This window comes from Mustelus asterias, chromosome 18 (assembly GCF_964213995.1).
Source record: "Mustelus asterias chromosome 18, sMusAst1.hap1.1, whole genome shotgun sequence".
Lineage (NCBI taxonomy): Eukaryota > Metazoa > Chordata > Chondrichthyes > Carcharhiniformes > Triakidae > Mustelus > Mustelus asterias.
The window spans coordinates 66,975,691-67,047,779 of NC_135818.1; the positions used below are offsets into that span (position 1 = coordinate 66,975,691).

Consider the following 72,089-nt stretch of genomic DNA (forward strand, 5'->3'; position numbering starts at 1 on the left):
TCTGTTACCTCTGAGACAATTATCTGGCTTAACCACCTGAATATAAAATTATAGTCTTTACTCTACATCAGCCACAATAGAGAGGGAATGAACATGCTAAGTCACCACTGACTATAATCTACTATACTCCGTATACATCTATGACTGAGGCCAAATTCCCCTCTAACTCGATTTTCAAGTTTGCTGACGACACCACCATAGTGGGTTGCATCTCAAACAATGACGAGACAGAGTACAGGAATGAGATAGAGATTCTGGTGAACAGGTATGGCGACAATAATCTTTCCCTCAATGTCAACAAAACGAAGGAGATTGTCATCGAATTCAGGAAGTGAAAAGGAGAACATGCTCCTGTCTACACCAACGGGGATGAAGTAGAAAGGGTGGAGAGCTTCAAGTTTTTCGGAGTCCAGATCACCAACAACCTGTCCTGGTCCCCACATGCCGACGCTATAGTTAAGAAAGCCCACCAACGCCTCTACTTTATCGGAAGACTAAAGAAATTTGGCATGTCAGCTACGATTCCCACCAACTTTTACAGATGCACCATAGAAAACATTTTTTCTGGTTGTATCACAGCTTGGTATGGCTCCTGCTCTGCCCAAGACCGCAAGAAACTACAAAAGGTCGTGAATGTAGCCCAATCCATCACACAAACCAGCCTCCCATCCATTGACTCTGTCTACACTTCCCACTGCCCCAGAAAAGCAGCCAGCATAATTAAGGACCCCACGCATCCCGGACATTCTCTCTTCCACCTTCTTCCATCGAGAAAAAGATACAAAAGTCTGAGGTCATGTACCAACCAACTCAAGAACAGCTTCTTCCCTGTTACCATCAGATGTTTGAGTGGATCTACTTCGCACTAAGTTGATCTTTCTCTACACCCTAGCTATGACTGTAACACTACCTTCTGCACTCTCTCGTTTCCTTCTCTATGAACGATATGCTTTGTCTGTACAGTGCGCAAGAAACAGTACTTTTCACTGTATGCTAATACATGTGACAATAATAAATCAAATCAAATTATTGTGGCTGCCAAAAACCTGTGCTCCCTCACCACAAAGTGCACTTGGAAAAGAGTAATGTTTGTTTCAGATTGTCCTGGCAGACACAAAACTTTTGCCTGTCGGACAGTCTTCATCCACTGGAATTCTGCCACCTCACCCACCACAGAATCGAAGCGGACGAGGGGCGGACAATGGAAATGTCCATTGACCTCGGGCGGGATCTTCTGGTCTCGGGTCGAGCAAGGCCGTAAAATCCCACCCATGGAGTGAGCTTTTAGCATCCAATTAAAATGGCACAGTCGTTAGCACTACTGCCTCACAGCATCAGGGAGCTCGGTTCAATTCCCGGCTTGGGCCACTGTCTCTGTGGAGTCTGCATGTTCTCCCCATGTCTGTGTGGGTTTTCTCCGGGTGCTCCGGTTTCCTCCCACAGTCCGAAAGCCGTGCTGGTTAGGTGCATTGGCCATGGTGTACACGAACTGGCGCCTGAGTGTGGCAACTAGGGGATTTTCACAGTAATTTCATTGCATTGTTAATGTAACTCCAGCGTGATGCCACCACCAAACATATCTTCCCTTCACTCCCTCTGTCAGCATTCCGCAGAGACTGCTCCTCCCGGGATAAGCTAGTCCATTCCTCCACTATACCCAATACCTCTCCCGTCACTCATGGCACCTTCCCATGCCATCACAGAAGGTGTAACACTTGCCCCTTTACCTCTTCCATGTTTACCATCCAAGGTCCAAAACACTCATTCCAGGTTAAGCAGTGTTTCACTTGCACCTCTTTCAATTTTGGTCGATTGCATTCGCTGCTCCCAATGTGGTCTCCTCTGTATCGGAGAGACCAAACGGAGACTGGGTGATCACTTTGCTGAGCACCTCTGGTCTGTGTGCAATCAGGACCCTGACCTTCCCATCGCTTGCCATTTTAACACACAATCCTGCTCCCATACCCACATGTCTGTCCTTGGCCTGCTTCAATGTTCCAATGAAGCTCAACGCAAACTGGAAGGACAGCATCTTTCAGCTTTCATCTCATCTTTCGGCTAGGCACATTACAACCTTCTGGTCTGAACATCGAATTCAACAACTTCAGATGATTACCCCACCTCGACCCTTTTGTTTTCATTTTATTTAATTATTAACTGTTCTCTACCTTTTATTTCTTTATTGTCTTTTATTTTTCTTTCCTCCCCATCTTCCCTCCCTCTTTCTTTCCTTACCTTTTCTCCCCCTTTGCTTCCCCTTTCCCCCTCGTTTCTCAATTTTACCTCTCTGTCACCCATCTCCCCCCCACCCCCCCCCCGCCACTACCACCCAGCAACGTCTTCACCTGTCACAGGTTACCCTCTGATTTCAGTTTCTCTGCCATTTGGCTATTCACACCTTCTATTCTCTCTATGGACTGCCATTAGCACCTGTCCCCTTGTTTTTATGGTTATGACTCATCTTTCATTCCCTCACCCTGCAGTATAAATATCTCCCACTTCCTGTGACTTTTAGCTTTGACAAAGGGTGATCCGGACTCAAAACATCAGCTCTTTTCTCTCCTCACAGATCTGCCAGGCTTGCTGACATTTTCCAGCATTTTCTCTTTTGGTTAATGTAAGCCTACTTGGGACACTAATAAATAAACTTAATAAAACTTAATAATTTGAAAAGAAACATCGTAGTTGCATGGGTTTCCTCTTGAGCACACTTCTATGATTTGCACAACTTTTTCTGCGCAAACCTCAAAGATTTTATTATATCCTCAACAAGGTTGCTTCTGACTGAACATTCTGCATTGAGTGTATGATCGCTTGAAGTTCTTGAAACTCGCCCAGCAACGTTCTGTGCTGTATTTAATGTTATCGTTATGCTTATTAGTAATCATTAAAAAAATTTAATTTGAACTTTAAAGATATATTTTCCTGGAAGGATTTGAGTATTTCTAAATTTGCAATGCAAAATTAAAATGCAAAATATTGATACATAGGCTGATGAATGATAGTCGTGTAAAATGAGTGATTGTTAATACATTGCTGATCGATCTAATGCAGTTCTAAATTTGAGGCCATCCAAACCTCTGCTGCATCTGCATTAATGAGACATTAAGCTCACAAACCCTATTTTGAGGCCATTGACAACTCACTAATGCCAATTTGACTCAGCTAAGATCAGCCACCTTCAAATGGATGCCTTTATTTGATGCATCTGGAAATCTAATGGCATCAGGTACAGGAAAAACTGACCTGCTGCTATATATATTTAAACTCAATGTTTATTCAATGTGACAGTAACATTTTGTTTCCTTTATGAAGCATATTTGTTGGACTTGATGTTTGCAGCACTACAAAGATTCCAAACACATTTACATTATTCAAAATTCCATTGCTAACTTCAGCAAATGTAGTTTACATTTGTTTATTGTGTGCATAGTTGCTCAGATGTTAAGAGAACAGAACTGTCATCATTTATTTCCTTAAGAAAGTCATGTTAACTCGATTATCTGTAGCATGATTTCAGAGAACAAATTTAATGGGCGGTTTGTAACTTCTCCCCTTTCTCCATCTACAAGAAGCGCTGAATTACTCTGGGCTATTGCAGCTCTCTGAAGAACAATGATTGCACGTCAAAAGTAATTCATTACAGAATCACAGAATAGTACAGTGCGGAAGAGGGCCTTTGGCCCATTAAGTCTGCACCGACGCATGAAAGGCCCTGACTTGCCCACCTAATCCCGCTTGCCAGCACTTGGCCCATAGCCTTGAATGTCATGGCGTGCCAAGTACTCATCCAGGTACTTTTTAAAGGATGTGAGGCATTCCGCCTCCACCACCCTCCCAGACAGTGCAATCCAGACCATCACCACCCTCTGAGTAAAAAGGTTTTTCCTCAATTCCCCCCTAAACCTCCCACCCCTCACTTTTAACTTGTGTCCCCTTGTAACTGACCCTTCAACTAAGGGGAACAGCTGCCCCCTATCCACCCTGTCCATGCCCCTCATAATCTTGAACACCTCAATCAGGTCGCCCCTCCACCGCCCCCCCAAGTCTTCTCTGCTCCAACAAAAACAACCCAAGCCTATCCAACCTCTCTTTATAACTTAAATTAGCCACCAAATACTTTGGATGCCTTGAGCATTTGTCAGTTGCTGTTTTTTCCCTTTCTGACTATTGACTTAAGGTGTGACGGAGGCTCACTAGGCACAAGATTTTTATATTAACCAAAATAAAAAGCAAATTGTACACATACTTTTCCAGACTTTTTTTTACAATTATTGTTCTTTTTTATAAGAAATTAAGGTGGTATCATTCGTCATTATATTGTAATCCAGATTTGCAGGCCACCAGGAAACCATCACCATTTTAAGCATACATTATGCTCTATCTTTCTTCAAACTGACAAAGGATGAGACAGTAACAACAGAAAATGCTGGATAAACAGAGCAGGCCTGGCAGCATCTGTGGAGAGAGAAAAACAGAGTTAACATTTTGAGTCCATATGACTCTTCTACAGAATTGAAGAGGGATAGAAATGTAATGAATTATCTAGTTGGAGAGGCAGGTAGAGGAGGTGGGGCAGAATAAAAGGACAGGGGTAGGTCGGAGCAAAGAAGAGATTGATAAAGGTGCAGTAGACATAAGACAAAGGTGGGGCATAATATATGCATAAAAGTGGATGGTTAATGGTGCCAGTAAGGACTGAAGAGTGCTAATAGTGGCAAGAGGAAAGATCGCAGAATGTGTTAATAAGAGAACAAAGGTCAGTGCTCAGTGGTTAGCACTGCTGCCTAACAATGCCAGGCACCCTGGTTTGATTCCCGGCTTGGGTCACTGTCTGTACAGGGTCCGCTCGTTCTCTTCGTGTCCGCATGGTTAGGTGCATTGGCCATGCTAAATTCTCCATCTTTGTACTCAAACAAACACCAGGCAACTAGGGGATTTTCACAGTAACTTCAATGCAGTGTTAATGTAAGCCTACTGGTGACCCTAATAAATAAATTTTAAAAACTACCTGGGTCAAGTTAATGCAAATCATGAGAACGATTTGCGATCAAGGAAAATTGTAACTGCGATCCTTTGATTGCAAAAATTGATTTGATTTGCAAAAATTCTCCATGTTAATGACATTGTTTTGCCTTGCCAAAGATGGCTGGGTCTTGGCCACACACGGGTTGCAGCATGAAGTCAGTAGCAGCTCTGGGCACGAGGAGCCTGAGGAGGGAGGGACTGAGGAGGCGGGGCCATCCGTCGGTGACGTGTATCACGCGTGCGGGCGACGCAATGGCGCCGGCCGTGCGTGCCGATGACGCGGCGGCGGGGTGAGAGAGGGGGAGGTGCTGCTGGAAAGTTGGTGCTGGCGGCGGTGGAAGTTGGCGGCGCCATTCTGTGTTGTGGTGGGAGTTTGAGCGATCGGCGGTGACAGCGGCCGCTGGCCTGACACAGAGAGAGTCCAGCGGGAGGAGAGTGATCGCTGTCTTGGTGCGGGATTCGTGAGGAGGGGGAAACTCCGTTATTTACCCTGAGTTTTGAACGCGAGCGGAGAGGAAAGCCCCCGGGGGCTGAGGAGACAATAAAGCCGAGATGCAGGAGCAGGGCAGCGAGAAGAAGTGGTGAGTGCGGCCCGCTGGCCGGGCTTTGTTTGGGATTGGAGGGGGTTTCTCTCGGTGCCCCAGCCCGTGGAGAGAGGAGGGGGCGGGGGGTATTATTCTGGGGTAAGGGGAAGGGGGGGGGTGGGAATCGCTCCGGCTCCCTCGGACTCCGCGTCGCCATTTTGTGGAGCTGGAGCTCGGCCTGGGCTCCCAGTCCCGGGGAGAGGCTGCTGCCTGTTGGCGGGAGGGCCGGCTCTCTGGCTGGCCTCTCGGGGTGACCTTGGGTCCGCTTTGTTTAAGGGACTCCCCGGGATCCAGCTGCTCGGCTTTTCTTTTTGTTGGGGATTTGGGATGATCGGTGGATCGGGATGAAGGGATATCTCCACCCGAGAGAGATTAAAGGGGCATCGGGCTGCCTTACTTACATTTTCTTATCATTTCTATTTAGTTTTTTTATGTTTGCGACCAGTATAAATCATCTACAATGATCCTCGGATATTTTCCATCATTTTGAGTTGAGGTTACTCTCTGATTTCCCCCTCTTGTGGGACAATATGCATCGAAATGTGTGCCACGTTAATTTGAGAGGCTCGAATTAACAGCTTTGGTGAAAAGTCACATAGATTTGTGTTGTGAAGTTGTATTGAATAACCTGAGTTAATTGTGACAAGTTCCCTTTGAGATTGTTATCCTTTTTTATAGTTATAGATTATTATACTCTTTGTAAGCGTTGATGGAATGGTGACTAAAGTCCCAAGTCCTTTTTTGGAGTTGAGGGAGAGAGGCAATGATTTTTTTTGCTGTAGTTTCTATATTCATTCCAGGGCCGATCTGGATTTTTTAAAAACATCAAAATAAACGTTTTTATTGCGGGGTGATTAAGCTGGAAGTCCAATACTTCGCATTCTAAGGTGGTTGCATATTCAACTAAGTGAGTTGAAAGGGAAATTGTCATTCGGTTAATGTTTTTACATATCTTCGGAAGTGATTTCCGTTGAGCACTTCGGCATAGCTGTTAAATCACTGCATGTGTGTGTCCGCTTATATTATTTGCCAGTCTGTGCCGTTTTAATTTTGTGAACTTGGCTTTAGAAAGATTTATTCATAAGTGTATAAGCCTTAAATCAGGCTTTTAATAAATTGCAAACCAATAAGAACAATGATTCAAATTTATTCATGAATACTAAGCTGTGGTGCACATTAAATTGAAGACGAAAAACCATGAAAATCAAAGATTTAGATGCCCTTGACTTGAGACTGACCAGAAACCTAACCGGACCAACAATATACATATTGTGGCCATAAAAGCAGGTCAGGGGCTGGGAATTCTGTGGCAAGTAACTCATCTCTTGACTCTCTGAAGCCTTTCCATTATCATCAAGGCACAAGTTAGTATGCTGGAATGCTCCTCACTTATGTGAATGAGTGCAGCTCCAAGAACATTCAAGTGGTTCAACATCATCCAAGGTGCAGTAGCACTCTTGATTGGTGCCCCTTTATTAAATAATCACTCCCTCCAACAGCAGCATTCTGTGTCTTCAGTGTATACTATCTGCAAGATGCACAGTAGCAATTCTCCAAGACTTCTTTGAAAACACCTTTCAGCCTCCGTGACTAGAAGGACAACAGTGGCAGATGCATGGGAATACTATCCTTCAGCGTCACTGGTTAAGTTCCCAGAGCTCACTACCTAACGGCACTATGCGAGTATCTTAACCGTACAGACTGTGGCAGTTTAAGATTGGCCCACCATCACATCGAAGGCAATTAAGGATCATGTCAACATGTACTTGTATAGCATCTTTAACATAATGAAATGCCCCAGGTTACATCATTGGAATGTTGTAATGCAAAGTTTGACATTTGGATGGGCAATAAATGCTAAAGATGAAGGCTAGTGTTGTGTAAATTATCCATCATAATAGAGGAGAATCTTTGGCAGATAACAATTTATGGATAATCGGAGCACTAGATTACTGTACATTAGTAACTTGTGCATGTACTTGAGACCGCAGCTACTTGACCTACCACAGACTGGAGAGATCCAGGAGTTTAAGCTTCACTGATGCCAGCCATGGATCTTGACTATGAAGGTGAACGCTGAATATACATTGCAATGTTCACCTTTAATCTTGTACGTTCTGCACACTATGAAGAGCGTTGCAGATATGTCTGCTGTTTTTGGTGCTTAATCATAGCTGGGTGTGCGTTAAAATTGGGAGAGCCTTTTTGGCCTCCTTTCTTGGGTCTTATAGCTTTGGTAAGACCCTATAAACTGGCAAATTCATAAGGCAAAGGAAATGTCAGTGACTCTTGCTGGTGCCCACATTTTCCACCAAATGTTTCACATGTATGCAAATCGTTCGTTTTTTGGATGGGTGAACTATCAACTGGCGCCATGGTATTTCCATGCTGGATTGCTTTATTTTCATGTTTTAGGAAGTTTCTGGTGAAAACTAGTCTTGGTGCATGTGACTTAAATCAGAAATTTGAAGGAAATCTATTAACTTATTGCAGTTTGCAACTGAAACTTGAAACAGATAGCAGAAGACATTGAACTCAGACATACCATCTGAGAGATTATAAGATCAACTGCAGTTTCCTCTTTGCTTCATATTGGAATCGTCAGGTTGTCTCCTTATTGTATGATTCAGTGACCAAAAATGGTAGTTCCAACGTTTGATATTCTGATTGAGGTTATATTTGAATTGTCTTTTTCTTTTAGAATTAATATTCCGACTAAAGTTATCTATTTTTAAAAAGGGGTTTCACTTTTTCAAGTAATTTAGCGTTGTTTTAAGTATAATTAGAAATCTATTTATTCACCTGAAATAAATCAGCTAATGCTCACTCTGGTGCTATGCGATGGACGTGAATCTACATGATTGATATCACTGGAGTGCATCTGCGTATGTCCATGCGCATGATTGAATGTCATACCCAGTATAGATTATTCGGGCTGTTGGAATGGAGATCAATCTATGTTATAGTTCCAGCCTCTTGTTCAAAGAAATTGACTAGTGTTACATTTTGGTGAGTGCCTGCAAGCTATTCACATGTGATTTTATTCTCATCTGATATCCATGCCTAAGTTTTGCACTAAAGTCACTGAATGGTGATCAGAAGTCAGCATCTTGACGCCATTCCTCCCTCCCTGGCCCAGATGCACTAAGCCTTATTGTAGTACAGGTAGAGTACTTCGAATCCAGTTCCCTGAAAGCCAGACACTTAATAACCTCTGTGCATCAATTTTGAGTGAGTAATTTCCTTGCCTCCAGGAGGGTTAGTGAGCAAGAACAGCAAGAGAGTTGACTTATCATTGACTATATTTCGTGCACAGTGACAAATATTTGGTATCTCGGGAACCAAGGAATGTGGAAACCTGGCGAGAGAGTGGATTTACAGCAAAAGATCAGTCATGATTATATTAAATGATGGCGCAGGCTCAACACGGCTTATGGCCTACTCCTATTTCTTGTATTCTTGTGACTATGCCGAAATGCTCTCCATAAATCTGTGTCACTGTACCTCTCTCAATACTCTGTCCCATGTCTTTGCCCAACTGAATATTACTTTCTTTGGTTCAGCATCCATTTCTTGGATTATACGTTTATAAATCTATATTGAAGATACTGTATAAATGCAAGTATTTGTTTCAGCGTCCAGTTTTTATATCTCCTTGTCACCTGAATAGCCACTAGCCACAGTGCTAGTGGCTATTTACCTTGTAAAAATGGTTAATCCTTATCAACTCAGACTAATTAGTTGATGTGAATCATATAGATCAGAGAGTATGGCGGTGCTGGTTGTGTCTGGGTAGTATGTGTGAGGTAGATGATGGTGAGATTGTTCTGTGAATCTGACTGCAGTAGATCTGTCAGTTTATAATTTATGTATTATTGTCACAAGTAAGCTTACTGCAGCGAAGTTACTGTGAAAATCCTGTAGTTGCCACACTCTGGCGTCTGCTCGGGTACTGAGGGAGAATTTAGCATGGCCAATGCACCTAACCAGCACACCTTTTCGACTTTGGGAGGAAACTGGAGCACCCGGAGGAAACCCATGCAGACGCTGGGAGAAGACTCTGCACAGACAGTGACTCAAGCCGAGAATTGAACCCGGGTTCCTGGTGCTGTGAGGCAGCAGTTTTAACCATTGTGCCACCATGCCGCTCTACTGTCACTCTCTAGCTTGTAGGTATTGAGCTAGTCTGCTAATTGAAGACATGCTGACATATAGTGAAATGGAGTAGTATCTGAACAGTCTGCTGTGGATCTTGTTCACACTTCAGAGTGTCATGCTGGATCAGAATGGGGTTCTTGTGATCATTACTGTACAGAGTAAGGGGAATCCAGTTGAAATAGAGAGCAGCAACTTGCAGAAGCTGACCTTAGTCAACAGACATGTGTACTTGGTAGCTGTGAGGATAAGGATGAAGACAGGGAAGGACAGCCAGAATGCTGACCATAGCAACTTGGAACCAGAGGCTAAAAGTGGGCAGCGGAGTAGGGGAATGTCTAATGTAATTGTAGGGAATTTATCAATAACTGGGGAGACCTGTGTATCCTTTGAGGGCAGGATCTATTGTCCAAAGTGGTTTGTTCCCTACCTTGTTCCAGGCTGAGGACATGTTGAACAGGTTTAAAAGGATATTGGGGGTTGGATGCTGGAGGGAAGCAGGGAAGGATCCAGTTATTGGTCCCATCATGGGCCATAACAAAATGGGGGTGTATAAGTCAAAGTCCTGTACCAGCAACTAGGATTACATTTAAGAATACTTCTCCAATAGTATGAGATGTTTAATCCAAGTGGACTCATCATTTATGTTCTCTGTGGAATCATTAACGTTTTAAAGTAGTGATCAGGTGAAAGAACTGCACAAGATTTCAAGTTTTAATCAAAAGCAAACTTTATATATATAAAAAAAGGAAGTACTACTAACCGTCAAGAATGTAAACCCCATCCCCTTTTTCCTTCCTAATCCATTTAAGAGTTCTCTTGCACATTGAGATCTTGAGGGATCATTCACTTCTCCTTCTTGGGACAAGACCAAGTATGCCACAGCTTTCTGGAATTCACTTTAATCTCTCCTGTGTTCCAGCGATTCTCCAAGGTATGAGTTCTCTGGGATCCTCCCACTCGTGTTTATCAAGGTGACCCTCTGACTGTTTAATCTCATGATCATGAACTCCACAACTCATGCCTGCACCTCATTTATATTATTTAGTCACTTTCAAAACTGAAAGACCCCTTTCGTTTCTCAGAGTCCTTTTCAATGGTTCAGCCTGCAGTCTCACGTCCTCTGTCAGCTCCTGTCTCTCTTGATCTCCACCTGTCTCCTAACTGAACTGCTAGTTTAGTGTGAGGAAACACAGGCAGAACCTGCACAGCCTATCTCCATAGCAATGTGACTTAATTTGGGATGCTTCAAATAGAAATGTAAATTAATTATCTTCTGCACTTAAGAGCCTATTGATTCTGTGACCCATTTGACTAATTTACATCTCTATAGGAGATAACGGGCCATCAAGAAACCCAAGGTGGGATTCTCCAGCCGCACTCGCCCCAATACCGCAGAATCCTGCCCGAGGTCAACCGAACTTTGCATGGTCTGCCCCCTGCCCGCTACGATTCCTGTGGCAGGCAGGAATCGAGAATTCCCCCTTTAACCTTTACAAGCTTTATGATCTGTGGAATCTACGAGTCAGTTGAAATGCTATAACTTAGGAGCATTTCCCGAGATGTTTTGAGTCAAAGTGGCTCCTCCAGAAGAATCCAAAGTAGCCATTGTAGTCCTAGTGTGAATACTGTTTACTACTACCCCAACAACAAGAAACTTCCTCTTTGAACTGTGATTACCCTAGGTCCATTTGAATTGTTGTACTTCAGGGTTTATTTTTCTCCCCCAGTTTTTCAAAAGAATACTTGTGCTTACCAGCATTTATATACCTCAAACACTTGAGTTGTGAAATCAGATATCCACAACAGGTTCAGAAAGGTGGCTTGCCACTACCTACTCAAGGGCAGTTAGGAATGGGAAAGAAATGCTGGCTCTGCCCATAACTTCCATATCCCATGGAAGAAAGAAAATGTTATCCTCTGGAGCAACAGGTGCAGGTGAGATTATTGTAGACAATAAGGAAATGGATTTGTTAAATTAGTTCATGGGAGGAAGTACCAAAATGCCAGTGTTACAAGAGAATCTAAAGTTAAGTCAAGGAAAAGAACTTATTGGATTTTATGTAAATGGTAACATAAAGAATGAGGCTTGAACTAGAAAAGTTTATTTGATCTGGTATATTAGACCCCAGAATATTAAATAAAGTAGTTGATTAAGTCAAATGTGTATTAATTTTCTGAGCACGCTCCAGTATCTGGAATTGGGCCATTACAATCAAACATGAATATTACTTCATTGTTTAAAAAGGGAGGGCTGGAGAAATCAGGAAACTATAGACAACTGGGTAGACCTTGTCTGACTAATCTAGTTATATTCTATTATGGGTGGTATAGATATATTTGACTGTTTTTCATGTGGACTTCAGAAAGGCATTTGATAAGATACTACGCAAGAGATTATCAGCAACATCTCTTTCTCAAGAGGGTGCATTAGCCAACTTTTTTAGAGTAGGTTCCCTGACTTATGTGCCTAGTGTGGGTTGTTTCTCAGAACCCTTTATGCATTGAGGCTTGGAAAAGTGAAACACCGTATAGATGCCACACATAGTTGTACTGTGAAGATACTGGGACTTTTTTTTTGCATTTTCTCATGAATTTGTTGGCTTTGTTAAATGTGATTTTCTCTGATGCTGCCAGCCCAAAGCTACCTCACCGAGGGGAGTGTTCTTTTTGGAGCCTAGGGAGGCTGTTTGCCAGTTGAACTGACTTATCCAACGGGGAAAATATGAAATCAGCAGAATACAGGCTGAGAGGTCAACTGACTCTTGCTAGGGTACAGTTCTGTAGGTGGTGATAGCCCCTGGTACCCCCTTTAAAAAAAAAATTGCCTGCCATGTCCTGAGACCCATTAAAGTGCCCCAGTTGACATTGACTAATTCAGCGTAAAGGATGAGGAATGGAGGAAATTGTGCATGGAATCTTTATAGTTTATAGAGACAAATATGCTTTTAGAGTCAGAGTCGTACAGCGCAGAAAAGGCTGTTTGGCCCTTCCAGTCTGCAGAAACAATACCTGCCACTAAAGACGTGCTAATCCCATTATCCAGCACTTGTCTCATATCTCTAAATATTATGATATTTCAAGTGCTCATCCAAAGTGGTGTTAACAGTGAGAAGCAAATCCAGGTAACTATTACTGAATAATAATCATTATCCTTTTGGCATCAATGTATATTTCACTCACTATCTAATGAAAGAAAAAGAAAACTTTGCTTTCTTGTAACCCAAAAAAATATTAGTTTTCTGGGAACCTTCTGAGCAAGCACTTTCTGTATAACCTGTTGTCTGTTCTCGGATCACTTAATTCTCCTTCGTAAGCAATGCCAAATGAGATCTATGGATGTATCTTTGATACAAATATAATTGGAACGTTTAACATGCTTGCATAGTTTCAAATTATATAACAGAGTAAAGGCTGTGCTATTGATACTTTTACAGCTACTATGATCAGAAGCATGGTGACCAAAGTCCATTACTTGCCTTTCACATATGGAACACACTTATTATCTGATGGGTTCTCTTCGGTAACTTCTTTACCAAGGATAGGCAGATCTGGAAATCAGGAGTTTCATGAACAGATTTTTAATTCTTTCATATATGTGGAAAGGCCAGCATTTGCTGCCTATCACTCGTCACCCTTGAATGGAGTGGCATGTTAGGCCATTTCAGAGAGCAGTTGAGGGTCAACCACATTGCCATGGATCTGGAGTCATGTATAGACCAGTTGGATTCTTACAACGATTGATAGTTTCGTGGTCAACATTACCGATACTAGCTTTCAATTTTTATTTATTTTGAATTTAAATTCTACCAGCTGCCATGGTGGGATCTCGAACCCATGTCCCCCGAGAATGTTTTTATGCTTGTGAATTACTAGTCTGGTGACATTACCACTACACCACCGTCATCTCCTGGTACTGACCACGTTCCGTTTTTATTAAATGGTATTCTTGTGTTTTTGGTTGACATTTGCATTCTGTTGTTCCTGTGGAATCCATGTATCAGTGGCCTTGAACAATGTTGTCGTGATCCAGTCTAAACTAGATTGGTTTATCAGCGTCAATGTTTGGGGTACAAGTTAAATGAGCTTTTATTATTCTTAAAACACTGGACATTCTAAAGGCCAGTGCTTCACAGGCACCATTTTAACAGATTCTACAATCATAATGTGACTAGGAGAGATACAAGTGCTAGTTCGGTATGTACTTTTCCAGCTGAAATTTGTTCTTTAGCAGTCCATCTACCCTGCTGGAATGATTATTTACAGACTACTTTCCAAACCTTTGAGGGCCTGGCATGGCTGTTTTCCTTGTTTGACAACATTTGTTTTGAAAGTTAGGCGTGGTTGTGAAAGGTAATTCTGGATATTCTGAATGTCAAGGCTGTTTCTGCATTGATACAATTTGTGGTTCAATTGTTTAGTTTAAAAGTGGTTTTTGATTTGTCTATTGCTCTTCCTTCTACTGTTTTCAGCTGAACGTGCGACTGGCTTCTTGGTTCAGTTGAGTTTTTTCAAACACACTCAACTTCTTGACCAGGATCTCACTTACCTGGACTTGAACATTTTCTCTGCTGCTTCTGAATCTTGTGGTGACCTCCAAATATGTCAGCATTTTATTGTCCTGCAATAATTTCTGCAAATTTCCTGAATCTATATTGTATCAGGAAATAATTCCTTCAAAATTCTACAATTCGAAAAGCTCCTGGACGTCACTTGCCTGACGCACCTGGTGCTGAACTTGGACAACAGCTCATTGGTTTCCCATACGCACTCCACCTTCCTGCGGCAACCTTGTTCCATCTCAACACTAATCGTTTTAACCCTGGACTCCATCCTGTTGCCTCCCCTCTTCTGTATTTGCTGCCAGGATCATATTGATATGTAACCAGCTCCATACGGCTTGAATGTGTCCATTCCAGCCATGTGTTTGGCTGCTGCTCTGAATCTAAGCTCATCCCTTCTATTTTCACTTTTTTCTCTCCCTTATTTCCCTCTTTAGCTCCCCCCTGCCTCCTTGGGCATTCTGTCACAACCCCTGGCTTCACTGTCTCTTTAAAGTAGCCCACAACTTCCCTTCGGTACTTCTCGGCATCCTATGAAGAGCTCGTTGATGCATTTGTCACTCCTTATCAGTAACCTGAACTACCCATCCTGCTGTCTTGTTGATCTTTCCGTCCAATACCTGCTGCTAATAATTGAAAATCTCCTTTCATTCAACTCAACCCTCCCAAGGTGACTTCATACACACTCCTGGTCATTCGGCTATCATTTCTCTTCGCACCTCTCTCCAGGACATCGGTTCATTTGTAAACAAAGCCTTTGCCATGAGTTTATTTTGGGTGGTTGTGTCAACTTGACTGAAACTCTGCTGGGGGGCATTTTATTCCATGCCCCTAAAGGAGTGATATCTCTTCCTCAGTGACTTTCACCTTAATTTACTATGCACTCTCTATTCTCTGGCCTATTCCCACTAAATGGCTTCCTTCTTGGCTCTCATGTTAGATGATATTGTTATCAATTCCCTCTCCTTGTATACTGTCTCCATCTTCTTCTCTGCCATCACCGCCCTTTTCAAATAAAAGCAACGTTCGACCCCTCTGTCATTACTAATTACAACCCCATCCCCAATTTCCCTTTCCTGTCCTTGAGCCTGCTGATGCTTCCCAAATCCATCTTGTCCAGAACTTTGAATTCCTGCATGCTTGAATTCTGTTAAAGTGATAAATGGCAACATGTGTGACTGACAATGATGAACTTTCCCTTCTCAACCTGTTTGTGACAAGGTTGACTGCACCAACTTGCTGCAGTATCTGTCCACCAGTGTTCAGCTGGGCTGGACTTCATTCACCCAGTTTCATTCTTATCTATTCAGTCATAGTCGAGAATTATCTGCAGTGACTTCTCTTCCCATGCCATTATCTCTGATGTCTCTCAAGATCTGACTGGATAGAGTACAGGAATGAGATAATGACGAGACAGAGTACAGGAATGAGATAATGACGAGACAGAGTACAGGAATGAGATAGAGAATCTGGTGAACAGGTGCGGCAACAGTAATCTCCCTCAATGTCAACAAAACGAAGAAGGTCGTCATCGCCTTCTTGGAGGGGAACATGCCCCTGTCTACATCAATAGGGATGAAGTAGAAAGGGTCAAGAGCTTCACGTTTTTTCCAAATCACCAACAACCTGACCTGGTCTCCCCAATGCCGACACTATAGTTAAGAAAGCCCCCAACGCCTTTACTTTCTCAGAAGACTAAGGAAATTGGGCATGTTAGCTATGACTCTCACCAATTTTTACAGATGCACTATAGAAAGCATTCTTTCTGGTTGTATCACAGCTTGGTATGGCTCCTACTCTGCCCAAGACCACGAGAAACTACAAACGGTCGTGAATGTAGCCCAATCCATCACGCAAACCAGCCTCCCATCCATTAACTCTGTCTACACTTCCTGCTGCCTCGGCAAAGCAGCCAGCAAAATTAAGGACCCCGTACCCTGGACATTCTCTGTTTCACCACCTTTCGTTGGAAAAAGGATACAAAAGTCTGAGGTCACATACCAACCGACACGCAAACAACTTCTTCCCAGCTGCCGTCAGACTTTTGAATGGACTCACCCAGCATTAAGTTGATCTTTCTCTATACCTTTGCTATAACTGTAACACTGCATTCTGTGCTCTCTCATTTCCTTCTCTATGAACGGTATGCTTTGTCTGTATGGTGCGCAAGAAGCAATCTTTTTCACTGTATGCTCATGTGACAAATCAAATCATCTCTCCTAGGCCCCTCCTATTTCTCACCGATTTTATCTCTATCTGCCCCTATAGAACTCTAAAGTAAGTGCTGGCAACATATTTACCTTTATCCTCGTGGTGTATTCATGCCCTGGATCTTTGTGCTTTCCCACGAGGGTTAAAGGATTGCTATCAGGACTTGGAATTCCTGCTGAGTTCTCCCTAACAATGGCCTTTAGAACATTGATAGTGTTTACTTCGAGGTTTGCTGCCAACTTCACGTGATCTGTGTTAAAGATGCTACTTTAGTCACAGCATTATTCTGTGTGGTGACTCTTGTTTTTTGTTTGTGAATTGCAGGTTCTGATGTATATTGTGCTGTGACTCTCACTGACGTCTTGAATGTTTTAATTTATTTGTAATGTTTACTTACTGATGTTCAGTGTTGCAATAAGATAGTGACATAATGAGGAAAGAGCATTCTGCATTGACTAGCTTTTGATTAAATGTAGTATTGCAGAAGCTTATGTAGACCAAATAAACCCACATAGGCGGCGCAGTGGTTAGCACTGCTGCTTCGCCAGGGACTTGGGTTCGGTTCCAACCTTCAATGACTGTCTGCATGGAGCTTGCTTGTTCTCCCTGTGTCTGTGTGGGTTTCCTCCGGGTGCTCTGTTTTCCTCCCATAGTCCAAAGATGTATAGGTTAGGTGGATTAACCATGGCAAATGCATGGGGATAGGCCAGAAGGAGAGGGCCTGTCGATATTCTGTCGATGCTGACTTGATGGGCCGGACTTCCATTCTGCAGTGTGGACATTCTAAGGTGCCCAAACAGAATTGGATTTAAATTAAGGTTTTCAGGTTCATTAAAGTTTTAATGTTTTGCAGAAGCTGATTAAATGTTTAAAATGTGTTCAGTGGCTAGGTTGAAGGGCTGAATTTTTGCTCTTTTAAAGGGACAAGTTTACTTTGGACATTAGTATCCCTTGGGCAACTGATCATGGAGAGCTGCTATTGGACAGGAAGCAAAGAGTAGGAATAAATGGATCCTTTTTCCAAATTGCAGGCAGTAACTGATAGAATACTGCATAGAACAGTCCTAGAACCCCAGCTATTCACAATATATGTTAATTTAAATGGGGGAACTACATGTATTATCTTCAAATTTGCACAAAGCTTGGTGGGAGGGTGAGCTGTGAGGAGGATGCAGAGATGCTTCAATGTGATTTGGATAAGTTGAGTGAGTAGGCATATGAATGGCAGATCCAGTATAATTTGGATAAATGTAAGGTTATTTACTTCGGTAGCAAAAATGGTACAGCAGATTTCTTTCTGAATGATCATAAATTAGAAAAAGGGAATGTGCAACGAGACCTGGGTGTCTCGTACACCAGTCACTTAAGGTAAGCATGCAGGTGCAATAGAAAAGGCAAATAGTATGCTGGTGAGAGGATTCGAGTGCATGAGCAGGGATGTCTTGATGCAATTGTGCAGGGCCTTGGTGAGGCTACACTTGGAATATTATGTGCAGTTTTGTTCTTATCTGAGGAACAGTGTTCTTGCTCTGAAGGGCATGCAGAGAAGGTTCACCAGACCGATTTCCGAAATGGCAGGATTGACGTACAAGGAGAGATTGAGTTGGTTAGAGTTGTATTTGCTGGAATTCAGAAGAATGAGGGAGGATCTCATAGAGACCTATAAAATTCTAACAGGTCTAGACAGGGTCAGTACAAGATGGATGTTCCCGATGGTGGGAGTGTCCAGAATCAGGGGTCACAGTCTGAAGATACAAAGTGGACTGTTTAGGACAGAGATGAGGAGAAATTTCTTCACCCAGAGAATGGTCAGTCTATGGAATTCACTACCACAGAAAGTAGTTTGAGGCCCAAACATTGTGTTTTCAAGAATATAGCAGTTGAGGCGAAGGGGATCAAATGATTTGGTTGGGGGGAGGGGGGGGGAGGTGGAATCAAGCTCTGGATGATTAGCCTTGATAATGAATGGTGGTAAAGGCTCGCAGGGCAGAATGGCCTCCTCCTATTTTCTATGCTTCTATTGCTGTTCGTGATAGATTCTCATTTTAGATTTTATGTCGTGCTGCGTACATTGTGTTCATTATTTTATCATGTGGCTGACATGGAATATTGTTGCTGGAAAATACTAAAGACAAACATTGAGCTCTGATGTAGGGTCATCCAGTCTCGAAACATTGGCTCTATTCTCTCTCCACAGACCTTCTGAGATTTTCCAGCATTTTCTGTTCTTGTTTCAGTTTCCAGCATCCGCAGTATTTTGCTTTTATCATTTCGGTCGTATGCTTTTTGTAATGACCTTTTTCTGTTGTGCAGTTGCTTTTCTTGTTGACAAAATGAAAATTGGGGTGAGATGTGTAGGGGTGTTTTATATATATTAATCTAGTGAGTCTGTACCTTTACAAGAGAGAATTCAGTGGTGGGGAAATTTGTTAATTATAGTTGTATATTCATGTGTATACTTTGCATTGAAGTGAGCCTACTGAAAATATTGAGGCTTAGTAGTATTATGTTCTGCTGCTTGGGTACAGCTTGGTACTTAGTAAGTGTTGTATTTTGCAGGCACTTCTAGATTTTAGCATCACTATTGAAGCTTTAGTAGCTCTCAACACCTTCACAGAAGTATTTTTTGTAATATATGGATGCTTCTGATGCTGTGGAGTCTGCAAAGAAGTGGCTACATTTGCACGAAGGCTCGGGAAGAACGGAAGAAACCAGCAGCAATGCTCCTTCTGGGCAACCGGCCATTTTTAGATGTGGTTTTCCATTTTTCCAGAACCTTTATGCTGTAGATAACTATTACTTTGGCCCTGACCTCGGCAGTGTTGTAATATAAAGCTGGCTTGTATAATGTTTCCAGTCATGGCTTCAGTTACCATTTGCATAAAGTCAATTGACGTCATTGATGGATATTTCGGAAGAAATTTTGAGGTGCATTATTCTGTATTTCAATGTGCCTCATTTGTTCCTTTTTTAATTGCTCAATATTTAGATTGAATAAGAGCTTGTTCAAAAGTTAGTTGAGGTGAAACTGACGTGGTTGTGTAACTTGTGCTCTAAGCATTGCCTTGACTTGTGGTAATGGAAAGAGAATGTTGGTTTGAGGTTAGTACTTGGAATTATTATACAGTAATACATTGGAAAATTACTACATTCAAGTATCCTCCACTCTGTTGGGCTGTCTTATTTTTAATTTACTGAATTTGAAAAGCATTTTCGCTGACATCCTTCCATCACTGTAAAAAGTGTCCAATCTTGTTTCGCTCTTGAGGAATGAGTGCTTTTTATAAATATAGGGCTTGTACAACCACTCGTTTTTTCCCCAGTTAATCAAAAGCTCTTTAAGCACACATTTATTTTCCATTACTCGAGCTAGGCCTTTTTTTCTCAGTCCTTTGGGGCAAGGAAAGTACATTTTTAAGCTCTTCAACTGATACCAACAAAACCACATTACCTATTCATCGACTTCCTGTTTCAGACTTCATGCATTTATGAGGCCGATGTCCCGTATCATATCTACACCAGACAAAGTTGATGCCTTCACTTAGCTTAGCTCATCAGCTGAGATGACAGGCCAGGCTATTTTGGGTGCATTGGGTGGGATATGAATGCGAATTGTCCCAAGTGCTTGATTACCTTTGCTTCATCTGTTTCTGTTCCCCTTCATTCCTGTGTGCATGCAATGTGTTTCTTTAATTTGGCAGAACTTGATTTTTGTATGCACATCCATTGTTGTCAAAGTGTGTTATAACATTGAGCATTAGCAAGCTTGGGCTAAAGCAATAGATATGTACGGTTTTTTGCAAATAGTGGAGATTAAATTTTTCATGAGATTATATCTTTGAAATGTAGTTTTTTTTAAAAGCACATTCAGTCTGGTTTCAGCAGGTTGGGGTGGCCATGTTCCACTTTTCGACTGTCTTATGTATTCACTGGTGTTGAATGTCACTCGCTTAGGGGGCGGTCTCTTTAATGCAGTCACATCATTAAGGAATCTGTCCTTTGGTATCCTTGACTTAATTAGGTACAAATAGTAATCTTTTCAAATGTTCTTGAAAAGTAGAACTTCCATTCAAATAATGCTTTTGATGTAGAGAAAAAAAAATCACATTATGATTTATGGAGACTAAAGGGAAAATAGTTACTGAGTCAAAGGGCAAGGTATTGGGAAGGCTAAACAAAATGTTGGTCACGAAGAGATGGGTTTTAAGGTGAGGGGGAAAGTGGCAGGGTGTAAGCATTAAGGGAAAGATCTTGGAACATAAGGATGTCCATGGTGGTGGTCTTCTGTAAGAGTGGAAGGATGAGGTTGGGAGGTGAACAGATTGTTGATCTGGTGGCAGAATGTTATCCACGTTAGTTGTAAGTGCTCGGTAAAATGTTTAGTGGCAAATTAAATGCACTACTGTACATAAATTGTAGAGCACCTCCTTTGCCACCTTACAAATCTTGAGTCTGACATCCTGCATGCGGTCAAAACTTACCAAAATGAAGTAGAACCCTTCCACATCCCAATTCTTTAAAAAAATCCTTTCCTAAAGTTACAAAGTCAGTGGACAGGGCAAGCCCTTAATCTATCTCCTTGCTTGCTCCAATCAAAATTCAAATTGAATCCAATTCGTGGTTCCGACAAGAGAGACATGTAAGATGCAAACTGACAAGAGAGGTTTGATCTTAGTTAAAAGGCACTTCCATGTTCCAGTGTACTAGATGAAACTGGCAAGCATTTTGCACACAAGGCCCCACAAATCACATTGTGTTATGCGCGGTTTAGACTGTCAGTTTGCCATTTTGGTTCCTTGTGTGCGTAAATGTCTTCATTCGGTGAAATGCCAACTTAGATTGCGTGTTAGACCATGAATCCACAACCTTTCTGATGCTACGGCTTGAGTGCTACCAATTGTGTTTGCACAGACCTTTTGTATTACCCTAAACTTTCCAAATAAGCTTTTGTGTGTTTCTGTCTCGTCATCAGTACGTTGACCTGGTCTATCCTTGATATCTTTTTGGTAAATTTTTCTTTTAATTTCACTACACTAAATCTCATTAATATCAATATGTGGCCTGACTTTGGGTGGTGGTCAACATCAAATAAGCAATTTGATACTATTTCAACTTGTCATTTGGAAGAGGTTCTAATTATTTAACTCAGACCTACAAGTCATTATGCGGCAATCATCACCTCCACTATTTTCTTCCTCTCTTGTTAGTTTGTTTTTCCCCCAATATCTCCTATACGTTGACTTAAATAGGCAACATGGGGTAGAGAGCTTATGTCTGATGTTGAAATTAAATTTTTGGACTTTATGTCCAATTTGAAGCACCTTTTTCTTTGCAAACCATTTCTCATCAGTATCCAAGTGCTATATAGTATCTATTCAGTTCAATAGAAAATCTTGTTAAAATGTCTTAAGCAGCATGTGTTATAATCCTGATTGCCTCTATGATTTCTCTTGACAATGAAGTTGATTTATCCCAATGGCAGTTACCATATTCTGTGCATTAACCAGATTTCCTTTCCACTCGCGTCAGCTAAGCTTTACAGTATTTTGATCCATTTGATCCCTTAATACAAAGTAATCTTTGTTAAGCAGTGTTTTACTGTACAGGTCACCCAGCAAATTCATGTGCAGCAGTTTGATTCAAATATAGAAAGTTCAGAGGGGAGGTGACAGAACATTAGCAAGGTTAGGAAAGAGTAGCAGGTTTCATAAAAGGGAGTCTCAGTCTTCTACGAGCATATGACTATAAAACAGTAGTAATAGAAGCTGGGGGGCCAGTTAGAGACCAAAGGAAATTTACAAATGGAGGTACAGGGCATGGCTGAGGTATTAACGAACACTTTGCATCTGTCTTTACCAATTAAAAGATACTGCCAAAATCATAGCGAAAGAGGAGGTAGAGATACTGGATGTGATTCAAAATTGATAGGTGGTATAGAAAGGCTGTCTGTTGACAAGTCACCAAGATCCGATTAAATGCATCTGAGGATGTTGAGGGAAGTAAGGCTGGAAATTGTGGGAGCACTGGCTGTAATCTTCTGATTTTCCCCTTAGATTCATGCTAGGGTGCTACCAGAGTTGGAGAATTTCAAATGACACCACCTTTTGTTCAAAAAGAACACGATTAAAGAAGGGTTCAAGAATGGTTCCAGGAACGCAGGACTTCGGTTGGACAGATTGGAGAAGCTGGGGCTATTCTCTTGAGAAGTTCGAAGGTAGATTTGTTAGCACTGTTCAAAATAATGAGGGGCTTGGATGCAACAGCAAGAGAGAAACTGTATTGGCGGAATGGTCAAGAGCCAGATGACCTCAGCGCAAGGTGATTGGCAAAAACTATTAGATCCTAGAAATATGTGTTTCATAAGTCCCATTTTCTCTGTTAATCATTTTGTTATTTGTACTCCATCACCTTGAGTTATTTTGGATTCCTTTGTGTTGCTGGTACTTTGTTATTTTCCAACTCCACCTGCGTCGCTAATGTGCCTCAGGACCCTAAGGAAGTCCCTGAAATGGTATATCTGTACTACAAATACTCATGATGTCCTTTGCTTGGTATCTTAAATAATGGTTATTGTCTGCTGCACGCTTCATTTAATTGGAAGCATGGCAAAGGGAATTACTTGACCTGGAAGATCAGTTTGTTGCAGTGTCAGCAGGACCCGGGGAGCTGGGTCCTTCCCACAGGAACACAAATCATGGCAGTTCAGATAATTAAGACCATCGTTGTTGAAAGTGACTGATGAGTCACAACTATCCTTATAAATTAATGTTCGGAAATTGGGATTTTTCTCAAATGCTGTTGAGAATTTCTGTATTGTATTCTTGGCTAAAGGCACAGCATCAGCTGTGATTAAAATACTGGATTTATCATTCATCTGAAATCTGTATTACCCATTGGCATTTACCAACACGAGCCGAAGAAAGGATGTATTAAATTCTACAGTTTCTTCATTGTTTCTCCAATTTGTCATAAATGCAGTATTATTCTTACACTACCATGTTATTTCATCAGTCCATTGATTTCCAAAATTACACACTTTGAGTATAGATCTCCATTATCTTGCATTCCTCTTCATTCATCTCTAGTATCCATGTTGCTCACTAGTAGTTTGCCACATCATCAGCCTCATCCTGTGCTCTGTTTCTATGGTAAATCATGCATGCCATGTACAGTTTCATATCTTAAACGTGTTTTCCTGTCTCAATAATTTGTATTAAAGTCTGATTCACATATAACAACCACAACCCATATCTTCTTACAGACACAAATATCCTGGTTTCCATGGGTTTTTAACCCTTTGCCTGATATTCAGCTTCTACAGAAACTTAATTTTTGCTTGTCGCGAAAAGGGGACAGGAATAAATGCAACAACTACAGGCCGATTAAATGACGGGGAAACATTTTGAGGCAGTAATAGTGGACAAAAATAATTGGGCTAATACATTAAAGCCTCCCCCAACAGCGCTCAAGCTATGCCTACATTACATATACTGCAACAGCTCAAGGAAGACAGTTCACTTCTTAATGACAATTGGAAATTGGCAATAAATGCTGGCCTTGTCAGTGACGCTCACGTTCCATGAACAAATTTTTAAAATTGTGGAATAACAGCACAAAAGGTGACCATTCAACCCATTCTCCCTCTGTTGGCTCTTTGGTATGGCTATATAATTTATCCTACCCCCTTGCTTTTGTTTTCATAGCCCAGGGAATTTTAATTACAATTCTTCGTTACTTTTGATTTGGCTGCCACAATCTTTCATTCCACAGCACGACAGTTGGTTATGTAAAAATGAACGTTTCCTCATGTCGTTTCTGGTCGATTCATCTGCAGTGTTGATAGTCAGAGAGTCCCAGGATCTTGCCCTGGTGAAGTGGAAGAACGGCTATATATTTTCAAGTCAGAATGGTGTTTGGCTTGCAGGGGAACAGTTGCCTGTGTGGAGGGAGTGAATTTTTCAGGTGGTTGATGGGGTGCCAATCAAACCAGCTGCTTTGTCTTGGGTGATATTAAACTTTTTAAGTCGTTACTCCGCCACTCAGTAGGCGAAGTTAATGTTTTCATTCCCTTTAGTTTTTGAGGTATGTTGTTTACAAATAGACAGATTCCAATAAAACTTGTTGCACTCGTATATTGGCTTTTGGTTAAGTGATTGCTTTTTGGTTAAGATGTGTGATATCCTGGGGCTGTGATATTTGGCCTCCAACAACTGCAATCATCTTCCTTTGTGGTAATTAGCATTCCAACTCGTGGGGAGATTTCCAGCCCATCCTCTCTCTCTCTCTCACCAGGATCTGGATCCTGAATTTTTAAAGGATTTGTTAACATTGGGAGATGAGGCAGATTGAATGTTGTGGGTTGTTTTATTTAGAATATTGTTGATTGTTTTAGAATGTTGTGGATTGTCACAGCTGCCAAAATGTGAACAGGGTTTTCAGAGCAAGTTGTTGGATCCGGGTTGGACTGAGACCTCTTCAGTGAGATGGAAGTTTTTACAGTAATAATGTTGAACTAACATAGTGTTGTGGAGATGCTCATTTGTTGGAGTTGATTTTATCCAGGCAAGTGGGCCAGGTCACACAGCTGACTCCAGGATAAATTGGAGAGGTTGGGGGTTATTCTCCTTCAGGGAGAGAGGCTCAAGAGAGGATTTATTAGAGGCATTCAGTTATATATAGATGAAGAGAAACTGTTCCCGTTGGTGGAAGGATAAAGTACTAGAGGATACAAATAAAAAGTGAATGGCAAAAGAACCAAAGGCAACATGAGGAAAAACTTTGATGCATCGAGTGCTTACAGTTTGGAATGCACTGTCGGAATGGGTACTGGAAGAAGCTTCAATCATGGCTTTTGAAAAAGAGTTATGTGAGCTTCTGGAGGGGGGAAATCATTGTGGGGCTATGGAGGATAGGAAAGGGTTTGGTGAATTAGATGAGATGCTTGCTACGAAGTTTCAACCCTCCAACCCGCTCTTGTAGCCACGTTATTTAACTGACTGGCTGGCTCTGTTAAATTTCTGGTAATCCCCAGGATGTTGGTGGGGTATTCAGAAATGGTAATGCTGTTGAATTAATGGACAATAATTAAATTTGTGGAGTGAATGGTATATGCCACTTTAAGACTTGCTGCATGCTGGCACAGACTGCTTCATTTACTGGGAAGTTGCGAATGAGATTGAATATGTCCCCACTTCTAACTTTGATGAAAGGAAGGTCATTTAAGTAGCCGAAAATGGTTGGGCTGAGGATACTAATCTGAGCAACTCCTGCAGTGATGCTTGGCCTCCGACAACTACAAACATCTTCCTTTGTGTAGTTACCATTCCAATTAGTGGGCAGATTTCCAGCCCATCCTCTCTCTCTCTCTCTCTCCCCCCTCTCTCCGCCCCACCCCCCCTCCCCCCCACACCCAATGCATATTGACTTCAATATTACTCCATTGTCCATGGTTTACAATGTAATGAACAACATGGTGATGTGCTGTTTTCAGTACCCAGAAGCAAGGCCTTGTTGCACCATACCTTTAGAATCATGAGCAGTTTTGGGCACCACACCATGGGGATGATAATGGCCTTGGAAAGGCGTGCAGTATAGATTTACTGGAATGATACCTGAGAGACAATAATAAAACTAGAATGAGAGAAACAAGTCAGCTTTGCATTCCCTGGAATATAAAGTGACTTGATCAGAGTTTGCAAATATAAGGGGAATAAATAGGGTAGCTTGGGAGAAACTATTTCTGCTCTTTGGGAAGTGGAGCTCAAAAAAGACACTCATTCCAACCATTGTTCACATTCCAGTCTATAATTATCTTGCAATTGTGTCTTTGCCTATATATGCCGTGTTTGTAAACTAACCTCCACTCACCTGATGAAGGAGCAGCGTGTGATTCCAAGTAAACCTGTTGAACTTTAACCTGGTGTTGTGAGACTTCTTACTGTGCCCACCCCAGTCCAACACCAGCATCTCCACCTCACTGTTAGTCAAAAGTATTAAAGGAGAGGGGCAACGGCAATTTTATAGAGATGGACAGCAAGTCGTCCATGATGTAATTGAATGTAGGAATCAACTTGAAAAGCTAAATGGCCTATTCCTGTTACTACATTTCTAAGAATGTGCAGCTATTCTAGATTATTGTGTAACAATACTTACTGATAATGTTTCCCCACTGAAAGTTACTGGTCTTTGTCATTCTATGTGTTATTTCCTAAATGAACACACTTTGAGGCCAAGGAAGTTTTTAATCTGAAATAAAGACAAAATGCTGGAAGCACTCTGGTCTGGGCGGCAGCTGAGTAGAGAGAGACAAATGTTAACATTTCAGGTCTGTGACCTCACATTAGAAGATTTTTATTCTTACTCCTTTGACTTTTATTTTGCAGATTGTTCCAACTTTTCTTTGATTCCTTTTCTTTTTAAGATTGCAAGATTATTACAGTATTTGGCACAGCTCAATCTAACCATCTATCCAATTGAAATGCTAGTCAGATTCTTCAGAAGGAATCCAAGCTGTTCAAATAATATGAACTTTGGTGCGGCACTGATATTCTGCCTCTGTGCTACTTGCATAGTTGGCATTGTTGTATTTCATAAAACGTTGAGATTCAAAAACAGAGCACATCATTGAAGTATTTAAAAAAGTAAAGGTTTATTTCTTGGTCACAAGTAGTCACAAATAATGAAGTTACTGTGAAAATCCCCTCGTCGCCACACTCTGGCGCCTGTTCGGGTACATTGAGGGAGAATTTAACACGGCCAATGCACCTAACCTGCACATCTTTGGACTGTGCGAGGAAACCAGAGCGCCCAGCGGAAACCCACGCTGACATGGGGAGAATGTGCAAACTCCACACACTTACCCAAGCCGGGAATCGAACCCAGGTCCCTGGTGCTGTGAGGCAGCAGTGCTAACCACAGTGCCAGTATTTTTTTTCATATCATTTGAGTCTTGCATCAACTCTTGAAAACATGTCTGAAAGCAGTTTGTTTTTGTTCCTGGCCACTTCTGTTAGTAAGAAGTTTAACAACACCAGCAACAGGTTTATTTGGTAGCAAAAGCCACAAGCTTTCGGAGCCTTAAGCTCCTTCTTCAGGTGAGTGGGAATTCTGTACAGAATTCCCACTCACCTGAAGAAGGAGCTTAAGGCTCTGAAAGCTTGTGGCTTTTGCTACCAAATAAACCTGTTGGACTTTAACCTGGTGCTGTTAAACTTCTTACTGTGTTTACCCCAGTCCAACGCCGGCATCTCCACATTACTTCTGTTAGTGTCAGTATTGGCTTTGTTATAGTGTCATCTAGTGGTGGAGGTGAGCATAAAGGAAGTAAAATGTTCCAGAATAATGCCAGACTTGTAATGAATTTTGGCATGTTTTTGTCCATTAGTTTTGGGAATGCTGGAAATTGAACTTCAGATCTTTATTAAGATTGTCTTCGATATTATGTAGCACTGATCTACTTGTATCACTTGCAGTCATTTTTAAATGAAACAAAGATTTTTTTGAACTAAATTGGTAAAATGCAACAGCAAGCATTAAAAATATTGTAATGAATGCACTCAATTGGTGTGTAGGCTGGAAAGCCATAGGCTTGATCTATTGTTAATTAATTGATTTTAACTTATCCTGAACTTTGGATGGGAGAAATCAGCTAATCACAAAAATTATCAGAGATCATTAAAGCCTGCTCTCTCTTGAATGACCTTTGAGATGTACGTGTTTTATAGGGGAGAGATATATTTTGGCAAACTGATGATGGGTTGAGCCCATTTTCAGGGTTGAGATTTACCAGCTCTGATGCAAGTCTTTCACACAATTTAAATCAGTAGGCTGTGTCCTTGCAGCAGACTTTAAAGGTACTGAGAGGCTGGCTGAGAATTGAACCACCAATAAACTAAATAAAAATTTTGATGGGCTGTGGTGGGAGTAACTGTATATCTTTACCAATTGACAGTTTTATACACTGCCACTGGAGAACCAAAAATCACAAAAAAAAATAATACCACCCAGTAAGAGGGGGTGCTTAAAGTGTGCTGTACAAAATGGGATAAAATGCATTCTGGTAGTTCAGTGAATAATGAGGACTCCAGAAGAATCCAAACTCCTGGAGCAATCTTTAAGCTCAGTGACTGAGATCCTGCTATAGATACCAATACAACACAATACTAGTTGTCAGGAGTAGCTTTTGTACTGTATACCACTTAAATAATCTGTAGTTTTTCAAGTTGTTGTTTTCTCCCCACCTTCCATTCATTCTTTCAAAATCGTATTTTTAAATATATACTCCAAAAGGTGGATGTTCAAGTTCTGTATTACCACATGATTACTTTAAACTTTGTTTTCCTCAATGAAGTTTGCTTGCTCAGTGTAATAACTGGTTTTTCTGCTCAAACTGAATTTTTGCATATTTCCTGCTTTTTCCTTGGTCGAATTAGGGGAATATTTTGTTCTTTGAGTAACAATAGGCAGTACTTGCCATACATTCAGAATGGAATTTACGTAAGATGCTAAGCTATTTGTCACGCACTTGTTAACTGACTGGGTCTCTGATCGTTCTTCTTTTAATCCCAGCGGTGGTAGTTCGGAGCGAAGAAAGGAGAAGTCTCGAGATGCTGCCAGATGTCGAAGGAGCAAAGAGTCAGAGGTCTTCTATGAGCTGGCTTATGAACTGCCTCTTCCTCACAGTGTCACTTCTCATCTGGATAAAGCCTCTATCATGAGGCTGACTATCAGTTACCTGCGAATGAGAAAACTACTCGATGCTGGTGAGTCATTTGTAGTATAAACTGTTAATTAATGCAGGCGATTTTAAAATCCGATGTATCCGCACAAGGTTCTTTCTTTGTACCCAGCTCTATTTTTAAGAAGTTACTTACGTAGCTTTCCCTACAAAGTACCACATATTGATCTTGTGCTCAGTGTGTAGAAAAATTGGAATATCATTTTATTCATTTGTTTTTGCTTCCTTGGGTCTCATGTCGGTGAAACTCAACTTCTGTGCTGACAACTAGTTTCAGGTACGACCTCATTTTGTTTTTAATGGAGAATTGCTCTACACAGTTTGCACGGTTATGGCCTGGATTTAGCTGGAATAATGATCAGTATTCACTGTCATTGCTCCACTGAAACTGGCAGGAACTTTGCGAGTCCACACATGTGTAGAATAACCCAGAGATCCAGAGAATGTGCGATTGAGGTACTACTGTTCTGACCGCACACACCACCTCGAATGCAATCAATGAAAATCATTTGAGTTAATGAGAGCTTCCACTCTTGAGTATACTTATTGCTAAGCCCTAATCATAAGTAAAGCCATTTTAAAAGAATGTTCTCTTTCTGTATACTTTAAATGCAAGTTGTCCTGATTAATTATTACCATGCCATTGACGCACAAAATCATCCAGGGTGCTTTTATTTGGGTGACTAAAACTTGGATTAATGGCAGGCTTTTAAGGTGGGTATTAATAGGAGGAGGATGTGGCAGGGTTTAGGAAGAGAATTCCATGGATCTTGGAGGTTGAAGGTGCGGCAGCACCTGGTGAGGTGCGGAGAGTAATGGATGCCAGTTTGAGTCAGAAAAATGCATGTTTCTACTCTAAACAAGTCAAATCTGATTAGTTATGGTGATCTGGAACTTTTCTGTCCCTGTTTCATTATGACTTTGGACTTCAGTAGTACTGTTGTCTTGAAACTTTCATTTATGTTCCCTTAAGTTGCAGTTATACTATAATGTTATGTGGGTGTGAATTTTGGAATACATTATTTGAGATCGAACCATATTTAGACATTTATCTAAGTGCCTATTTTATGAATCATGTTTGTTTCTTGAAATAGTGAACACAAATAAATGATGTGGCATGAACTGTGTTTGGGCATTGTGCAACAGCATATACGCCAAAAGAGTTGTTCAGTAATTTACTAAGAGACCTAGATAGAAGCTAACAAGTCTGTAGATTGTAGACCACGTTTACGACCACGGCGAAGCTAAACGCACATCAATCATACACAGTTATCTATTGGCAAATCTCTCTGAAATATAAATAGCAATGACATTGAAATTTTGGGCACAACTGGAACCAATAAATATTTATGATGACTTTGAATGGAAGTAATTATGATATTATTCATTAACCAGATAAGATCATTCCAACAAATCAACCAGATAAAGCATTAATATTAAAAGAATCACAGTGTAGTACCACAATGCCACTCTGATGTTGCACATCAAAATGACTAGATACAATGCAACAATATTTTTCAATTAAATATTGCAATAGAAGGAAAGCCAGGTTCTTACTCTTAACTATTGAAGCATAGGAAAGCATTTTTTTCGCCCAATAGGTCTGTCCTTCCGCTTTCTATTTTTCACTGTCCCACCAGCGCCACACTTTACATTCCTGATGACTGCAGGAAGAATCCAAACTTGATGTCTTTTTTACCATACAATAACAGCTACTTCTGGCATCTGCATTTGCACAATTAAATGAAGAGATCCAAAATTTGCTGCTGGTGAAATCCTGCTTCTCCACAGGCTGCACTGTTGCAGTTCTCGTCAACGGAGTCTACACACAAATTACTAATAGCGTGAACCTAAGGTAACTTCCCACTACTCTTGACTAAAGATGGATATGAAAGTTCTTATGCAATTTTGGAGTGAGTGAGTTTAAGCACATAATATGATAATTACTACTCAACAACATCTCTGACCCTGAAAATTACAAGAGTTACAACTCTTTCCCTCTAAGGAAATAAATGGGGCAAATAAAAAAAAACTGTTTTTCTAGTTTCTGTATTTATGTCTCTCCCTTAATCCTATCTGAATGTCCAAACTTTATTTTGCTGCCTGTGCAATGATATACATGACCTTTTGCACTTGACTTCTGGTTCAGCAACCTGTCTGTGAGGAATTTTTAATCTGGTTGAAGAGTCTCCCTGTCGCTCACAGAATTTCCTGTCGAGGTAATGCAGCAGATTAGCTACTCAATTGTTAAAACTCCCCTCTGACAAACTCACAAGAAGTGTTTAGGTAACTTGTACAAAGTGAATAGAATGAGGCCTGGACAGTTGAAGGTGCAATGTTGAAGCAGTATTAAGTCATGGATTCCCAATAGGCTGACTGCCCAGCTTTCCTTCTTGGCTCCTGAGCTCTCTGGTAGTGTGTTTTCCCCTGACTAGTGTGTTTAGAGTTAGGGGGGCACAGTCTCAAAATAAGGAGTGAGCCATTTAGGACTGAGGAGAAGAAATTCCTTCACAAAGGAATGAGAATCTTTTGAATCCATAGTAGAGTGGATCTCAGTTTTGAGTTCATTCACGACAGTGATAGGTATTTGGATGCTAACAGAATCAAGGGATATGGGGATAGAGGAGAAATAAAAATTCAGCCACAATCCTGATGAATGATTGAGTAGGCTCAAAAGGACAAATAGGCTATATTGCTATGCTCTTATGTTAAGATCCTTTTAAAACCTGTCTTAATTTTGAGTGCTTCAAAAAAACTTGTGTTATGTAATGATTTTCACAAGTACTGAATATCTCAAAGCATCTTACAACAAATGAGTACTTTTGATCACTATATAGAAATGCAGCAGCCAATTTGTGCTTTTACAATTGTAAGTACAATTTCACAGTGGGTGGTGTGTATATGGAATGAGCTGCCAGAGGAAGTGGTAGAGGTGGGTACAATTACAACGTTTAAAAGATATTTGAATGGATACATGGATGGGAAAGGTTTAGAGGGATACGGGCCAAACGGAGGCAGATGGGATTAATTCAGTTTGGCATGGACGTATTAGGCCGAATGGCCTGTTTCCTTGCTGTATATCTCTATGACTCTGACTCGATGACCCATGATCCCATCCAACCCAGCTTGACACAGACTGCCCACAACCCAAATTGTCTGACCTGAATGGTCCTGAGGATGCTGGATTTAAGATACTACAAGAATACAATTTGTTATGAAGTGGTCTCTTCAAGAACTAGAGGTCCTGTTCTTGACTTTAGTAATTTAAAGTCTCAACTCCGCATTTGGAGTACTGAGTGCAGTTCTGGTCACCACACCACCAGAAGGACATGAAAGCTTCGGAGAGAGTGCAAAGAAGGTTCACCAGGATGTTGCCTGGTCTCGAGAGTGTTGGCTATGAGGCGAGGTTGAATAAACTAGGATTGTTTTCACTAGACAGATGGAGGCTAAGGAGAGAACTGATAGAGGTCTACAAAATTATGAGAGGCGCAGACAGGGTGGATAGTCAGTGTCAATTACAAAGGGGCACAGGTTCAAGGCGAGAGGAGGAAAGTTTAAGAGAGATGTCGGGGTAAGTTTTTCATGCAGAGTGTGGTAGGTGCCTGGAGCGCGCTGCCAGAGGTGGTGGTGGAAGCAGGCACATTAGCAACATTTAAGAGGCATCTGGATGGGTACATGAATAGGGAGGGAATAGAGGGATATGGACTGAGTAAGGGCAGAAGGTTGGTTTTTTTTTAGTTTAGTTAGGGCATCATGATCGACACAGGCTTGGAGGGCCGAAGGGCCTGTTCCTGTGCTGTACTTTTCTTACTACTTTGATCATTATATGCCAAATTTCCTCTGGAAATACTTGCATCTTTTCATCAGGAGATTATGGGTTTAAGAGTTGTAACTTTCTCATTGTTTAGACCTGAATGTTCTATGAAATACTGATGAGTGCTGTTTTCAGATGACATTTTGAGTGTTTCTGTTCAAGTGGACGTTGAATCCCATGAACCATGCAATTCTTTTTATGTTCCCTTGGTGTTTTGGCTGATATCATTTAAAGTTGCTGTTACCTAAAACAGGATTGATTTTTAAATGCTGAGATTTTGGTGTGTACAAAGTGATTTCTTCGATAAGTCACAGCATTTAAATTTGTGTCTGTGTAGGTCTTTGAAGCCTGAGCTACAAGACGTTATACAACTGAGAGCTTTTTCTGGCAAATTGCAGTCAGTTTTTTTCAAACTTGAAATAAATTAAGTGGTGGTTGATTAAAAAGGAATTTACCTGACTTGTGTAGGGAATGCTGAGATTGAAGCTGACGTGGAAAAACACCTCAACAGCTTTTATTTGAAGGCGCTGGAAGGATTTGTCATGGTGTTAACACAGGATGGAGACATGATCTACATGTCTGAGAATGTCAACAAGTGCGTGGGACTCACCCAGGTATGGATGATATTTGTCTATTCTACACAGAAAAATGTCAGTATGATATAAGACCTATTTGAAAGAAGGGTGACAAAATGGAAAGGCTTGAAAATTTGGCATATTTAGAAGTATTTATATCAATTATGTGGAGAACATGTTTAACATTTTGCACATCCATTCTAATTCTTGAAACACAAGTTTTGAGAACCACGAAAAAAAAATGCAGGGCAGCACGATGTCACAGTGGTTAGCAATGCTCCCTCAAAGCAGCAGGGACGCAGGTTCAATTCCCAGCTTGCGTCACTCGCTGTCGGTGCGGAGTCTGCAAGTTTCCCCGTGTCTGCATGGGTTTCCTCTGGGTGCTCCGGTTTCCTCCCACAGTCTGAAAGATGCATTGGTTAGGTGCATTGGCCATGCTAAATTCTCCTTCAGTGTACCTGAACAGACGCCGGAGTGTGGCGACTCGAGGATTTTCACAGTAATTTCATTGCAGAGTTAATGTTAGCCTACTTGTGACATTAATAAATAAACATTTTTTAAAAAGGCTTGTTTTGGCCTGTTGCTTTTCTAGCTTGAGTACCAATGACGATCCTTGCCCTTTTTTCCCTTTTCTGTAAACAGTTTGAACTGATTGGTCACAGCGTTTTTGATTTCACCCACCCCTGTGATCATGAAGAAATGCGGGAAATGCTCTCGCACAGACAAGGTAAGGAAACATTTTGACATTAATACTTGTCCTGAATACCCGTAGCTGATAACCCAGTCATTTCATTACAGTAATCCCTGCCTTTGGCATCCGGCAATTTGTGCCGCATTATCTTTCACAGTACTACAATTTAAACTTAGTACTACTTTTTGTTTCGGAGAATCTGATGTGTTGTCTCATTGCTCTACTATAGATTCACAGCTGAATCGAGAGGCAAGATCTGCTGTATATCAATATTATACAGCATTGAGCATTTTGGCTGTAAATGAGTGAATGCACTCTATTTTTGTGCATTTTCCTATAAAGGCTTTCACTGCTGTTTTGCACCATTCATACCCTGCCATTAGGAAATAAACATGTTCTTGACTGTACATTCAATGAATGTTGCTTTCTGACCAACTGCTGGAAGGTGCAGTTTTTCATGGTCTCTGGATGAACTGCTTTAATGCAAAATACTCAGATCTGGATAAAGGTCAGCAAGCGGGAGGGAAGAATGCAAAATCTGGCAGAAGAGATGGCTTCCATTCTAGACTAAAGGTAGGTAGACCCCCAGGGGTTTTGACATCCCACTAGTTCTAGGAGACTCACCCAAAGCCCAATGTTTAATCTGCTTTCCAATCCGGAATAGCAACGCCATATGCCCTAACACTTGAACCTCGGCCTCAGAACAGCAAGTTGCATCATCACTATGAATGTTCTTTTATTATGCAAATAGTGTTTTTTAAACTTATTGTATGTGGATTTATGGATTGGTTTTGTTTTGTACTTCCACCTGCGTTCACTAGTTAGGAGTTTTTTTTCTTAACTTTTTATACACTTTATTGGGATTTCAGTTTAAACTTGCAAAGCAGCTGTGTATCTAATTTCTGAAAAGCTGTCCTTTGCATTCTTGATCAGTATAGCTCATAAGACAAAATTCGTTTTAACAATTTTTCTTGACTGCTGGTAAGGGGGACAGGCAAAAAAGACATTGAAAGCAACAAACATGAAGTTAAAGTTAGCAGCTTAATGGTGATATCAATGTATTATCAGTAAGATTACTGGAGCTCATTACATATAGAAGGAGGTGATGTTTGTTACACAACAAATCTAGCCTCACATTCTCTAAAAGTGAGAACTTTAAATTATTGTAAGAACTGCAGCCACACAAGTTTATTATGATAAGGCCAAGTCAGGTCAAAGCAAAGGTTAACATTGCAACCAAGTCAGGTCAAAGCAAAGGTTAACATTGCAACCCAAGTTAAGCAATCCAAATACATGTTTTATGACATAGTAAATGGCATATCAAGTTTCTTGGTGCTATAATTTGATATATAGTTGACTTGTGCACAAACAGCACAGTTTCATAATGTAGGCAATGCTGAAGATGAGACTATATCTAACTCGTTGACTGGTTAAATTGAATTAGGAATAACTGTGCTTGTTTGTAGCCTTTGGATATTGGTGTAAATATGTTTGCTTGTATGTAAATAATGGATACCTGCATCAGCATTTCTAATTATATATGTTTTCAGTTTCATCATTGCACCCTGCCTAATATCCTGTTCATGAAGATATTCTGTATTCTAGAGATGAATTTTGCAGTGATTGGCTAACCTAATAGCTTGCCTCAGAATTTGGCATTAAAGAATACTGTGTGCATTTCTGGTCACTATATTGGGAAAACAATGTATAGGTGCAAGAGAGGTTGCAGAGAAGATTAATAAGGATGACACCAGAAATATGTGTGTATATTTTATCAGGTTTAGGGTTGAACTGATGGAATTCAGTAAAATTATGGAAGATTTTGATGGCGTGAATACTGAGATAATATTTGTTACTGTGGGTCCAGAGCATAACTAAAGTCCATCAGTATAAGATAGTTATCAGGAATTCAGAAGAAACATCTTAACCTAAAGTGTGTAGAACTAATTGAAGCGAATGGTACAATGGTACAGTTAAGAGGAAACTAAGCAAACATATGAGGGAGAAGGTTATGATGATAGGTTCTGATCAGGAAAGATCAGAGCCTCGAGTAGAGCTGAAAAACCGCCATGGACTAGTTAGGTCGAATGGCCTGGTTCAGCATTACCCTCTTCACAAAATGGTGATCAGAACTGCATGTGATCTAACCAGGGTTTAGTACAGCTTTAGCACAACCTCCCTGCTTCACAGTTCTACCCCTCTACAAGTAAAACCCAGTGCTTGATTTGTTTTTTATGGCCTTGCTGACCTGTGAACAACTTTTTGCAATATATCCCAACCTTGCTCTTGTTCAATTAACATTGAGAACTTATAGCAAGTTGGTTTTTTTCTTGAGTGACTTAGTTCAAAGGAAAAGTAGAGCAAGAAAATTCTACTTACTACTTCGATCCAAGAGGTTCCTGTTCTTAATCAAAATAATGCTGTTGTGCTTCTACTTGGGCAATGTGATAACTCTGGTTGTGGTGTTTGAAATTTAGGACCTCTGAAGAAGGGGAAGGATCAGAATACTGAACGCAACTTCTTCCTACGGATGAAGTGTACTTTAACGAGTCGGGGCCGCACTGTCAATATCAAGTCTGCAACATGGAAGGCAAGAAATTTGATAATTGAATAGTCATTAATTTCCAGAGCAATTTTTAAAAATACTGATTTCTTTTAAAAATTCGTTCATGGAATCTGAGTGTCGCTAGCACAGTCAGTATTTGCTAATCATCCCTAATTCCCTTAGAGTGGTGGTGAACTACCTTCTTGAATTACTGTTGTCCATGAGGTGTAGGCACTCCCACAGTGCTGTTTGAAGGGGAGTTCCACAATTTTTCCCAGTGATACTGAAGGAACTGCGATATAGTCCCAAGTCAGAATGCGTTCCCTTTTAGCTCTGAGGAAGAGTCATATAGACCCATTGTTAGCTCTCTTTCTCCACAGATGTTGCCAAACCTGCTGAGTTTATCCAGTATTTTTTGTTTTTCAAGATTTGCAGCTTGTGCAATATTTTGCTTTTATTTTGTGTTCCCATGCATCTGCAATCCTTGTCCTTCAAGTTACCGTTGCTGAATGAGAATACCTTGGGTCGTTTTAAGACCATGATTTCTTTTGAGGAAGTGATATTCCATATAGGCTGTGGTAAGCTCTCTAACATGGCAGATCTTGACATCCAAAGACTTCTGACAATTTCTAGGTGGAAAGCTATAATTAAACTCAAAACTGTCAGGATTAAAGATCACTGCTATGATCGTATAAGAAACTGATTGATTGAAGAAGGAACTCCATGGGGTTGGAAAAGATTGATTGAAGGAGGAAATCTGTGGGGTTGGAAAAGATTGATTGAAGGAGGAAATCTGTGGGATTGGAAAAGGTAACTCTGAAATGACAATGATTTGGATGAGACATATGAGTGGGTAGAAAAAGCACAAATGAAATTCGATGCAGGCAATTGTGAGGTGTTACCCATAGAAGAAAAGTGCCTATATGTGTACATATGGGAAGGCTGTTGCAATATCTCCAGGATGAATCCTGAAATCTTATTAGACTGGCTGCTAAATATATTCATCCAGTGCACAGAGAAGCAATTAACAAAGCTAATTGGATATTGAACTACATATCTACATGGATATATAGAAGTAATGAACAAACTGCTTCTCAGTCCAGTTCTGGTTGCCTAACAACACATCTAAGTATTGGAGGCTGTATTAATCAGAAGCACGAGTTCAATCTCCAATGTCAAAGATATGAGTAAAGAGAACAGTCTGGTGGAAGTTGGGTCTTTACAGACTGGAAAAAGAGGAGTCTGAGATGTGATCATTGGAAATGGTTCCCCAACTCCTTTGACCTCTTAATCTCCCTCTTCCTTTAAAACCCAACTCTTGACCACGGTTATGGTTGTTCTTCCTAATGTGTCCACTTACCAAGGCATTTCAGAGTGGTTGCAATCTTTTTCAATGTTAATAGGACCATATAAACGCATACCCTCCTCCAGATTTTTCTCATACGTGTGTAAACAAGATGTTAATTTGGCCAAGAAGGCCACATAATGAGTAGATTTGTGGTGTTAGCCAAATCAGCCATAATCTAATTGAATGGTAAATGGGGTGAGGGGCTGAGTAACCTATTTCTCTTCCTATTTTTTAAAAGAAGTAAACTGTTTATTGTTTAAAGTTCATTCACAGAAATTAATGCTATACGGTTTAACTTGATTTGTACTTGAGCATCTTTAACAACTTGCATTTATATACAAAATAAGTATAAACTTAATTTTGCACTGGCTAGTTGTAGGTCCAGCTTTTGTTTGAAAGTTAAAATAGCAGATTAACAGCTCTAATTCTATAGAACATTGTGCTGCTGTTGATCAAAGCAGAATGCAAATGTTCCAGGTTTAATCCCTAATCTGAATTGAGTTACGCAGTTTCAGGTGGTAGGGCCGTTCCACCGTTTTCATTGTCCCTGGGATCAGTGAGTGAGAATTAGTCAAAATTGCCACTTATTATTATTTAGCGGTTCTTATTGAACAGAGCCCAAGTGAGGGTAGGATAGGAATTGATCAGCTGTCAAAATGAAATGATTTTAAAAATTCAATCCAGTTCTTGATTTTGGAATTGGAAAGTGTCAAAGGTATTTTCTGGAGATTTTCCTACCCTCTTCTTGATGAGCTGGTGGAGGAGATGCAGTTTTTCTATGACAGATGTAGGGCTCAGTTTGCATTTTGTCAAAGCTGAAGAGTTTAGTTGCTGCTTCCCTAAAATGGTTTGAGAACGTCATAAACTAATCCAAGCTGTACTATGCCATCTGTGGTATTTAATACTAGTATCTTAATAATTCTGTTCCATCAAGTAACATTCAGATCAAGATTGAATTAAAATCTGCTTCATGAATCTGATGTATGGATACTGCTGGATTGCTTAAAGTAGATGAAGTGCTTAATACCCTGGGAACTACCAAATGCTGACTTTGATGATCTTCTATAGGTCCTTCATTGCACAGGACACATTCGAGTATACAAATCCAATAATGAGCAGACCCATTGTGGTTACAAGGAGCCACCCATGACCTGTCTGGTTTTGATCTGTGAGCCCATTCCACATCCATCCAACATAGAGGTACCACTGGATAGCAAGACATTTCTCAGTCGTCATAGCCTGGACATGAAGTTCTCCTATTGTGATGAGAGGTGAGTTATGTAACATCGGGAAATACTCTGTTCAATTTTTTATGTCTGAAATGATAAATCATTCAGGTTGATTTTTTCAAGGCGTTAACATGTTTGAATCGTCTCAAATTCTCTTCAGATAACCTTATTCCTGTAGATTATAGAAATAGCAAGAAAAATAATTTCTCAATGCAAATAATTATTTTAGAAGTCGAATGAATATCATCAAATAAAGTAATTTTAATGGGGAGAAATTAAACGGTTTAGATCCTGTTTCCCTAAAGGCGAGTTCTATTAAACCCAGTATTCTGGATCTACAGTTTGCCATACAGAAATGAAGAAAATGCAATATCTTGTCCATGTTTTACTATTTTGTTTGAACCTGTAGTATGACATCCATTGACTCTGTCTACACTTCCTGCTGCCTCGGCAAAGCAGCCTGCATAATTAAAGAACCCCACGCACCCCAGACATACTCTCTTCCGCCTTCTTCCTTCGGGAAAAAGATACAAAAGTCTGAGGTTACGTACCAACCGACTCAAGAACAGCTTCTTCCCCGCTGCTGACAGACTTTTGAATGGACTTGCCTTGCATTAAGTTGCTCTTTCTCTACACCCTAGCTATGACTGTAACACTACATTCTGCACACTCTCGTTTCCTTCTGCATGAACGGTATGCTTTGTCTGTATAGCGTGCAAGAAACAATACTTTTCACTATCAATACATGTGACAATAATAAATCAAATCAAAGTTCTTATCTTAAAAATAATTAGACAGAACCAGTTGGATGTCTCTACTCCAAAAATAACTGTCCAGATAAATGAAATATTAGTGGAGCAATTGGATGATTCGCTTGTCGCTAACATGATCTAACTTGTATCTTAGAGTTCATCAGAGGGCATATAGCTTGCCTGTTTAATTATAGTAAACAAAATAACTGGGCTATGATAATACAACCTCTAAAGCTCATGTAAATATTGAAAGCTTTAAAATCTACACTTGGTACATTAATCTCTCTTGACCCTGAATTAGTTATACATTGGACTAAGTAGCTTCATGCATATTGCATATCATCATGGAATAAAAGATCTTTTCATCACAGCATCTATTTTGATTTTGTTTTTCGAAGTGTACTGATAAATCTATTCATATCCTAAAGACAAGTAAAGAAAGATGTGCATTTGTGCAACACCTTTCATAGAATCAGGATGCCCCAAATTTCTTTGCAAGCAATTATGTATTTTTTTGAAGTGTAATCATTGTTGTAAGAAACATGCAGCCAAATGGCGCACAGCGAACTCCCACGAACAGCAAAGTAATAATGACCAGATAATCTTTTTTGTGATGTTGATTGAGAGATGAATATTGACCAGGGCACCTGGGATAACTGCACTGCTGCTCTCTGAAACCATGATGTGGAGATGCCAGTGTTGGACTGGGGTAAACACAGTAAGAAGTCTCACAACACCAGGTTGAAGTCCAACAGATTTATTTGTAGCAAACACCACTAGCTTTCAGAACTGGCTGTTCCTTCGTCAGGTGTGTCACGAGCATTCGGCCTCTGATCTTCAGGTAAGCATTCTCCAAGGCGGCCTTCACGACACACGACAGCGCAGAGTCGCTGAACAGAGACTGATAACCAAGTTCCGCACACATGAGGATGGCCTCAACCGGGATCTTGGGTTCATGTTACACTATCTGTAACCCCCACAACTTGCCTGGACTTGCAAAATCTCACTAACTTTCCTGTCTGGAAACAATACACATCTCTTTAACCTGTGCTTAATGCTCTCTCCACTCACATTGTCTGTACCTTTAAGACTTGGTTAGCTGTAAAGACTCACATTCCAATCATTATTCATGTAAATTGAGTTTGTGTCTTTGTATGCCCTGTTTGTGATCAGAACTGCCACCCATCTGACGAAGGAACAGCCAGTTCTGAAAGCTAGTGGCGTTTGCTACAAATAAATCTGTTGGACTTTAACCTGGTGTTGTGAGACTTCTTACTCTGAAACCATGCCATGGGATTATTACCCATCTCTAGTTGGTCTAAGCAATAGTAATAAAGCCCTTCTGTAACTCATGAGCAAAGTTGTGCAATGTGAAATAAAAAAAAAAAGTGCTGGAAATACTCAACAAGTTATGCAACCTCTGGAGAGAAATAAGAGTTAACGTTTCAGGATTTCAAGATCTTTCTTTAGTTCTGATGAAAAGCCATCTTGACCTGAATAGTTAAATCGTGTTTCCCACCATAGACGCTGCCTGACCTGCGGAGTGTTTCAGGAATTTTTGTTTTTATTTTAGATTGTCAGCATCTGCAGTATTTTGCTTTTGTGTTATGCAGTGTGATTCTATTAAACCACCTGTTAACTCATGCTACTTTCAGAAATACTGTAAAAAATGAACATTCAAAAAAGACCATTGGTATAGCCCTATAAACCATCAGTCTCACCATAAGATCTTCTGTTCTTTAAGTATATGAATGAAACCAGGACAATTTAGAAAAAATTGTGGAAACTAACCCCCCCTCTCCTCCCCCCCCCCCCCCCCCCAACCCACGCTGATGCTAACTGACAAAAATAACGCCCCCGCTAAATCAAACCTACCTTTTTTTATTTGTAACATGTTCCTCATTCTTGCACACTTCATTTAGAAAAATATATAAATTCTGAAATTTGCATGCTGACTAAAAATATATTTGTATATGCTCCCTCAAAAAACTGTCTTGAATATGACTATTGAATATAATCTTACAAATAACGTTCTAATCAGTATATCTAGTCTAATGTGGGATTAAAAGAGATGTGGCATTTGTTTTTGCAGCATGCCAGTTTTATAATGAACATCTACACTTCTTTTTCATGTGTGTATATATATTTGTCTCAATTTGCTATGCAGAATAACTGAGTTAATGGGTTACCAGCCAGAAGAATTGCTGGGTCGTTCGGTCTACGAATTTTATCATGCAATGGATTCAGACCATCTGACTAAAACTCATCATGACTGTAAGTCTTTTTTCAATTAACTTTCTTGCTACTTGTTTTTCCTCTCCCGAATTCTGTTGGACTACGATCCAAGAATGCTAAACGCCTTCTCAGTGTCCAGTTCAAATTTTACTGAGCTGCAATTGTGGTGAATTGTGCTTCTCCCAGCTGAGTATGATGTTGGCCATTAAAACTTCCAATAGCATTCCATGGGTATTATTCAAGTACACCCCTGCGCCCCCACCCCCCCCCCCCCCCCCCCCACACCTTGTTAATGAGTACTGCACCTTTAGCCATGTTACATGCACATAATATTGAGAAATGCTGAAAAAATACTTCCTGTGTCATGCGAATAATTAACAGTAGTTTATTTTTAATTTTGCTTCCTTTAGTATTTACTAAAGGCCAGGCCACCACAGGCCAATATAGGATGTTGGGCAAGGAAGGTGGCTATGTTTGGGTGGAGACTCAGGCCACAGTGATCTACAACAGCAAAAACTCCCAACCTCAGTGTATTGTCTGTGTGAACTATGTTTTAAGGTAAGAATCTGTAAATGGCTCTGAAGGTTACCTAGAAAGCGCATTGTGCAAATCGGCTTCTAATTTGTCATTTTCATTTTAATTAACTACAGTGGGTGAAAGGTAGAATGTATCCATTGCTTCATTAATACATTTCTCAATGAAAACAGCAGTAGGAAGCTCCGTTATCCAATTATTTAAGAGACAAGTGTGGCGCTACAGAAATTGTTTGGAATAAATTTGACTGAACAGTTTTCTTTTAGCATGCATTCCCTGTTAATAGCAAAATGGGAAGAGGATCCAGAAAGCATTGCTCCCCTTGGAGAATAAGCAGTGGTTCTGATACCGTGAACAAGTTTGGCCTAATTTAATATTTTCACTAGAAATGCATGAAAGCAGGGGGGATAGAGGAGCAACATGAATTTTTCTAAATTGTTTGAACATAAGAACGAGGAGCAAATGTAGGCCATCCGGCCCCTCGAGCCTGCTCCGCCATTCGATAAGATCATGGCTGATCTTTTCGTGGACTCAGTTCCACTTACCTGCCCGCTCACCATAACCCTTAATTCCTTTACTGTCCAAACATTTATCTGTCCTTGCCTTAAAAACATTCAATGAGGTAGCTTCAACTGCTTCACTGGGCAGGAAATTCCACAGATTCACAACCCTTTGTGTGAAGAAGTTCCTCCTCAACTCGGTCCTAAATCTGCTCCCCATTATTTTGAGGCCATGTTCTAGTTCTAGTTTCACCAGCCGTGAAAGCAACTTCCTGCTTTTATTTTATCTGTTCCCTTCATAATTTTATGATTTTATAAGATTTCCCCTCATTCTTCTGAATTTCAATGAGTATAGCCCCAGTCTATTCAGTCTCTCCTCATAATTCAACCCCCTCAACTCCGGAATCAACCTAGTGAATTTCCTCTGCACCCCCTCCAGTGCCAGTATATCCTTTCTCAAGTAAGGAGACCAAAACTGTACACAGTACTCCAGGTGTGGCTTCACCGCACCTTATACAGCTGCAACATAACCTTGCTGTTTTTAAACTCTATCCCTCTAGCAATGAAGGACAAAATTCAATTTGCCGCCTTAATTACCTGCTGCATCTGCAAACCAACTCCTTGTGATTCTTGCACAAGGACATCCAGGTCCCTCTGCAAGCAGCATGCTGCAATTTTTTACTATTTAAGTAATAGTCCATTTTACTGCTATTCCTACCAAAACTGATGACCTCACATTTACCAACACTGTACTCCACCTGCCAGACCCGCGCCCACTCACTTAGACTATCTATATCCCTTTGCAGACTTTCAGCATCCTCTGCCACTCATCTTAGTGTCATCTGTGAATTTTGACACACTACACTCCAAATCATCTATGTAAATCGTAAACAATTGAAGTCCCCACACTGATCCCTGGAGGCACACCACTAGTCACTGATAGCCAACCAGAAAAACACCCATTTACCCACACTCTTTGCTTTCTGTTTGTTAACCAATCCTCTATCCATGCTGATACATTACCCGTAACACCTTGCACCTTTATCTTATGTAGCAGTCTTTGGTGCGGCACCTCGTCAAATGCCTTCTGGAAATCCAGATGCACCACATCCATAGGTTCCCCAATGTCCACTGCACATGTAATGTTCTCAAAGAATTCCACCAAATTAGTCAAACATGACCTTCCCTTCATGAACCCATGCTGTGTCTTACCAATGGGACAATTTATATTCAGATGTCTTGCTATTTCTTCCTTGAGAAATTCAAGCATTTTCCCTACCACAGACGTTAAGCTAACCGGCCTATAGTTGCCCGCCTTTTGTCTACCTCCTTTTTTAAACAGTGGCGTCATATTTTCTGTTTTCCAATCTGCGGGAACCACCCCAGGGTCCAGCGAATTTTGGTAAATTACCACTAGTGCATTTGCTATTTCTCCCGCCATCTCTTTTAGTGCCCTGGGATGCATTCCATCAGGACCAGGAGACTTGTCTACCTTTAGCCCCATTAACTTGCCCAACACAGCCTTTTTCGTGATAATAGTTTCGAGGTCCTCACCTGCCATAGCCTTCCTGTCATCAATTTTTGGCATGTTATTTGTGTCTTCCACTGAGAAGACCGACACAAAATACCTATTCAATGCCTCAGTCATTTTCTCATTTCCAGTTATTACATCCCCCTTCTCATCTTCTAAAGGACCAATGTTTACTTTAGCCATTCTTTTTTGTTTTATATATTTGTAGAAACTTTTGCTATCTGTTTTTATATTCTGAGCTAGTTTACTCTCATAATCCATCTTGCTTTTCTTTATAGCTTTTTTTGTAGCTTTCTATTGACCTTTAAAGATTTCCCAATCCTCTAGGTTCCCACTAATCTTTGCCACTTTGTATAAATTTTCTTTATACCCTCCTTTATTTCCTTAGATATCCATGGCTGATTATCTCTTTTTCTACAGTCCTTCCTTAGTCCTCCACTGTTCCTCAATTGTCCCACAGTAAAGTTTTTGCTCCCAGTCTACCTTAGCCAACGCCTCCCTCATCCCTTTATAGTCTCCTATGTTTAAATACAAGACACTGGTATTGGATTTTACCTTCTCACGCTCCATCTGTATTTTAAATTCAACCACATTGTGATCGCTTCTTCCGAGAGGATCCCTAACTGCAAGATCATTAATTATTCCTGTTTCATTACACAGGACCAGATCTAGGATAGCTTGCTCCCTCGTATGTTCCATTACATACTGTTCAAGAAAGCTATCGCGGATACATTCTATGAACTCCTCCTTAAGGCTGCCTTGACTGACCTGGTTTGACCAACTGATATGTAGATTAAAATCCCCCATGATAATTGCTGTACCATTTTTACATGTATCAGTTATTTCTTTGTTTATTTCTCGCCCCCACCATGATGTCATTATTTGATGGCCTATAGACTATGCCTATCAGTGACTTTTTCTCCTTAGTATTTCTAATTTCCACCCAAATGGATTCAACCTTTTTTTCCATAGAACCTATATCATCTCTCACTACCGCCCTGATGCCATCCTTAAATACCAGAGGTACACCACCTCCTTTATCTTCCTGTCGGTCCCTCCGAACAGTCTGATAGCCCTAGATATTTAACTCCCAGTCGTGACCATCCTGCAACCATGTCTCTGTAATGGCCACCAAATCATACTCGTTCGCAATGATTTGTGCCATCAACTCATTTACCTTGTTTCAAATGCCACGAGCATTCAGATAAGGTGCTCTTATGACTTGCGTAAAACTTGTAGTTTCAAAATGCTGACCTGTACAGGTCAAATGCTGTACAGATGTGCAAAGTTGCACATCTCCAGGGGGGTGGATGCTTGAAAGGAGCAAGGAGCCACATAGCTCATTTGTCTATTGTAGCATGACTTGTATTGGTTTTGTTTTCCTTCCCCTAGTGGTCTAGTTGAGAAAGAAGTGGTTCTTTCACTGGATCAGACGGAGTGTGCACCTGTATCTGATGAGAAGCCTGAGGAACCTAGTAAGAGCCCTGTTTCGTCCACAAACAAAAAGGCGGACAATCTTTTTGACAAACTGAAAGAGGAGCCAGAAGCTTTGACTCAGCTTGCACCAGCTGCCGGCGATACGGTTGTCTCACTGGATTTCAGCCCCTCAGGTTGGAACCTCTTGCTGTGTGTTATATTTGTGTGTATTTTTGTGTCTATTATAAATTCTACAGGGGACAGAGGGTTTTGCAACTGGCATGCCCTCAGGAACTAGAAACAGTTGAAATTCAAAAGCATCATAATACCCAGGAATGATGCTTTTTCCCCTCTTTCCCTGCTGATCCAAGAAGAGAAAGGGTTGAAGCACTTGTTGACAGCTTGCACTAGTGTAGCACCTTCAGATGTAGCAAAATATATTGGGCAGAAGGGATCACAAACTGAGCATTAATGATTAGAGGAATTAAGAAGAATGATTTGAAGTATGATTTTCATAGGTTTCTGAAGGTGGAGAAAGACGCAAGGAGCTGCAAGTGTATAGGAAATAAAATTCCAGAGTGCTGGTGTGTGATGGGCTAAAGGTTGTTGCATTGATACCCAACAGAAATGGTGTGATGGAGAAAGAAATTAACTGGCAGATTGGAGTTAAACGCTGAAGGGCTGATCAGGAGCACAGTGGGGGAAAAAAGCCCATCAGAAAAAAAAATGTAATTTAAATGTGTTGAAGAACAGAAAAGTGATGGGGACCATTAAAGTTTAAAGTTTATTTATTGGTGTCACAAGTAGGCTCACAAAACCACTCCAATGAAGTTACTGTGAAAATCCCCTAGTCATCACATCCCGGCGCCTGTTCAGGTAAACATGAGGGGGAATTTAGCATGTCCAATGCACCTAACCAGCATGTCTTTCAGGCTGTGGGAGGAAACCAGAGCATCCAGAGGAAATCTATGCAGATGTAGGGATAACGTGCAAACCCCGTACAGACAGTGACCCAAATCAGGAATCGAACCGGAGTCCCTGGCACTGTGAGGCAGCAGTGGTAAGCACTGAATGGGACTCTCACTGTCCCTGTGGATGTGTTCATTCTGTTCCATCAAACACTCCGAGGGCAAGTCAGTTATTAAGGACAGTTGAAGGCAAGTAGAATGTAGTAGCAATGTTGGGGTGAATTGGACTAAGAGCTTGTATAAGTGGATCTCGAGGTCAGTGACATTGAGGATGGAAATGTGCAGGTGAGAATCTGAGCAACATTAAAGGTGAGGGCAGATCATAATGCTGCTCGCTGTTGAATTCAGCCTCAATGAGCAATTGGGAAGAAGATGGAACTTAGCAGAAGTATAACATTGAGTAAAAGATGTACAGGATTGGCATAATTAAACTGAGCAATATTCCAGCCCATTCAAGACTTGATGTCCCAACAGGCAGCTTGAAGACGGTTGTCATGTTCAGTGTGGTAAACAGCAGGGAAAAGGAATATGTATGGAACTTGGTCTGATGCTGATTGGTGACAGCAGAGGGTTAAGGATGGAACATTTGAGCGCGTGTTTATTGAGGGGTAAACCATTGTATGAGATATTCTGGAAGATAATGGACGGAGTTTTGCCATCCCACCCACCATGGGAATCGTAGTGGATGGGACAGGGACCATGCAAAGGTCCGTTGACCTTGGACTGGATTTTCTGGCCTTGGCGCGAGCGCAGCCTGAAAATCCCGCCCAATGTTTCTGCTAGAAATGACTGGAATCCTGGACTTTTTCCTAAGTCTCTGCTGAGTTAGCTGACATCCAGTGGATTTCCATGATTCGAAGAAGGAAAATTCAACTTTGTTGATAAACATTAGTAAAAATGCACGTTTGGAAAATTCTAGAAGAGGATTGGAATTGATTGACATGGAGAAATATCCTGTCAATAGTTATTGTCCAAGCTCTCACACAGGGCCCTATGTAGTATTGTGGGGAGGGGTTGGGAGAGATTTTAGTCGCATTTTGTTTAGTACATTTTAATACTTTGTTCTTTTGTGTATTCAGTTGTATCTTTATCTTGCCAGCTTGCATCGGATTTTCTTTTCTTTCTGCATCCTCCTTCATTGTCTCTGAATCTGCTCCCATCCTCAGTAAATTCTTTTATAGGCCGCCAGGTGTATGGAAATCTCAGATTGGTGTGTGCACTTGAACTTCTCAACAGCTTCATCGCATAAATTACAAAGCGTCCCCAAAGTATTTCTGGGTTCAGAATCCCGAGTTAGTGGAACATATCTGCACGACTAGAACTTGATAAATAATGTGCAAATGAATGGAGATTGATGAAATTCTTCACATTGAAAACATAAATGTCTTTCAATTAAATATTAAAGATGAAATTGAATGGAAGCGAGAATTTATACTTGTATTGCACCTTTCATGAGGTGCCAAGGTATTTTACAGACAATTCCTTCAGTGAAGCCACTGTTGTGAATTAGGAAAATTGATAGTCAAGCAAGTCCTACAGACAGCAGTGTGATAATGACCTGATTATTGGTTTTAGTAGATGATGGTTAATATTAACTAGGAAACGGTGAAAGGGGTTAATATTCAAATTTCTACTGTTGAACTTTGGGAGTTGAGGGTTCCAAGTTGCATTCTCATAATTATCATAGAAACATAGAAACCCTACAGTGCAGAAGAAAGCCATTCGGCCCATCGAACCTGCACCATCAACGATTCCATCCAGGACCTGCCCCCATCACCTCACACATTTACCCTGCTAGTCCCCTGACACCAAGGGGCAATTTAGTATGGGCAATCAACCTAACCCACACATCTTTGGACTGTGGGAGGAAACTGGAGCACCCAGAGGAAACCCAAGCAAACATGGGGAGAATGTGCAAACTCCACACTTAAACTTGCATAATTCAAAATACTTTTACAATTATGTTTATCAGACAGGATTTGGTTTGTTCAGGTTTGTAAACTTAGCTGTTTGGGGGTGAATAAACCTTTCCACATCCGGGCGGAGTTGATAAACTTGTAAAAAACTTTTTGTTTTTAAACTCAGAAATGCAACCGTTTAAAGAGGTGCCTCTCTACAATGATGTCATGTTGCCCTCCTCCACGAACCAGAAGACGGTAGACATGGCACTGTCACCCTTGCCTCCCACTGACTCAAAAAAGCCACTGTGCAATAGCACAGATCCAGCCTTGAATTTAGAATCCATCATCAAGCTTGAAACAAACCAAGAGTCGCTGGAATTTTCATTTACCATTCCACAAATGAATGAGCAGCCAAGCAGCTCTTCCTGTCCCTGCACCAGTCAGAATTCACCACAAGTAAGTTTCTTACCAAATGCGCGTAAAGAAGTCATTAAATACAACCAGTGTGCTTATTTACTACTTGAATTGTGTATCAATTGTAAAAGTTTACTGTCCTTCGCGTGACCGTACCTTCACGTGTGCATTGAAACGCATGTTCTAGTGCTGCTGTTGCCCATTATGAAGTGTTTGATGGCAGCATTAGAGAAGCAGCAGAAAGCCCAAACATTTGTTTCCTTTCCTGAAACAGAAGATGTCCAAGTTGAGGCTCTATACTTCCTGATTTGATTTTTTTTTTGTTTTTGTTTTACTGAAACAATTGGAGTGCATCACGCTATTTATTTTCACAGCCAAGCAGCCCTTCAGAGTACTGCTTTAATGTGGATGCAGACATTTCCAATGAGTTCAAACTGGATATAGTGGAAAAGCTCTTCGCAATTGACCCGGAGGCCAAACACCCATTCTCTGTTCAGGTATGGCACAACTCCTCAGAAGAAGTTTTATGTATTATTAATAAAAAGCAATTTGACTAAAGTGGGTGTTGGTGGTCATCTTCCAAGATGCTATAGACTCTGCAACAGTTCCTACGGATTGGATGGTAGCTAATGTGACCCCACTATTTAAAAAGGGTGATAGAAAGAAAATGGCATTATAGACCGGTCAGCCTGATAGAAGTGGGGTTCATTATAAAAGATTTAATCGAGCACTTGGAAAACAGTGGCAGGATCGGACAGACTCAGCATGGATTTATGAAAGGGAAATCATGCTCGACATATCTACTGGAAACTAGTAGAGTTGATATGGGGGAGGCAGTGGATGTAGTTCATTTGGGCTTTCAGAAGGTTTTTGACAAGGTGCCTCATAAGGTGCATGTAAAATGGAAGTGCTTGGGATTGGGGACAGTGGATTGATAGAAGGCTGTTTGGCAGACAGGAAACAAGTAGTAGGAATAAATGGGTTTTTTAACCAAGTGTCAGGCAGTGACTACAGGTGAGGTACTACAGGGATCAGTGCTAGAGCCCTAGCTATTCACAATGTATATTAATGATTTATATAAGGCAACTAAAGATAGTGTCCCCAAATTTGCAGATGACACAAAGTTGGGTGGGAGGATAAGCTGTCAGGAAGATGCAAAGATGTCCAAGTGTGATTTGGACAAGTTGAATGAGTGGGCAAATACATGGCAGATGCAGTATAATGTAAATAAACGAGAGGTAATCCACTTAAGTAACAAAAGCAAGAAGACAGATTGTTATCTGAATGGTTATAGATTGAGAGAGGGAAATGAGTAATGAGACCTGGGTGTCCTTGTACACCAGTCGCTGAAAGTAAGCATGCAGGTGCAGCAGGCTGTAAAGAAAGCAAATGGTATATTGATCTTCATAGTGAGAGGAGTCGAGCACAGTGCAGGGATGTCTTGCTGCAATTATGCAGGGCCATGGTGAAGCCATGCAGTTTCGGTCTCATCTGAGGAAGGATGTTTTTGCTATAGAGGGAGTGCAGTGAAGGTTTACCAGACTGATTCATGGGAAGGCGGGACTGATGTATGAGGAGAGATTGAGTCGTTTAGAATTATATTCGCTGGAGCTGGCGTTTCGAAGAATGAGGGGAGATGTCATAGAAACCGATACAGTTCTAACAGGATTAAACAGGGTAGATGCAGGAAGGATGTTCCTGATGACAGGAGGTCCAGAACGAGAAGTCACAATCTAATGGGGCAAACCATTTAGGATCGAAATGAAGAGAAATTTCTTCAGAGTGGTGAGTCTGTGGAATTTTCTATCACAGAAAGCAATTAAGGCCAAAACATTGTATGTTTTCAAAAAGGAGTTGGATATAGCTCTTGAGGCTAAAAGGATCAAAGAATATGGGGGGAAAGCCGGAACAAGTTACTTGGTTGGATGATCGCCCATGATCATAATGAATAGTGGAGCAGGCTTGAGGGGCATGATGGCCTGCTCCGGCTCCTATTTTCTCTGTTTCTAGTTTCTAGTATTATACTACAGCACTGTATTGGAAGCTAAACTGCAAAGTAAAGGCAGTCAGAAAGAAAAATCCTGCACTCCTGTTATTCATGGGGCTGTACATTTGTGGTTAGTGAATGGGAGGAGACAAAGAGAGGACTTGTGGATAGGAAACCTAAAGTACGTGTTTCCCTACCACAGAGTTTTAACTACATGCAGTTTGAATTTAGTTCCCCAAGTTTCAACACAAGAACCCAATTCAAAGCAGGCAGGGAAGCATAGTAAAATAGCGATAGCGGTTTGGTGAGAGAGATGGGAAATGTAAATTGTGGTATGGTAAGGGGACAGCTTGTTGGACCTGAAGGAAATACTTGTGCTTCTCCCAACTCACAAGCATGCTTTAAAAGCAATTGCTTGTGAACCCAGTTCTTGATCTCCTTTTTATCTGTTGCAAAACCTAGCCAGTATAGAATAAAAGTAGAAACAAACATTGTTAAAATGAGGACATGCAACCTTCATAAAAGATTTGAGTGACCATCCTGCCTTGGAGCAGATTGGTTGTCCACTGTTCCTCCAATCTCTCAAAACTGGAAGTGGCCAGGTCCATGTTGGGTTCCTGTTTCAGCTTTTTAATTCGAACCCGACCTGTTTTTGGGGATTAGACATGCTCCTACCCCACCCATGTCTCAGTATGTAACAATATGCTTATATGAATTATATGACTAAGATAGAATATCCATGTTACATTCAGTTAAACCTTTCACTGAGTGTTGAAGCGAATTATATTTTATAGAGATAGTTTAGGCAGCGGTCTGGTGTAAATAAGCATCCATTGATGTGAGAATAATTGAATTCAGTTTGCAAGTGTAATTCATTTGATTAAATCTACTTAATTCTATGTAAAACTTAATTATGTTCTGACTACTTGATGATAATGTAATGATTAATTTTACTAGGACATTAATGACTTGGATTTAGAGATGTTAGCTCCTTACATCCCAATGGATGATGACTTTCAGCTTCGATCACTGGACCAGACTTCACCACTTGCTGATTCTCAAACCACGTCTACCAAAACACCGAGCTTGAACACCATGGTTGGTGTCTTCTCAGACACTGGAACATCTGATAATAACACTCCAGACAAATACATGCCAGCTTTAAAAAAAACAGTGGAAAATATTGAGCCTCCAGTTGCAACAAAATCATTGTCTTCCCTGCACACAGATCAAATAGTTAGTACTCCAGGCTCACCACAAAATGAGAAAAGCAGCAGAACAGCTTCACCTGTCCAAACCGGAGGAAAAGAATTAATAACACAGCAGACTGATACTTCACATCCACAAAGTACCATGTCTCCAGTGGAGTCGTTGCTTACTTACAGTGAAAGGTAATGTTATAAGTTTTAGGTCTAAAATATTGTCATGGTGCTTGTCACTCCTCAAGCAGCCCACCATCTACCATTTATGAATGTGCTTGTGCCACCCAATAGCTAATTGTACAATAGCGTAGACATGGGTGATTGTAACAATAGTTGTGGGTAGGTATGAATTGTTGAGCTTATTTTGTAGATAGCAAACATATAGAATAAGACTGAGTAAATTCCATTTCATTCAATCCCACTTCTTTCTTCAAAAATTGTGCAGGAAATTAATAAAGTGTGCAGTCCCTTTTTATGGTTTGACTTCTTTAGACATCTAATTATAAATGTTTATCCTCCTATATTTTGGTTTCAACTCTGGAACAAGGACTCTCCATCGCTGTTTTTTGTTTAAAAAGTGCCTGCCCCAACATTCACTCTTCTCTTCCCCATTCCCAACCCTAGCTTTTGTTCTCTTTCCTCTTAATTAATATTAAGTGCAATTTTATATCCATTGCTTGCATTTTTCTCATTTCCCGTATCTTTTAATTACTTTCTAATGTGCCCTATTCTATACATTTTTTCTTTTTAAGTTTAAGATACATTACTCTCCCAGTCTCCTCCACCTGAATTCATTTTGAGCCTTTTGTTAGTTACCCTGGTACTCCAGTGTTTTCACTGCCTGGTGCTAGCTTCAGTCCAGATTTAACAGGATGCATATTTTCTGTGAGGACATTGAGTAAGCTCGGGCGATCTCGATTCTGTTTTCAGTGGACTGCGCTCTTGAATAGAACTACTTGAATGGAGAATAGGGAAGGTGGCTGCTTTGGTAATAAGACTAGGCATTCGTGCTATGCCTTACATTTGCCTGGCTGTACTAGATGCTAGCACTGTATAATCAAAACAAGTAGCTTTCTCCAGTGCATAATTCAGCAAAGTGTAAGTGTTGGAGAGGTTTGTAATAATACAATTGCACTATAACCGTGTTTTGATTTCTTGAAGTTCTGCAACAAGAGGAGCTCCAAATGAAGACCTGAGCCCGATGTTGCTGCTTTTGCACAACTCGCCAAGGAAGCGCAAGCTGGAAAATGCAGCCTCGCTGTTCCAGGCAGTTGGAATTGTAGGTGTTTGTTTTATGTTTTGCCTTAATATTCTATCTAAAGTTTGATATTTGTCTCAGCACAGTATGTTTAGTAAGTACCTCTTGGGATATAATAAATAATGCCAATTGTGGAAATGCAATATGATTCCATAACCACACAACGTAGGCAAGACAATCAGGTGTGTAGAAAAGTTTGTTGGGGAACGGAGAGTACGGTTCAGTAATTCCTCCTTTAACATAGTGGCTGCATTTCTGAAAGAGGTTAAGCGATCCAGATTTTCCCATTACAACCAACATAAATGCTACAGTCAGGTTCTTGAATCCCTACAGTGCAGCAGAGGCCATTCGGCCCATTGAGTCTGCACCAACTCTGACCATCTTACCCAGGTCCCCTCCCCCGCCAAATCCTCGCAACTCCACACACACTTCCCATGGCTAATCCATCTAACCTGCAGATCTTTGGAGAGTGGGAGGAAATCCGAGCATCCGGAGGAAACCCACAAAGACACAGGGAGAATGTGCAAACTCCACACAGACAGTCATCCAAGGCTGGAATTGAATCCGGGTCCCTGGATCTGTGAGGTAGCAATGCTAACCACTGCACCACCGTGCCACCCCTGTCTGTAGAGGTCTGTAGGACCTTTTCCAACAGAGAGAAATTAAAACATTATACCTTACAGGTTGAAATACTATATATTGCTCAATTACTACATTTTGTAAACACATTACATTTTAAGAAAAATATGCTAGCTCTTTCTGCTTAGCTGCTGTTTGCCATCCCTCTCACTAGCCGCCATCTCTCCCACTCCCCGATCCACTGCTTGCTGCCAGTCATGGCTCGCCAATGCTCCCACTTTCCCTCCTGAACCCTTGCTGTCAACAAGGACTCGGGAGATGAGCAGCAGGCGTGAATCTGCAGAGTGAGAGTTGCTTCAGCTTGGCATGGTCGGCCGCAAGACAGAGGTGGTGAAGATTGGGGAGCAGCCGCTCCAAAATGGCAACAGTGTGACACCCAACATGCAACAATTTTGATGCAAATCCACAGCGCTGAACACCAATTTTGCCCCCATTAAAAATGCAACATTAAATCAACATGACTCAAAATGGGGCAGTTCAAAGTGAGGACTTACCCTTCAAATGTTGAGAGTATGCAGTACGTATTTTTGATGTGCGTAGAAATATTGTAGCTTAAATATGCACCTTGAGCAGCTGAAAGCAGAAATATAGTGGCTGGATATCCATTAACAGACATTCATTTAAAATATTGTTTGAGTTGTATTCTTGTGGCTACAACTTAAATGCCCCCTTGTGGCAAATTTTGTCTGCATGCTATTACAAACTTCCTAAACTGAAAAGACATATTTTCACTCTAACAAACAGATGTCAGCTCAACAATTAGCATAAAATTAACATTTCTAGAAAGTAAGTTGTGAAGAACACTTTGTAAAGTGGATACCACGTAGAATCACTGACCAAAGGGTTTTCAGGTACAAAACTGTTTGATTTACTGTGGGGATGGGGTCATCAGAAATCCATATGGAAGTTGCTCCATTTCGTTAAGGTTGGCACCAACTGAAACCTGAGCAACAGCTAAAGTTCCTAGAAAACTTACAAAGAGCTGTGAAGCACTAGACAACCTCTGAGCTGAGACAGAAGTAACCAAAGGAATACATTGTATTTAATGTTTTGCATTCTATATTTTTAAAAGTGCATGACAGCAACGACAGTGTGGTAACAGGAATAAATATTTTGTACATGTAAATCAGTTATGATTTCAGCAAAAATAAACACTGCGATTAAAAAGACAAATTAGATTTGTCTAATAGCTGAGTGATGGAGCTGCTAAAAATAGAAACTAAGTACCTTGTGTAGTATTTTATAATTGATCAATAAGGATTGTATGTGTTTCCCACTTGTTGCCACCAAAACTATTCTTTTAATCAGCTGTCATACTTTCCCCTGCTCTTCTTTCTGTCCTCCCATCCCCCTCTCCCCCTCCAATGAATTTTTGCTCTTGGGAATTTAATTGAACTCTTCCAGCACCGGTGTTTGGCGTGTGGAATATGATTAAGCACCAAGTTCTCTTGTTGGATTTTTATTGATCCTGAGTGAAATCAAGATCGGACTTATTTAGCCAACAGAGTAACATAAACGTTTCCTGTCGTATTTACTTTAACAAAATACCATTGAAGACTCATTTTCTTGAAGTAATTTTGTTTTAAATTTCAGTGATGAATTAGGTTCATGTCTTAACAGCAAATGGATACAATCATGTGTTTTACTAAATAGGTTTTAGCCACTTGAAAAGATGTAAATGCTGAAGCTTGCACAGCATCAGAAATGTGCATTTTACTGTTTATCAGTTTCCAGTGAAAATGAGATGCATGTTGATATTTCTTCTTTTAAACAGGGGTTATTGTTCCAAAGTGACAGTGATCCTCCAGTGAGTACATCACAAACTTGGAAACGTGCAAAAGAATTTGATGCCAACGGCAGTGAACAGAAGACACTCGTGTTGTTACCTACAGGCAAGTTTATGATGCTTTTGTTTTGAAATACCTCCCCTCCCCCCCGCCCCCCCCCCCCCCCCCATCCTCCTTTCCTCCATCCCACCTATCCTTGTTGAATAGACTCTAAAGGCTACCAACTGACTGCTTTCTAAATACTATTTCAAGTTCCCCGTAGTTATGTGATGATGTCCGTCTTCAAAGCTTGCATTACTGAAATTTAAAACCATTATTTGTGACTCTTCCTTCTCTCTCCCAAATCTAATGTAAAATCTAATCTATTATGATGCCAGCTGTATGCTCAGGAACTGTGTCTCTTTTCCAAAGATGTTCATTCTAAAGATTGGTAGGACATGTTACAGTGGTCATCAGTAGATTAGGTAAACCAGTTTCTAATCCTTAACTTAAAAAAAAAAGCTGTGTACCCACCTTCATTGTGGAGACTGAGCTACAAATAACACTAGGGAATTACCTAAAAACTATGGCTGGAATAAGCTCCTAAATGAGGCATGGCCAATTGCAGGTTGAATCAAAAGATCTTGTATAAGCCAACAAAATTAAATTGTTGGACCTGATCACTGCATCCTGTTTAAGCAGTGTGATTTCTTTACAACATTAAAAAGGACTTAAATGTCAGGATTATTTACAAAATGTTTTTTTTTTAAAGAATGCTTTAAAAACTCCGAATGTACTGTTAAGCTGAATAAAGCATCTGTGCTCTGAAAAGTTGTAAAAACAGCTAAATTTAAATTGCATTTTAAAAATATTTTTGATTCACCGTCACTTATCTCTGGTGTTCTCACAGTTGTCTAATTTTATTTCACTTTCAGATATAGTGACAAGGCTTCTTACTCACTCAGCAGAGGGCAGTAGCTTGCCCACGCTCACCAATTATGACTGTGAAGTGAATGCACCTATCCAAGGCAACAGGACCTTGCTTCAGGGTGAAGAAGTTCTCAGAGCATTGGATCAAGTCAACTAAGTTCACGGTGCTGAACAAAATAACGGACAATGGTGAAGCCCCATCACCCAAAGCAGTCTATTTATATTTTCTAAATCTGATTGTTATAGAAGCCTGGCTACAGTACTACAGTTTTTTTTCTGTTAGCAGTGCTCCTCCACTGACCCCCACTCATGACCTGCTCTTTATTTGCAGTGTTGGTCTAGATCTGTAACTCACAATTTAAAATATCTGATACTTGACGCTTTTAGGCACGTGGACAAAGCCTAGGGTGGTATTTGGAGGATCAGTTGTATGACAGTGACACACCGTATATGTAAATGAGTTTTAGTGATCTATTTTAAAGAGCATTGGCGACATTTTACACGAGTGTCTAATTCTTGAATTTATAATGGTTTTAATCGAAGCTGTTGAGCAAATCTTAATAAAGGGAATACAGCACCTTTTTCTAGCTAGTCAGGCCGTGACCATTCTTTAACTAGATGGGAAAGATTGTCAATGATGTCTATAAGATTCACTTATTTCAGGATTCTTGCCTGACAAGCATTGTTGCTTTGCCAGCTGTTAATTGTAGCCACGATTGCACAAAATATATTTTCTTAAGAAGTACCAGCAGTCCTTTAATGCAATATGTTTTGCAGTTATAAATCTAGTTTTTAAGAGGATAAAAGCTACAACTGATTTTTTTAGTTATTTAGTAAAAATCATGTTAAGCATGGAATGCATACACAAATAATCACTTTAATTTCTGTCTTTTAAATCGAGAACAGCTTGCGTTGGTCACCTATGAGGAAGTAACTTCCTCTCATGTAGCTGATTGTTGGAAGCGGTGAATGTTGGGAGCTTGAATATGGACAATATCTTTAATTGTGCAGTGTAACATTTTATTGATAATTAGTCACTTGTTTGCCAGCGCAGGAGACCCTACTTGTAGTTGTGCAAGTTCATACTATAATATCATAGCAATACTTATAAGTATAAATGTTGCTGCTTATTCTGCATTGTGTAGGTAGTAATATCCGGTGTAAATGTAACTGAAACAGCATTGTATTAGAAAAGCTCCTAGTTTGTTTGGTTACCCAGTCTCTGTCTTGAAACTGAAGCCCTTTGTCACTTATCTACCAGATATCTTAATTGGGATTTATATGTTGTTTTTCTTTCCTGCCCCCCTCCCCCCCCCCCCCCCCTTTCCATTCCCAGGCCCAAACCAATTCTTGACTGAAACAGTCTAATGGTCTCACTTTTTTTTTATTTGCTTGTGCAATTGTACCGTATGTTCAGTCATCTTTTACTGTCTGTGATTGGATCTAACACTAACTGTATTGTTTTATTACATAAATAAACATTATATGTGGACCAGGTTCACTCATTAGATTGTCAACTTTATTCATTTTTTTCTATATTTTATAACTTGTTTGAAATTCACTTTTGAGGATGAATACTGTGGAAAAATCATCCTGGACACAGAATTTCCAATTGGCAAATATAAATGTGTTCAAAGGACAGGTGTCAGTTAACTGCACTGTCACTTTCTACATTGTGTTCAAGATTGAGCTACCCAAATGCTTACTGACTATGCAGTTACACAACCCATTAATTTCTATGGAGAGAGAAACATTAACTTAATTTCCAGACCTGCTGAGTATTTCCAGCATTTTTGTTTTTATTTCTGATTTTTAGCATCTGTGGCATTTTGCTTTTGATTCCACTATTTTTGTTTGCTGAAAAAAAATAATTGCTATGCCTCGGCAGGTTAAATGTCAGTATATCAAATCATTGATAGGAATTAGTGTTGATGTTCCTGAATCTAGTCATAAATGGTTGCTTATCAGGGAAGCATGACCACACCTTGTGCAGGGGGCTTTTGCCAGTTGTTTGAATGTGAATATCAGAGAGTAACGTGATGATTATTAAAGGTAGGACATTAGGGCTTTGGGAGTTATTGTATTACTGTTTATGAAGGGAATCAGAGTTTTATCAGCATTACTATTAGTTATTGGTGCAGGTTCAGTGACTTGCTGTTAGTTGTTGGTGGAATGAAAGTTCCTCCCGCCAGTTCCCCCCAACAACTTGCAAATTCTTCCAATTTTATGTGTTCCCCCTCCATTTGCCCTGCCTTGGTACATATGGTGGATCTTTGGTTATAGAACGCATATACAGCACAAAGAGAACCATTTTGCACATAGTCTGTGACCACTGTTACGATCTCGAGGAAGACCAGTAACTTATAGAAGAAATTTGAAATTCCAGTTATTAACAAAAACTACACAAGATGTTACGTTTTTTTAAAAAAACTGTACAAGAGTTAAACAAAGCTGGTACTATTAACTTAAAACTAATTTTGTAAACATTTGCTCTTTAAGCTTGAAAATGTCAACAGGACCCTCCCCAGTCTACTTTTATTTCACCGTCTCCTGGAACAAAACCCAGGTATGCCAGAGCTTTTAGTAATTCACTTTGATTCTCCTCGGTGTTCCCGGTATTCTCCAAGGTGTGAGATTTCTTGCGGTCCTACCAGAATGCAGCTAAGCGACCTTGCAACACTCCTTAAGGACCTTGTGATCCCGGACAGCCCAGCTTAAGCATGAACCTCGCTGCACTGTTGCTTTATGGCTCCAACTCAAAATTGTCCCTAATTTCTGATAGCCCTTTGCTCTGGTCTACAGAATTTGGCAAATTCTCTCTACTTTTGGTATGGAGGGCATTAGCTATGAGGAGAGGTTGGAGAAACTTGGTTTGTTCTTCCTGAAACGACGGAGGTTGAAGGGCGAGCTGATGGAAGTCTACAAGATTGAGAGACATGGACAGAGTGGATAGTCAGAAGCTTTTTCCCAGGATGGAAGAGTCAATTACTAGGGGGCATAGGTTTAAGGTGCGAGGGGCAAGGTTTAAAGGAGATGTACGAGGCAGGTTTTTTTACAGAGGGTGGTGGGTGCCTGGAATGCGCTGCCGGGGGAGGTAGTGGAAGCAGATACGGTAGTGACTTTTAAGGGGCAACTTGACAAATACGTGAATAGGATGGGAATAGAAGGATACGGTCCCCGGAAGGATAGGGGGTTTTAGTTGAGTAAAATTAAGTAAGTAAAATTACATGTCATTTATACTTACTACCTGTTTTTATTCTTCCAAATTCATTACTTTCCACTTTTCTGCATTAAACTTTACCTGCCGTTTGTGCATTTCACCAGTCTGCTATATCTTCAGTTTATTACATTTCCAAGCCATTGTGCCTGAAAGTTTTGAAATTATGCACACAGTACTTTAATCCAAGTCATTTTCAGAGCAGTAATCCAACTACTAATCCCTTGGATTCTCTACAGTTTGATAAACAACTGTTCTTGCTTTCTTTGTCAATTTTGAATCCATGTTCTCACTGCCCCTTTGACCGCCTGGACTTCAATTTCAGTTTTAAAAAAAGCCTGTCTTCTGAAAATCCATATAATGGCACGAATTTAGTCAAACCTCTTCCTTCATTGACAAATGCAAGTCTGTCAAATATGATTTGCCTTTAACAAATCCAAATTCTTCCAATTGATTAATTATGACCCAGATTATTGTCTCTGAAGTCTTTCCACCACTAACACGAAGCTTACTGATCTGTAGCTACCTAGGATCTTGGAACTTCTTGCATAATAGCTGCCAGAGGAAAACCATACGCAAAGGTCAATTAAAGGGGACCCCTCAATTTTGAAATAAAATGCAATGATACTTGCAGATATCATGTGGTTAGAATGTAACAGTGAAATCTCCAGGAATGCCTCCCAACCTTGTCTAGAAACAAAATGCTGTGACTGCACAACAATCACCTGATTAGTGAAAAGGAAATCATCATTGACTTCAAGAAGTGTAGTGGAAGACATGCCCCTGTCTCCATCAATGGGGATGAAGTGGAAATGGTCGAGAGCTTCAAGTTTCTAGGTGTCCAGATCACCAACAGCCTGTCTTGGTCCCTCCACACCAACGCTATAGTTAAGAAAGCCCACAAATGCTTCTTTCTGAAGAGGCTAAGGAAATTCTGCATGTCCGCTATGACTCTCACCAGATGCACCATAGAAAACATCCTATCACAGCTTGATATGGCTCCTGCTCTGACCAAGTCCACAAGCAACTACAAAGGGTCATGAACGAAGCCCAGTCAATCATACAAACCAGCCTCCCACCCGTTGACACTGTCTACATTTCCCGATGCCTCAGAAAAGCAGCCAGAATAATCAAGGATCCCATGCACCCTGGACATACTTTCTTCGGTCGGGAAAAAGATATAAAAGTCTGAGGTCACGTCCCAACTGACTCAAGAACAGTTTCTTCCCTGCTGCCATCAGACTTTTGAGTGGACCTGCCTTATAACGTTGATCTTTCTCTACCTCCTAGCTATGACTGTAACACTACATTTTGCACCCTCTCCTTTCCTTCGCTATGAATGGTATGCTTTGCATAGCATGCAAGGAACAATACTTTTCATTGTATACTAATACATGCAATGCAAATTATTTTTGTCACATCAAGTGGGAATTTTTTCTCTTGTACATTTATGACTACAGTCCATGAATTGGCCTCAACTGTATCTTGAGCCAATGCATCATACTGCCCTGGTTCATCTATAATTTTATGTACAAGACAACCTGTCTACAATCTAGGAAGTAGTAGTCCTGGGTAGTTCTCTGATTTACAAGTTAAAAGTAATTTTTCAGCCTGTGAAACTTCCTCATTTGGTATAGAGGTAAAATTCAAGTGGTCTCATTCGGCAAGATCAATTCGACCCAAACATGAAAATATATTTTCCAGCATGTTTGAAATAATTTGGGAGAAAATCAAAATCTAAACTATGTTAATAGTCCAGGAGTTAAAATGGCCTATCTCTGCATGTCAGGGTACATCGTCATCTCAATTTTAAATAACCCAGGACTACAACTACCAAACAAAATGTACTTTGGTCATCTTACTAATGTATGAAATAAAGCATAAATCGTGTAAAGACAAATGAAACAGACCTCCGACCTAGCTGTCTAAAATCACAGGTAAGTGAGAATCAACATGGAGGAAATGGGATTTACCAGCTGAGTTAGAGTCTCAAAATGGTTGCGAATCCTGTTTCTGCTTGGATTATTGAGGAAATCAATGAGGAAAATGATAGAGGGAATAAAATAGAATGAGTACACTAACAAATATATAAAAGATTGCAAGACTTTTTACAAGTATATAAAAGATTATGTTCTTCTCTGGTTTGCGTATCTTTTCTCACAGTATAGCAAATTGAAAATCAACGCCACTAAGAACCGATGTTCCAAGTTACCCTTCTGGGTATTGGGATACCTTCACATTTAACATCATCGAGGGTCTTAATACACTGTTCAAAAATAAGGGGTTGTTCATTTAAGACTGAGATGAGAATTTGAGGATTATGAGTCTATGGAACGCTCGTCCTCGAAAGGCAGTGGAAGTAAAATCTTTAAATATTTTTAAGGTAAAGCTAGATAGATTATTGATTCACAAGGGGGTGAAAGATTATCTGGTGGCAGGAATGTGGGGTTGAAGTTACAATCAGATCAGCAATGATGTATCTGAATGGCGGAGCAGGTTCGAGGGGCAGCATAGCCTATTCCTGCTCCTAATTTGTTATGTTCGCATAAGGGCTTTAGAATCATAGAATCCTTACAGTGCAGAAGGAGGCCATTCAGTCCATCAAGTCTGCACCGACAACAATCCCACCTAGGTCCTATTCCCATAATCCCGCTAATCCCTCTAACCTACACATACCGGGACACTAAGGGACAATTTAGCATGCACCCAACCTGCACATCTTTGGACTGTGGGAGGAAACCAGAACACCACGCAGAAACGGGGAGAATGTGCAAACTCCGCACAGACAGTGACCCAAGCCAGGAATTAAACCCAGGTCACTGAGGCAGCAGTGCTAACCAGTGTGCCACCCAGTGATCAGTTAACAAGGTGAACTTCCTACACTACAAGTATGCTTAGTAACCCCAGATCAATCGCAAATGCTTAAATATGTTCTGACTTTGTTTAAGTATTTGAAGCCTATGCTACAGACTTCTCCACATTGTCTACCATTATGTGTGTTAACACCACACCTAATCCCTGTGGTGAGGCAAAAAGCACACTAAAACCAATTTATCCTTGTGGGTCAAAACAGCGGCACCAGTCAGTACTTTCTTTACTTCGTCAAATACATTTGGGACAGTCCAAAGACCACTCCCTATCTATTCCTCCTTTGAGTAGATGGGACAGGTCTATTAGCCAAGATGGGGATTAATTTATAATAATACACAACAATCCCTATGAATGTTATTTGCTCTCTGGTCTCTCTGCTTTCAAGTTCTCAACCTTCTCTGGTGTTGGGTGAATACCTTCACCTATTTTCTGACCCACATCTGTTACATTTGACACCGTGAAACAACATTTGTGCTTTTTAGCATTGATGCCATACTCCAAGTCGATCTAGAACTTTGCTCAATCTTATAATGTGTTCTTTCTCTGTCTTACTGCTAATTAGATCATAAGAAGCAGCACACCTCATCCATTCCACTTATTATTTGATCCATGATGCTCTGGAATACTTTGGGAGCAATAGACACCCCAAATGGTAACATTTTGTACTGGTGCAACCTTTCTGTGTACTAATGGAAAGCAGTTCCTAGCTCTTGTCAGTTAATCCTAATTGTAAATTTGCATTTGACAAATCTAATTTACTAAGTATTCAGTACTAGTCAGTGGGTAGGTTTCACTGTCAATCACCTTATTTACTATTTGTTTATAACTTCCATAAATCTGAATGAACCCCCTACTTTTTGAACTGCTGCAATAGGTGCAACCCATTCACTGCTCTTCACCTTAATTGCCTCTATTGAGCTCTTACTGCATCTAACTATGCATAAGGCACACGCCTAGACTAGCCTGCAAAACGTCAGCGATACATTGTCCTTTATCTTGACTTCAGTCTTGTGATGTATAATTTTATCATTTGGTCCTCCTTATTCAAAGATCACTTTGTGCTCACTCAGCACTTTCTAAGACATATTCTTACTGATCCCTACTGTAAATAACTCAGTCCAGTTTAACCCTATCTTAAACCAATTTCTTCCCATCAGGGAGACTTTGTTCCCTTTTACTAGAACCAATGGCAAGTATTAGGTTGTATCGTCATATTCCATCCTAACACTAACTTGACCTAGTGCTAAAATTATGAAACAAGCCCAAAGGGCCACATAGCCTACTTTTGCTCACAAATCTTACATTCTGCGGATGTGGAGGCTTTGGAGAGGGTACAGAAAAAAAATGACCATAATGTTGCCTGGCATGGAGGGCATTAGCTATGAAGAGAGGTTGGAGAAACTTGGTTTGTTCTCACTGGAATGACGGAGGTTGAGGGACGACCTGATAGAAGCCCACAGGATTATGAGGGGCATGGACAGAGTGGATAGTCAGAAGCTTTTTCCCAGGGTGGAAGATTCAACTATTAGGAAGCATAGATTTAAGATGCGAGGGGTAAGGTTTAAAGGAGATGTACGAGGCAAGTTTTTTACACAGAGGGTGGTGGGTGCCTGGAACTCGCTGCCGGGGGAGGGAGTGGAAGCAGATACGATAGTGACTTTTAAGGGGCGTCTTGATAAATACATTAATAGGATGGGAATGGAGGGATATGGTCTCTGGAAGGATAGGGGGTTTTCGTTCAATCAGGCAGCATGGTCGGTGCAGGCTTAGAGGGCCGAAGGGCCTGTTCCTGTGCTGTAATTTTCTTTGTTCTTTGTTCTTCTGAACATGCAAAATCCAGTGAAGAAAACAGACTTCTCTACATCCAGTCAGTGGAAAAAGACCATTTCCTTGAAAGATTTGCCCTTTCTATAAAATCCTTTTTGAATAATCGTGGTATTATTGACTGTTCACATCTATGACTCTGCTAATCTGAAAGTTGTATTGTAAAAGCTAATTCAGCCACTAGGGGGCCCAGTCTACTTCATGGAGCTGGAGGTATCTTGCTACATTTCATTCTTAAAGTTTGTTTATTTTGTCACAAGTAGGCTTACATTAACACTGCAATGAAGTTACTATGAAATTCCCCTAGTCGTCACACTCTGGCACCTGTTCGGGTAACACTGAGGGAGAATTTAGCATGGTCAATGCACCTAACCAGAACGTCTTTCGGACTGTAGGAGGAAACAGGAGCACCCGGAGGAAACCCACGTAGACACGGGGAGAACATGCAGACTCCACACAGACAGTGACCCAAGCCGGGAATCGAACCTGGGTCCCTGATGCTGTGAGGCAGCATTGTGCCACCTTGCTGCCCCCTGGTTGTAAAAGGACAAATACAACTGAAAGTGCTGGATGGCAACAGGCAAGTCATAGACTTTCCTCTGTTGGATGTGTAGCTTTACAAACCGGAGTCTCCTAAGTGATGCACAAGATAATGAGAATGCTGTCTTACAATAGTAAGCTGTATCCTGAGAACTCTTTGCAGAGATCTTTTGTTAAATAGTGATGATTTTTTTAAAATAGGAATTAAGGGGATGTCTAATTCAGCAATTTTGCAGAGGTGGAAACAAGTGCTTTAAACAATGGAATGGATGTAGAGTAGAAAGCTCAGCTCGTTATTGAATACTCATCTGAGGAAGCAATCTGGGAGACTCGTGGAGCTGTGCAGAGTCAAGTGGGATAGTGTTTGTATGACTGAATAGCAGGAAATTATAATTTGTATAGAATTTGATTTTGGACAGACAGTGCAAGTAAAAACCCAGTCAATGGGTGGCACCACAGAGGTTAGAGTTCAGCATCATTGATACTTGTGAACCCTGTGCCTGAGCAATGGTGGTGCCAAGAAGCAGGATAATAGGAGGGACCAAGATTGGAGCCGAAAGGTGACTGTGAGCATAGCAGACAAAATGAGCAATGACACAGCTGGATAGAACATAGAACATTATAGCGCAGTACAGGCCCTTCGACCCTTGATGTTGCGCCGACCAGTGAAACCAATCTAAAGCCCATCTAACCTACACTATTCCAATATCATCCATATGTTTATCCAATAACCATTTGAATGCTCTTAATGTTGACGAGTCCACTACCGCTGCAGGCAGGGCATTCCACGCCCTTACTACTCTCTGAGTAAAGAACCTACCTCTCACATCTGTCCTATATCTCTCACCCCTCAATTTAAAGCTATGTCCCCTCGTATTAGCCATCACCATCCGAGGAAAAAGGCTCTCACTATCCACCCTATCTAATCCTCTGATCATCTTGTAAGCCTCTATTAAGTCACCTCTTAACCTTCTTCTCGCTAACGAAAACAACCTCAAGCCCCTCAGCCTTTCCTCATACGATTTTCCCACCATACCAGGCAACATCCTGGCAAATCTCCTCTGCACCGTTTCCAACACTTCCACATCCTTCCTATAATGCGGCGACCAGAACTGTACGCAGTACTCCAAGTGCGGCCGCACCAGAGTTTTGTACAGTTGCAGCATGACCTCCTGGCTCCGAAACTCAATCCCTCTACCAATAAAAGCTAACACACCGTACGCCTTCTTAACAACTCTATCAACCTGGGTGCCAACTTTCAGGGATCTATGCACATGGACACCCAGATCCCTCTGTTCATCCACACTACCAAGTATCTTACCATTAGCCCAGTACTCTGTATTCCTGTTACTCCTTCCAAAGTGAATCACTTCGCACTTTTCCGCATTAAACTCCATTTGCCACCTCTCAGCCCAGCTCTGCAGGATAGGATGTGTGTGGAACCTGATTAGACAGTGGCATTGTGGCACTGTGTCAAAGGTGAGTAACATCGGGCCACAGTCACACAGAATGTCAGTGACTTTGGCCAGGGTAATTTTAATTAGCCACTGGCTAATCAAACTTAAACTGGGAGGAGTGACTGAGTAGATCAATGATAATAGTGTCCTTCTCCTTTAAGTAGCATCATAAATTATATTGGAAAAACTATGGAAAATTATTAGAAAGGCTGCTTTAAATACTGAAGCATTGTAATTTTTAAAAAAAACTTTTATACAGCATTTTACCTATCTGGTGATTTTTGATTTTTTTTCTCCACTTATCTTTTGAAGAATTTTTCAAAGAAAGTTTTGATTTTAATTGTTAAGTGGCCTCACCACTGAAAGTAACATTTGCCAAGTTAATAAAATTCTTATCGCTTCATGTTTTCTACAGGCAATTAAACAGCACAATAAAGTATATATTTTTTGTTTTTAATTGCTGCACATGGGCAGCATGGTGGCATAGTGGTTAGCACTATTGCCTCATAGCATCAGAGGTCCAGGTTCAATTCCAGCCTCGGGTAACTGTGCAGAGTTTGCACGTTCTTCCTGTGTCTGTGTGGGTTTCCTCCAGGTTCTCCGGTTTCCTCCCACACTCCAAAGATGTGCGGGTTAGGTTGATTGGCCATGCTAAATTGATCGTAGTGTCAGGGGGATTAGCAGAATAAATGTGTGGGGTTACGGGAATAAGGCCTGGGTGGGATGTGTTCGGTACAGACTCGATGGGCTGAATGGCCTCCTTCTATATTGTAGGGATTCTATGACATCCTAGTAGTAATTCTTAACTCATACCCAACTTCTGGAGGTAAATATGATAATTAACAGATGTAGTATCAGAGCCGGAATTCCATTAACTAAGACTGGTTTGGGTTCTTTTTTCTATTCATTCGTGGGACATGGACGCCGCTGGCTGGTCAGCATTTACTGCCCATCCCTAGTTGCCCGAAGGCAGTTGAGAGTCAACCACATTGCTGTGGCTCTGGAGTCCATGTAGGCCAGACCAGGTAAGGACGGCAGATTTCCTTAAGGACATTAGTGAACCAGATGGGTTTTTCCAACAATCAACAATGGTTTTATGGTCTGTATTAGATTCTTAATTCCAGATATTTGTTATTGAATTCAAATTCCACCATCTGCTGTGGCGAGTTTCAAAACCAGGCCTCCAGAACATTAGCTGAGTTTCTGGATTAATAGTCCAGCACCAACACCACTAAGCCATTGCCTCCCCCTAAGTAGGCGATGGCTTCGTGGTATTATCCCCCTAAGGGGACATCTCAGTTGATGTCATGTCAAATAATAATATCTATGATCATTGGTATGTAAAGTTTCACCCAGATGGATGTGTAGCTTTAATTCCTGAATACTTTAAATCTATGAAAATTATCATTGTGCATACGCAAAACTGTGATTTGTCTTATAGTTGGCAAAAAATGCATGGGAAAATGGTGACCAGGTTAATAAAATAAGAGATGAATGGAATTTTACCAAATTAATTTACATTAATTCCTAAATTAAATGATCATTGAAATCTACACTGGATCTTTTGAGGGACCATTCCTATTTTCACATTCAGAATACTAAATAGGAATCTTCATGCTCATTGTATAATAAAGTCATTTCAAAACATTATTTACGTATCTTGTAATAGAAATATGGAGTCCTTGCAGTGCAGAAGGAGGACATTCAGCCCATCGCACCTGCATCGACTCTCCGAAAGAACATCTTACCATGCCCTGGTCTATCCCCACAACCCCATGCGTTTTGCACCACCAACCCACCTAACTTGCTCATCTTTGGACTGTGGGAGGAAACCCACTCAGACAAGGGGAGAATATGCAAACTCCACACAGACAGTCATCCAAGGCAGGAACTGAACCCGGATCCCTGGCACCATGAGGCAGCAGTGCTAACCACTGTGCCACCGTGCCGCCCCTAATCTATGATCTTCAATAACTTTTAGCATTTGCCTTTCTTCAGGTGAACAAACTCCAACTTACTGCTTACTGCCTAGTTGCTACACCAAAATAAATGACCTCTCTTGCAAGTATTATCTACTGAACTATTCCATTAACTGGCAACTATTCCAAACTCCCAAATGTCATAAGAACAGAGTTTCCACAAATGGTTTGGAAAAGCTTGTTTGGCTTGTTTTGCAGCTGCAGGGGTTGGTAGTTGGTAGCTATGGAGAAAGGGAAGGGAAATTTTGTTGGGTTGTATGTGGATTGCTGATCTGTGAGTGGAGGTAGCTTTTCCTAGCCATTGGAGACATGATGAAAATCAAAACAGACCCATATTTAAACCTATCTACAATGTGACTGGTGATCATTCATGTTATACAGGCAGATCTATGATACTTAGAAACATAGAAGCAAGAGGAGGCCATTCGGCCCTTCGAGCCTGCTCCACCATTCATTTTGATCATGGCTGGTCATCAAATTCAATATCTGTTCTCACCTTCCCCCCCATATCCCTTGATCCCCTGAGCCCCAAGAGCTATATCTAATTTTTTTTTGAAACCACACAACGTTTTGGCCTCAACTACTTTTTGTGGTAGTGGATTAGAGCGGCACAGTGGTTAGCACTGCTGCCTCACAGCGCCAGGGAGCCGGGTTCAATTTCGGCCTTGGGTTACTCTGTGTGGAGTTTGCACATTTCCCTCGTGTCTGCGTGGGTTTCCTCCGGGTGTTTCGGTTTCCTCCCAAAGTCCAAAGATGTGGGGGTTAGGTGGATTGGCCATGCTCAATTGATTCTAATGTCAGGGGGATTAGCAGGATAAATTCATGGGGTTACGGGGATAGAGCATGGGTGGGATTGTTGTCGGTGCAGGCTTGATGGGCCGAATGGCCGCCTCCTGTACTGTAGGGATTCTATGAATTCCACAGATTCGCCAGTCTCTGGATGAAGAAATTTCTCCTCACCTCAGTCCTAAATGTCCCTTATCCTCAAACTATGACCCCGAGTTCTGGACTCCTTGGTAAGGTGTGATAGCCACATTAGGAATGACATATGCAGCACACAAGACAGATGGCAACATTTAAAATCAAAATGTGACCAAGTGTTTGTCGTAAGCCCTGAATCACGTTTAGTAACCATGCCAGACGGGCAGAAAATGGTGCAAGTTTAGCAGACCAAATGGCTATTTACATCTGAAAACGTGCAAAGACCAGCATCACCGAAGATCCTGCATTCAAGTGTCAATGTTTTCACCCTTAGGAGTGAAGAGTTATTCAAAATTTCAGGGTGGAAAAGGAAAACCTATGTGGCTAACCCAACAAACAGCCCCAACAAGTTTTTTTAAATTCATTCGTAGGACATGGGTGTTGCTGGTTTATTGCCCTTCTCTAGTTGCCCTCGAACGGAGTGGCTTGCTAGACCATTTCAGACGGCAATTGAGAGTCAACCACATTGCTGTGGCTCTGGAGTCACATGAAGGCTAGACCAGATAAGGATGGCAGATTTCCTTCCCTAAAGGACATTAGTGAACCAGATGGGTTTTTCCGACAATTGACAATGGTTTCATGATCATCAGTAGATTCTTAATTCCAGATACTTTTATTGAATTCAAATTCCACCATCTAGAGTAGACCATCTAGACGAAGTCTGCTCCACCATTCAATAAGATCATGGCTGATCTTTTCGTGGACTCAGCTCCACTTACCTGCCCGCTCACCAGAGCAAAATGGAGAGAAAATGGCACCCCAGTCAAAGAAGGAGATAAAAGTGAATAACTGAGGATGCTGGAATCTGAAATGAAAACAGAAGATTCGAACCCCAGTGAGAGAGAGAGATCCATATACACAGAGAGAGAGAGAGATCCATATACAGAGAGATATATATATATATATATATCCATATACACAGAGAGATCCATATACACAGAGAGAGAGATCCATATACACCGAGAGAGAGAGAGATCCATATACACAAAGAGGGAGAGAGAGAGAGATCCATATACACAGAGAGCGAGGGAGAGAGAGCTCCATATACACAGAGAAAGAGAGAGAGAGATCCATATAAACACATGGGGACGAAGTAGAAAGGATCGAGAGCTTCAAGTTTTTAGGTGTCCAGATCACCCACAACCTGTCCTGGTCCCCCCATGCCGACACTATAGTTAAGAAAGCCCACCAACGCCTCTACTTTCTCAGAAGACTAAATTTGGCATGTCAGCTAGGACTCTCACCAACTTTTACAGATGCACCATAGAAAGCATTCTTTCTGGTTGCATCACTGCTTGATATGGCTCCTACTCTGCCTAAGACCACAAGAAACTACAAAAGGTTGTGAATGTAGCCCAATCCATCACGCAAACCAGCCTCCCATCTATCGACTCTGTCTATACTTCCTACTGCCTCGGCAAAGCAGCCAGCATAATTAAGGATCCCGCGCACCCTGGACATTCCCTCTTCCACCTTCTTCCTTCGGGAAAAAGATACAAAAGTCTGAGGTCATGTACCAACCGACTCAATAACAACTTCTTCCCTGCTGCTGTCAGACTTTTGAATGGACTTACCTTGCATTAAGTTGATCTTTCACTACACCCTAGCTATGACTATAACACTACATTCTGCACTCTCTCGTTTCCTTCTCTATGAACGGTATGCTTTGTCTGTATAGCGTGCAAGAAACAATACTTTTCACTGTATGT

General features: G+C 40.9%; 1 protein-coding gene across 2 annotated transcripts; it reads left to right on the forward strand.

Annotated features, from left to right (window-relative positions):
* Nucleotides 1–5,304: 5,304 nt before the first annotated feature.
* On the forward strand, nt 5,305–59,008 carry hif1aa (hypoxia inducible factor 1 subunit alpha a). Of its 2 annotated transcripts, none has more exons than XM_078234229.1 (15): nt 5,305–5,609; nt 29,108–29,301; nt 33,559–33,704; nt 34,308–34,392; nt 36,834–36,946; nt 39,318–39,520; nt 42,398–42,504; nt 42,876–43,023; nt 46,423–46,640; nt 49,500–49,771; nt 50,104–50,226; nt 52,674–53,107; nt 54,080–54,197; nt 56,590–56,707; nt 57,517–59,008. In XM_078234229.1, the coding sequence occupies exons 1-15, from the start codon at nt 5,581–5,583 to the stop codon at nt 57,666–57,668; spliced, it is 2,460 nt and encodes an 819-aa protein (XP_078090355.1). In that variant the 5' UTR covers nt 5,305–5,580; the 3' UTR covers nt 57,669–59,008. The 2 variants fall into 2 exon arrangements, with proteins under 2 accessions (XP_078090355.1, XP_078090356.1); XM_078234230.1 differs by having other exon boundaries at nt 56,590–56,701; nt 57,511–59,008.
* Nucleotides 59,009–72,089: the final 13,081 nt, after the last annotated feature.

Coding starts and splice junctions, on each gene's coding strand:
- hif1aa (XM_078234229.1), top strand. CDS start 5,581: ATGCAGGAGCAGGGCAGCGAGAAGAAGTG. Junction 39,521..42,397: donor TTCTCCTATTGTGATGAGAG/GTGAGTTATGTA, acceptor TTTGCTATGCAG/AATAACTGAGTTAATGGGTT. Junction 42,505..42,875: donor GACTAAAACTCATCATGACT/GTAAGTCTTTTT, acceptor TGCTTCCTTTAG/TATTTACTAAAGGCCAGGCC.